This window comes from Notothenia rossii (genome assembly GCF_949606895.1).
Source record: "Notothenia rossii genome assembly, chromosome: 7".
NCBI lineage: Eukaryota > Metazoa > Chordata > Actinopteri > Perciformes > Nototheniidae > Notothenia > Notothenia rossii.
In genome coordinates, this window is record NC_136905.1 from 30,030,727 (window position 1) to 30,102,815 (window position 72,089).

The window sequence follows — 72,089 nt, forward strand, 5'->3', positions numbered from 1 at the left end:
GCTGATGTCTGGGTCAGCTGGGGACGTATCCTCCTGATGTTGTAAAGCGTGTATCTGCAGCAGCGGGTTGTAGCAGCGATGTTTGCAGTGAAGGACAATTTGTTATCTAGGACCACACCCAGATTCCTTGCAGTCTGAGTCGGGGAAACAACAGAGGTGCCGATGTTGATTGTTAGGTCAAGAGTGGGACAATCTTTTCCCGGAAGGAAGAGCAGTTCAGTCTTGTCAAGGTTGAGCTTGAACTGGCCAACAACAGCTTCAAAAAAACAATTCCCCTCAAAGAAAAAACCAAACATGCCCTGTTGTCGCAAGTGTTTGTCTACAGAAGGTCCAGTTGTGATAGACACGGTTCGCCACTGGTTGATAGGTTTATCAAAATAAAACATTGGCAGCAAATACATTTTTTCGGACTTTCCAATATGGAGACTTGAAGAAAACAACATATTTAAAAACAACCGCTTGAACGTTGTCTTTGACCGTTTCATGGCTGATTGATTAATTTTAGAATATACTTGGCATATTCAATGTAAATACTTATTAGTTGCAGCCACAGTTATGAGGCACCCACCACAAGGCCAGCATGTGCTTTTGACAGTACTGAGTCAGCATGTTACTGCTATTTGCTGTGTAATATCCAATATCCATCTAAACTCCTCATGACAAATTATATTGGCCAGCATTGAGTAGTTATTATTCTGTGGGTAACTACATTAAATTGGATTTTACTTCTAAAATATTATACCCATCCTATTAAGGTTGTTTGCATAAATAGGGATATAATTAATTCATTTCTGTAAGAGTAAGGACTCTAAATGTAGGCACTTATATTGTTGCAACCACTGGACATCCTCCGCACATAATAACACACTGCACTGCAGGGTCATTAGTGCAGCCGGATGGGAAAAGCACTGAGAGGTCTAGACATAATCAAACCTTAGTGCACAGATCGGGCAATGTATCCACTCAGTAAATCTTGTTTCTGACATTTTCACACAGAGCCTTATTGAACAAATGCTTTCAGTGAATGACTGCTTGTCAGTCCGAAAATACTTCTATGTGAAAAGAAAAAAAATGCAATAAGCCAAAAAGCCCATTTAAACAAACGTCAAACCCTTAAAATGGAAATCATACCTTACTGCAGCTGTGTAGTCTTTAAACTGAAAGAGGGGAAAATATGAAGATATATACAGTCCACAATTACAGATATTCTATTTGACCTGAGAGAGCATTAGTATGCCGCTTCCAACTCAACATTTGTGTGAATGTTTTCAAAAATTGACTTGTCTTACTCAAACAACAAAAGAAACAAACTGTATTAACAAAATCCGTTTTCATGGATGGATGTGATACATTAGCCCATACTTAAAAACAATTACGTTTATTTACTCAAGTATTACTTTTTGTGCATTTGTTGGGGCATGTGTACTCGTCTAGTATGTCCATTTGCTTAAAGAGTACATATTATGCTCATTATCAGGTTTCATATTTCTATTTAGTGCCTCTACTGTGACATGTCTCAAGCTTTAATCTTTAAAAAGCTCTTTATTTGTCTCATACTGCCTCTTTTCACCCTCTGTCTGAAACCAGAGCCTTGTCTGCTCTGATTGGTTAGCCTATCACCTACAATGTGTTGGAGCGCTAATAGAAGCAGTGTTACATAGTGATGTCATTATGTAATGGAAGTAAACAAAGGAGTCCAATGGAGGCGTTCTAGGCACAGTGTAGTGTGTGGGAGAGAAACTCCCTATAGAGGGAACTTTGGGATTCAAGCCTTTGCAGACCATTTTACATTAAAAGAAAAAACCTATATAACACACAGGAAAACTCCCGAAAAGCATAATAGGGACTCTTTAAATGTCTATGAACTGTTGGTAGTTACACCAGATAGTTTCTCTTAATACTTTTTGAATAGTCTATTACATGGTATATTTAATTTAAATTGTTGTTTAAATCCAATATTTAGCTAAATTAGCAAAGATTCAGTCAGATAAAAAACACACATTTAAGCAGCATTTATTATTTCAAAGTAGCACATCAAGTACATTTGCTGATACTAATTCTGCGCTGTTACTTGAGTATTTTACATTGTTATATTGGATTGTTACTCGAGGAAAGGATCTGAATACTTCTTCCTCCCCTGCTGCTCTCCAGAGACATATTGTCCGTGTACCCGTTCACCTCTGCCTGCCAGGGAGGGAGAACTCAATTATCGTGTCAGTGACAAATGTCTCACTATTCCCACGCAGTCAGACCATCAGTGTACCATAAAGTACATGCACCAGACATTCAGTCACCTGGAAAACATATTGGTTTCAGATCATTCAAAAATACATAAATTATTGGAGACTTTGGAAAATAATATGATCAAAAAATAAAGAGTATATGGGCAGACTTTAACCCTTAGATTGGACCACACTCTTCCATAAGTGGGTCAAAAAGAAACCGTATTAGAATAATGTGTTTTTATGCAATTTTTGTCATTTTGGTTAAGAAAAATCACTTGTATAATATGTAGTTTTATATTTTGGTTCACACTAGAATTATTTTAGATTTAATTGTTCACTATTTATAATTTTAGACATTTTTTTTACATTTTGAAAAAAAACGTTTTGAACATATTGATGCAAAGATCTCCACTATTCTGAGACCCTCACAGTATTCCAGTCCATTTTCAAAACTCATCTCTTCTCCTCTTGTCTACTCATAGCCCCCCATCAATCCATGCCGGTTTATCCACTTTGATAGTCCTATAACCCCCCCTAACCTTCCCTTATATTGTAAAGCGATTTTGAGTCCTTGAAAAGCCCTATACAAATATAATGTATTATTATTATTATTATTATTATTATTATTATTATTATTATTATTATTATTATTATACTGTATCAGATCTTGCTGTGTAAAATAATCTTCCTGAGTGAGAGGTGTCACTTGTGATGTAGTCTGTGTGGTCTACAGTGAATGTATTCCTGACAGCAAAACACTTAAGAGTCCTTTACCTCACTGAGGTAAAGGACTCTTGAGTGTTGCATTCTTTTCCATAGAAAATGCATGCGGGTCATTTTTGACCCACTTATGGAAGCTTGGGGTAGTAATACAAAAACTGCAATTTCTTAAAATGTATAACATTTAAATTTAAAATTTGAATGGCATGATATCCAAAACATGTTTTTTGAGGAATAGCTGGAATATGAAATGCTAACATTTTTTAATTACAAAGATACTTCAAGAAAACCACCTCACCGGGTCAAAAAAGACCCACTTATGCATCTAAGGGTTAAACACTGAACAATCAAATATATGACCTTCCCTTGCTCGCAGGCATACTCAAATGTTCTGCTTGACTTCTTATCTCAAAGATTACAGAGCTAAATGCACTAGGGATACTACCATTGTTATACTAAGACTCTTAAAGAGGCTAACCTTGCTTAACAAGCCCCGTGGACTTACTTGTCTGTGGTTTACCCGTTACTGTGACATATTAGCCATGGAAACTAGTTTGTTTGTTTCATTCCATATCCATCAATGTTATTTTCATGTAGCCATGTTGTTTTTTTTCTGCACAGTGTAGAGTCTGATGAGAGGGATAAAGGTATTTAATAAAAACCTTGCTCGTTGGAGATTAGCTACATAAGTCCTATCACAACTTAATCGGAGAGGATCACAGCTTGCCACGGATTCGGGCTGTGAGTAAATAACTTGTGTTTTACTTTTAGGCTGTCTGAAGGTATGGACAGCTATCAAAGCTACTAAACATCACATTAAGAACGATGTACAAATGAAAGTCGGAGACAAATATATATTTTAAATGATTTATTCAAGTTTGCAAAGTTTTGAACAGGCATCCACACAGTCACCTACTTTGTCATTTTGTAGTCCTCGCTGTACGCATCCGAATATCGGCATGATTTGTGTGACAACAGAAGGTTGATAGCTAAATAAAGTTCCTGTTTACTTAGGAACAAAGAACAGTCCTGTTAAAGAGTAGGTACATGTACAGTAGGCCTTTAAACTATGTGTTACCGTATCTGATGTAAATAAGGCCTATAATTTAGGGTACAAAAATGGTGGCACATGTTTATTTGGAAGGACACTGTTGTAATGCAGAGTGCAGATTGTTGTTTTTTGTTCCATAAGAAAAAAGATGTGTGTTTGTCTTTTAAATGCAGCTCATAAGTAAACCAGGTATCACACAGCCAAGATTGTTATTGGTTTGATGTCCTGTCTCCGTGATATGGTCATGGGTAATAAAAAATACAAATACATTATAAATTCTACTTTAGGTCTATTTAGGCTGGAGCCACACCAGGACGATAACGCAAACGGACCGCAATCGTTATCAAAAAAGTCTTCCATCCACACGCAACAGGCACCAGAAACGTGTCTTCTTTGTTATTTATTGAGCTTTAAAACAAATTGATAACGACTCTATATAAGAATATAAGAATAAAAAGCCTCTCTTTTCCTCCCCCTCTTTTGAGAGCCCAGCAGCTGATCTCTGAGCAGGAGAGGTGGGGAGAGGCGGGGCTATTGCTTCAACGTTATCAGGAAATGATCGTATAGGCGTAAACACGGAGCAGTTTGCCCCCCCAGAGCGTTTCGTTATCGTTTTCTGCGTTTCCATGTCGGCCTCGTGTGGCCGAACCGTCTATCTGATAGTGAACTGTAGCAGATACAACCGTTATCGTCCTTGTGTGGCCGGGGCCTTAGAGAGGACATTTGCAAAATGAAAATGTGATAGGACGAGCTATCAGAACGTTCAAACTCTATTGCCAAAACCAGCTTTACAAATCATCCCTTTAATATGAACAGCTCCATGGAAGACTTAACATTGATGGAGAGAGTTTGTTTGAGACCTGTGTGTGTCTTTATCTTTTAACCCTAGAAAGGTTTTTGAAAAAGGCTTAAACACCCGTAAGGATAAGCGTTAGCAGTGTTCTTTCACTAAGTTTTGCTCTGATTCATTAACATTTCTTTCTCTCTCTCCTTCTCTCTACCCTGTGAAGCGTTTCCTACCTACCTTTAGATCCCTCCGCTCATTCGTCCCAGTTTGAAGTCTTTATTCAGTCTGTAACTTTCCCGTCTTGCCAAAATAGCAACATAACTATTAGGTTTTGGCTTCTACTAGTTCACTGTTGTGTCTCTGCATCAATTAGTGGAATATTTAACGTTCTGTGTCTGGGTGCACTAAAGCTGGCCAGGAAAGCATTTAAAAAATGTGTTTACCCCTTACTACGTGCATTATTTATTTGATGGAACTAAAGAAAGTGAATAATCAAGGGAATGTTGAACATTATTTTTTACAATAATGGCCTGATGTGTTTATTTATAGCACGAGTCTGGACATACAAACCTCACTCTTCTTCTTTATTCCTGCTGGTCACAGAATTTGACCCAAGATAGCTAGAAACTACAAAGAGCCCAAAATAAACAGACTCAACCAATTCACACAACATGTTGTATATGAATAACTTGTTTTTGGTGCTCACCGTGTGAGATTTGGAAGGCTTGTGCTTTTAGTTTTCACATACTGACTAGAATAAAGGAAACAAAATAGACAGCATCCTGACATTGTCTCTGTTTCCAATGACTTACACATTCACGGGCAGGAGCTAGGAATTATTACTAAACCAACACTGCCCTCCAGTGGATAACAATATCCATAGTTACATTTAAAAGTGTGATTCAGTTCAAGGCAGGCCATGCTTTATCCCTGACTTATTAAAGCAATCGGAAGAAACTACTTTTTTGTGTCCACAAAACCTCTCAGACATAGAATTCCCCACTTCAGTACAGATCATCCCTTTAGCACTTAACATTCACCAGGCACCTACTTCCCTTCCCAACGGAAATACCACCTTAGCCTTTTCCAGTTTAAGCATCATATTCTTTTTATCTCTTTGGGTGATGGAAGGTGCATATTTTCAGCCAGCGTCACGGCAATAAAGCCATAAAGTAATGATGGAAATCTGGATCGCCATGGGAAACGTCATGTTCACTCTATACCATTTATATAAACAATAAGTGGAAAGACTGAACACTTCTCTCCGCAATGAGTCACTGCTGGAGCACACTGTATCGTGGGAAATTGTGCAGAGGTCACTTCGAGATAATTTCTCTGTAAAGTATGTCCGTGTATCAACGGCATTAAAGTGGATTTATAATGTGATTATCACTAACAGTCCAACATTCTTGAACACACACACACACACACACACACACACACACACACACACACACACACACACACACACACACACACACACACACACACACAACCGCACACACCCACACCCCCCACACACACACACACACACACACACACACACACACACACACACACACAGACGATGCAGCTTTGGCCATATGCACGCACACAAACAAGCATAATCCACACACATGGCAGCCCATACACACACATACACATACACATACACGAGTCGAGTGCAAAACCACATATACACACCCGCTCACCATAAACCACATTCATACACACACGCACGCTCCTCCTCCATACCTCGCCAGCATTGGTGCAGACCCAGACACCGCATGCCAGTGCACCTCGCTCCCCCGAGCCGCAGGCCGCAGGAGCAGAGGAAGAAACAGATGGGTACCAGCTGTTTGGATGGGAGCCTCGGGTACACAGCTACTGTATTGCTACCCACACGCACACTCATACACACATGCATGCATGAACAGAACTCATTCATGTAGTTTAACTCTGCCCCGGCCTGCACTGCTTCTAGTGTTTACTCACACAGGTGATGCATTGTTAGCACTTTGTAAAACAACTGAAGATGTGAGGTCATCGACTTACTACGGTTAAAGCCGAAATGGCTCCCATTTTCTAAAGGGATCCATGTTTTTGCGATGGTCCATCCATCCATCCATCTTCTCCCGCTTATCCGTGGTCGGGTCGCGGAGGTAGCAGTTCCAGCAGAGAGCCCCAAACTTTCTTTTCCCTGGCCACATCAACCAGCTCTGACTGGGGGATCCCAAGGCGCTCCCAGGCCAGAGAAGAGATATAATCCCTCCATCTGGTTCTAGGTCTACCCCTTGGTCTCTTCCCAGCCAGACGTGCCTGGAACACCTCCATAGGGAGGCACCCAGGTGGCATCCTAACTAGGTGCCCGAACCACCTCAACTGGCTCCTTTCGACGCGAAGGAGGAGCGGTTCAACTCCGAGTCCCTCCCGGATGACCGAACTTCTCACCTTATCCCTGAGGGAGACACCAGCCACCCTGCGGAGAAAACCCATCTCGGCCGCTTGTACCCGCGATCTTGTTCTTTCGGTCATGACCCATCCTTCATGACCATAGGTGAGGGTAGGAACGAAAATGGCCCGGTAGACAGAGAGCTTTGCCTTCTGGCTCAGCTCCCTTTTTTTTTTTTTTTGCGATGGTCTCAGGCAAATTCTCTTCCCAAATACAAAACTAGAATGCTATAACTAAATACAAAATCTGCTCAAAGATTGTAGGTCAACCCATAATTGTTGGTTTCCTAACAACATTGTCTCTGACCTCAATGTCCTGAACAGCGAACACAGGGTCCCACAATTTAATTATATTAGACTGAAGCACTCTTTTGTTCACCGGACAATCCTTAAAGATTTCCTATCATGCTATTTTTAGGCATATTATGGGTCTCAGATACACTATATAAAAAACTTTTCTATGATGTGTTTTGCTCAAAATACCAAACAGATCATGCATTTTAGACATCCCTTATATCCATGGCTGCACATAACTGGTGCGCAGGTCCACCAAAAAAAGAGCACCGGGTCATTTGAGAAAAAGGCGCATTTGCGTACCAACATTGAGAGCGAGAGAGGGAGAGAGAGAAGGGAGAAGAGAAAAGAGAGAAGAGAGAAGAGAGGAGAGAGAGAAGAGAGAAGAGAGGAGAGAGAGAGAAAGATATTTGCGAGTTGTAAATGAACTGATTGATTGATTGATTGATTGATTGATTGATTGATTGATTGATTGATTGATTGATTGATTGAAAATGTTATTAACAGATTGCAGAATGGGTACAATATAGTACAGTTTAATACCCACAATTGTTAAGAGGATGCAGACCAGAGAAAGACTTTTGTCTTGTTTACATCCGGGTCCCTCAGGGCCGGCCCGTAGCACTGGGGAGGCGCTGCGTTGGCAGCTCTGGGAGGGAAAACACATTTTTGACCGTTGGTGCTCATCCTAATTTTCGGCCTTGATGTAACAATATCCATAATTAAGTAAATGTAACACCCTTTTCACCCCGGTTACACGTTTCATTTGCCTTGTACGATGGGCGCTGTAAGTGATGAAAATGGGGGATGTTGGCTTATTTGGCGCCCGCAGCTCACAGCCAAAGTGCGAGGGAGCGAGGGAGAGAGGGAGGGTGCACCGGTACCGGTGTTGTGTGAAATTATGCACCCCCGTCATGAAATGCACCCCTTGTTACGGGAACGCGCGTTTCTAAATGACACGTTTACACCTTAAAACGATGTTTAAAACGAAAAGTAAACGTTCAGGGTTTTTATTAATGGTCATTTTCAGACTGTGAGTTGTTTAGTGGTAGCTCATATAGTCTTGATTATTCTGGTTTAACTTTTCGCTCCATATTTGATGGTACTGTAGTGGTTTCGAAATTCCTTCGTCACTTCCTTTCCAGTTTTTTTTTTTTTAATCTTTCTTTTTATTATTACTGTTACGTCCTGTCTGTATAAACGTGCTTTAAAATGTATTGTTTAATTTGACATAGTTGTCATCTAACAATCAAAATATATGTTTATGTTACATAATCTTTTTCAGCATATTTTTGCCACGCTATGCACCCCTTGCTATCTTCCATAATAAAAGTGTCACATACATGAAACTTGCTCCATTTATTGGTACCAGTCCTAGAACCATACCCTGAAAAATACTAGAGGGTGGGATTAATAGAAACCTCTTTGGGGGGGGGGGGGTGCATTTTATGACAGGCTTGGCCATCACAATATGCCCCCCCTTGCTATCTTACAAAAATAAAAGTGTCACATTCATGAAACTTGCTCCATTTATTGGTACCAGTCCTAGAATCATACCCTGAAAAATTCTTGAGGGTGGGATTAATAGAAACCTCTTTTGGGGCGGGGGGGGGGGGGGGTGCATTTTATGACAGGCCTGGCCATGCCAACGGGCCATGCCTGAGATCGCATGCTGTAGTTTTATTAAATGTGCCAACTGCTAGGATTAGCGAACATAGCATTTAGATGCACAGCTCCACTGTCTTGGAACAGTCTGCAATTGAAATGGAAACTGAGCAATCTGGTGCCACTAAATGTTTTTAAAGCTTGGTTGGATGCTGCTCAATCGGAAACTGTTGGTACCTGTTCATGTGGATAGTTATGTAAATTGTAATCCCTGTAATGATGCTATAAGATGTCTTTTTGTTGTTCTGTTTATGTTTTTTTATGTTTCATTTGGAACCTACTTGAGCAAGTCTCCCTTGAATGAGAGATCAATGATCTCAATGGGATACACCTGGATAAATAAAGGTTTGAAATGAAATGAAATGAATACATGTTGAATGAAATAAAGTGACATATTATCCATACTAAAATGGTGTACATTATCACACATAAAATAAACATTCATTTTGAAGATTTATTAGATTTTTATAGGCAAAGTTTAATATAAGAAACCTTGCAGTCTCCCCTTATTATAGCCCAGATCAAGAAAGGGTGTAATGCAGGTAATTATCTTATATATGCGCACATGTCTGTCTACTGGATTAATTTTGCGTATTACCAACACAAGCAACTTGCACCCCACTCGTTCCCGCGTCCCACAGTCATTAGTAACGGCGCGAAAACCAATTTGTGGTACAGCCGACAATTACATCGTGAAGCTTGCTCTTGTAAAATGGATAACAATTTGTACCAAACCATTGTCGATTACAAGCGCAAAGGCCAGTATCCGCTAGACAGCACAAAGACATGTACAAATGAAATAAGAAGAAAGGCTTCCACTTATGTCCTGGATGGTGAATTTTTGATTGATTGTTTAAGTAGCCTATTCACAGACACCCCACAAACTTTTGTAAGTCAATATGCGGATTGTATAACTGTCATTTATTTGATGTCAAGGAATATTACAATTTATGTTAAAGATGGAGCTCTGTATTACATGAAGGGTAAGGCCACCAAGACCAAAGTGGTCAGAGGCGCGGAGGAGGCAAATGCGATCTTTCTAGATTTCCACGATAGCGCCACAGGTGCTCATACAGGCCAACACAGGACCAGAGACGCCATGTTGAAAAGATTATTTTGGCCTGGGATGTCTTCTGACATACATAAATGGGTAAGCACTGCAACTGCTGATAAGCAAGCTGTTCACTTTTTATAGCTTCAGCTTATCGCAGATAAAGTTAAATACCCTGCCTACTTGCATTTAAGTTTATGTATTATTTCCTTAAATTACAAAAATGTAAGAACCTGTTCAATTTGGTCTGGTCCTTTGTGAACTGACAGAAAAAGGTATTCAGATAGTTAACCTGTGTATGTGTTTTAAACAGGTGTCAGAATGTGCAGTGTGCCAGGCAGCTGCTCATCCTATAAAACAGGAGGTGGAATATACCCCAATAAAGGTAATATTTTTTACCACATTCTCAAAATCAATGTCTGTTGTTGTATCACAAAACACATTTACCTCACATATATCACATCCATCTCAGCAGATAATGTAGAAAGGAAGAAAGCTCTGATTGATTTGAGCAGAATTATTTTCCCTACACAACATGCTCACAAACATTATATCCAGAATAAAATGTATAATTATTATTTGTCCTTTTTTTCAAGGTTGAACATCCATTTGAGCTCATTGGCATGGACTTGATTGGCAGGTTAAAAACTACCAATAGTGGGAATGTATACATTTGCGTCATGGTAGACTACCTCACCAAATGGCCGCAAGCATATCCTCTGAAAACCAAAACAGCAACTGAGGTGACAGAATGCATTGTGAAGTTTTTCCATCAGTTTGAGGTGCCAAAAAGAATCCTGACTGACCAAGGAAGAGAGTTTGTCAATGCGGTAATTTTGAAAATGGTTTAAAAAAAATTTGCAAAAATATTGTAGTTGTGTTTTCATCTATATAAAACGTTATACAATGTTCTTTATATTTACAGATCAACAAGAATGTATGTGCCAAGATGGGGATTCAGAGAAGTCCCTGTTCACCCTATCACCCTCAAACCAATGGGCTGGTAGAGAGGATGAACGTCACCATACAAAGGTGAGGCAAATGCCAGTCGGACCATATATATATATATATACAGTATATATAATGCCTATTATCAGTACTATTATCAGTACTATTATCAGTACAAATTCAGTTTTTTTTTTAGAGCTCTCAGGAAGCTGGTGGCAGACAAACCAGAGGACTGGGATGAGTACCTAGATGCAGTCATGTTTGGCTTGAGAACAAAAAAGCAGATGACAACTAAGTTCTCACCATACTTTTTGATGTTTGGCCGAGAGGCTCGGTATCCAACCGAGGTGCCAGAAAACTTCATGATTGGTAAACACGTCTCAATATAACTTAAGGTATATCAAGTTAATGTTGAAAACATTTACTGAAGGAATATCAAAACATTTATTCACAGGTAGACAGCAGTGTTGAGGATGTTGTGGCTGAGGAAAAGGTATCCCAGGGCGTTAAAAACCTTGAGGAAATCAAGGACATTCTCCATGGCAATATTTCCAAGCAGGAAAAAGCACCAGGGAGCGCTTGGCAAAGAGCATTCCAAAATGCCACTTCAGAGTAGGTGACCAGTTGTGGCGACAGAAAGTGCGGAGCCAACAGAGAAAAGGTGGCAAGCTGGAGGCAAACTTCCTTGGCCCTTTCCAAATTACAGCACTAGAGGGGAAAAGTGCTGATCTGCCATTGGAGGATGGTAAAGTTTAAAAAAAAATCAATGTGGATCACTTGAAAATATCCAAAGCACAGCTGCCCCGAATCCCTCACCAAATTAAAAAAACAGCAACAGCAGCACCCTCCACATCACCAGCCTACATGGAGGCTCCATCAGCGTCAGCCCCACCTGCTGCTCCATCAGTCTCACCTGCTGCTCCATCAGCCTCACCTGCTGCTCCATCAGCCCCACCTGCTGCTCCATCAGAGCCACCTGCTGCTCCATCAGAGCCACCTGCTGCTCCATCAGCCCCACCTGCTGCTCCATCAGCCTCACCTGCTGCTCCATCAGCCCCATCTGCTGCTCCATCAGCCTCACCTGCTGCTCCATCAGAGCCACCTGCTGCTCCATCAGCCCCACCTGCTGCTCCATCAGCCCCATCTGCTGCTCCATCAGTCCCACCTGCTGCTCCATCAGCCCCACCTGCTGCTCCATCAGCCCCATCTGCTGCTCCATCAGCCCCACCTGCTGCTCCATCAGCCCCATCTGCTGCTCCATCAGCCTCACCTGCTGCTCCATCAGAGCCACCTGCTGCTCCATCAGCCCCACCTGCTGCTCCATCAGCCCCATCTGCTGCTCCATCAGTCCCACCTGCTGCTCCATCAGCCTCACCTGCTGCTCCATCAGCCCCACCTGCTGCTCCATCAGAGCCACCTGCTGCTCCATCAGCCCCACCTGCTGCTCCATCAGCCTCACCTGCTGCTCCATCAGTCCCACCTGCTGCTCCATCAGCCTCACCTGCTGCTCCATCAGCCCCACCTGCTGCTCCATCAGCGCCAGCCTCATCTGCTCCAATAAATACTGTCACTCTAACTGACAAATGTAGGTGTTTTGATATTGATTTGTTACATTTGAATAGTAATTATGTAAACATGAACTAATTATTTAAATATATCATGGTTGGTGCATTAATGTATTTTTTTCAGATGTGCAGGAGGCATGGGCTGGGAAGGATGTACACGTCCTCCTTTCAAAGATAGGGCCATACAAACTGTTTTTGGGACATCACAAACACTGGTCCAAACAAGGAGCTGGAGAGTGAGGTATTGCTTTGTCACATTATAATTTATATTTTTATATTTTATATAATTCCGTTCCCAAATGGGCAATATTTGTTTTAATGAGTCACAAAACATTGCATTACAGTTTTATTGACTTGAATCATAAAAGGAAATTCAGTGATGTTACAACAATGTAGTTGATAGTATTACAGTAAACATGCCTCGTTTTAATACATTGTGATCATTTTTCTCATAGGTGATCAATGCCTACCTTACACTCATTGTAAGAAGATTTAACCAGTGCAATGACGGTCAAGTAGCTGTTATTGACAGCTACGCTATGACCGCCATCTGGAAACACAAATTTGGAAGAATCCGGGTATGTACATGATTGGAATGACTTTGCATTTGTAAATGTTACAAATGTGTGTTTTTCAACAGGAATGTAATACTTTTGCAACTACTCTCAGGTTTATCCAATGGCACACACAGTCATCGTGGGAATTGTGAACGAGAACCATCACTGGATGTTGGTGGTGAGAATAGGAGCATATTTTAAGCTCCAATCTGTATCTATAGTGCTGTATACACCATATATAATTAGTGATTTGCAAGATAACTGGGCCACACATACATGTTGTCACTTATTATTGATAACATCTAAACAATACCCTACATCGTACCTGCCTAGTGTATGGTTCCTGCCTAATGCATGTTGTGTTTCCATGTGAATAATAAAAGGTAATGTACCTCCATGAGAAGAAAACCCTCTTCTTGGATCCACTTGGAGAAGGGAAAGGCAAAATTAGGGTGTGCCTACAGTCTACAAGGTCTTTGATACAGTGTACTAGTTCTGGTATTGTATGAGTTTTTTGACAATGATGTGCTGCATCTTGACACACGTACTATCTACATACTGTAGAGCCTTTATGAGTATGAAAGGCTGCAAGGTGTCAAGGTGGACAGCACCCTCCCCCATAATCGCCAACAAGACAGCACATCCTGTGGTGTCCTGGCCTTAAAAGTGAGTGTGAAATGCATTTATCCAAACATTACTCTCAAACTCAAATTCAGTAGCAATTAGACTGAATATCTTGACTTGCTTTTATACATCTTGATCAAAGATGTATTGAATTGTGTCAAACTACACATATACAACATGTCATTCTTTAAATCTGTTGGGTCATTTGTCTGTATTCCATTTGAGGGTAAAAACATGGACCATGCAGTCCATATACTAATCAGAGTTCTCTTCAGTTTGCAGAGAAGATTTTACCGAGGGAGGCAATTGAGTTTGAAACCTCACAGAAGGCAGTGCACGAGCTGAGGCTGTACATTGCTACTTCTCTCCTCAGAGAATCTGGTTTGTTAACTTTTTTCTCAGCATTGTCAATGACTTCATGTAGTTACTTTTATTAATTGTATCTCATAAGTATGCATCAATAGCCTAGTATATTAATAATGTGCCATGCAAATGGTTGTATTGTATCACTGCTTGGAACATTGGTACTGTTGGGTTAATATTGACCAGGGACATTATCAGGGTTTTAAAAGCAACAAAGTGGCTTAAGTATAGATTAGGGTAAATAGTCACTACATGCAGTATATTGTGTATCTCAATTCCAAACTATACAGATAACAGATGAAGCATCGCAGGCAGGCATCTTGAACTGCAATTTCATATAGGCTACACACGTCACACTCTAACACACCCTTTCAATTCTGCGGTTTATTTAAGATGTGAGATTTCTCCATCTTCCTCCTTTCAATGTGCTCATTGTTGTGTATTACTTTGAACTGATATCCTCAGTTAATTTTTACCTTGAACTTATTATAATCAAAGCTGTAAAGCTAATACATGTGATGAACAACAAAAGAACCATGAGAACCAAAATTAAATTGATGCGTACAGTGTGAAAGAAGTTTTTTGATGTTTTGTAATGACATTGTGCAGGTTCCCATTCTACAGAGGGTAAGGAGAGTGTGAAAGAAGGAGCAGATGGCTCCTCTGTGCTCAGATTTAATAATTTAGAAAATCTATGTGTTTGTGTGTGTTTTGCCTTTTCTTTTAAAATAATAAAAGACCACAACAAATGTGTCCTTATATAATTGACCTTTTATTCAAAGATTGGAATGAATCACCTTGACCCCAAATCTGCAATGTGGTTTATCTGAAGATATTGATTACTTTTTGTCTCAACAAATGATCTAAGCAGGCTTTGCTTTTACTGTGGGATGGAGGAGCAGGATGAATAACATTGGGTAATTTCCTATTGCACATTACAAATAAAGAAAAATTAGCAGAAATATGTTTCCAGACTTTATCAACATAACATTTGCATTGGTAATTGCTACTATATTTGGCATCTTCAGCATTAACTGATAAAGGATGAATGTTTTGATTGTTTTTCCATACCTTTTTGTTGAAAATGTATTTCTTTCTCATAACACAACATTTATGTTTTTGAAAGATTTCGATAATTGAAGGAATGGTTAGAATTTTATAGGGAAATACATTAGAGATATTCTATTATCATAAAAAATCCCATAATGCATACCTTAGATAACAAGTATTTATTGTTTTCTCAGATTTGCTGTGACATTTGTCAGCGGTGGTACCACCACCAATGCGTACAAAGGCCTCCAGTGGACCAACCGTACTTGTGCCCTGGATGCACATAATGCCCCGAAGGAACCATCATTAACTGTCCACTGTCATTTCAACCAATGCAACTATTGTTAGCATAAGGAATTATTAAGTGTTCAGTAAAAAATACCTTTATGTAGTCTCTGTAACTTGATGATGGATTAAATATCTCCTAACATGACTTGCATGTTCAGTTTGTATTTTCTCAACTCTCAGCAACCAGGGGATAAGTAATCTAAACTCCTTAATACCTACATCAATGAGACATAATACATGCTCTGTAATGGAAGAAAGTATTAAAATCCTCCCTTGGGGTGCATTGTGATGATGTATGCTGTCAAAGGTTAGTCAGCTAAATTGAACTTACTACAGGGTGCTGCAAATAACTTGTCTAAATTGTGCGGTACTCGGATGTTATTTATCACGTCTGACTGTGTTTACACCGATCTTTTAGTGTCTAATTAAAAGCTATGTACAGGGATGTGTTGTCTTAAGCAAGAGCACACACACAGGGGGTGCATATCGTGGCAAACAGGCCTGTCATAAAATGCACCCCACCCAAAAAGATGGTTCTCTTATTCCCACCCTCAAGCATTTTTCAGGGTATGGTTCTAGGACTGGTACCAATAAATGGAGCAAGTTTCATGTATGTGACACTTTTATTTTGTAAGATAACAAGGGGGGGCATATTGTGATGGCCAGGCCTGTCATAAAATGAACCCCACCCAAAAAGATGGTTCTCTTATTCCCACCCTCAAGCATTTTTCAGGGTATGGTTCTAGGACTGGTACCAATAAACGGAGCAAGTTTCATGAATGTGACACTTTTATTTTTGTAAGATAGCAAGGGGGAAGGGGGGGCATATTGTGATGGCCAGGCCTGTCATAAAATCCCCCCCCCCCCCCCCCCAAAAAAAAAGAGGTTTCTATTAATCCCACCCTCAAACATCTTTCAGGGTATGGTTCTAGGACTGGTACCAATAAATGGAGCAAGTTTCATGTATGTGACACTTTTATTATGTAAGATAGCAAGGGGGGGCATATTGTGATGGCCAGGCCTGTCATAAAATGCCCCCCCCCCCAAAAAAAAGAGGTTTCTATTAATCCCACCCTCAAACATCTTTCAGGGTAGGGTTCTAGGACTGGTACCAATAAATGGAGCAAGTTTCATGTATGTGACACTTTTATTATGTAAGATAGCAAGGGGTGCATAGCGTGGCAAAAATATGCTGAGAAAGACTATGTAACATAAACATATATTTTGATTATTAGATGACAACTATGTAAAATTAAACAATACATTTTAAAGCACGTTTATACAGACAGGACGTAACAATAATAATAAAAAGAAAGATTAAAAAAAAAAAAAAATGGAAAGGAAGTGACGAATGAATTTCGACACCACTACAGTACCATCAAATACGGAGCGAAAAGTTAAACCAGAATAATCAAGACTATATGAGCTACCACTGAACAGCTCACAGTCTGAAAATGACCATTAATAAAAACCCTGAACGTTTACTTTTCGTTTTAAACATCGTTTTAAGGTGTAAACGTGTCATTTAGAAATGCGTGTTCCTGTGACAAGGGGTGCATTTCATGACGGGGGTGCATAATTTGACACAACACCGGCTCTGTTGTTATTAGAATCTGGTGCTAGCTGCTTTAACGGATCTAAGAAGAAGATGTGTCTACAATAATGTGGAGGGAGAGTCCTCTCCAGTCAGACTGAGAGGCTGATAACTACAGCTCAGTGAGGTAAAGGACTCTGAGTGTTTAGATACCGTAGTTAACTTTAGTCTAAGTTCAAACGGTTTGGTCACAATTTATGTAAACACATATTTCCAAGGCACTCCTTTATAATTATTGGGATAAACAGGTTTTAAATCATTCCAATGTATACTATAGGACAGTAACCAAAAATATCCTTTAAAGCTGGAGAGATACAAAAAAAATGCATGAACAACACAAATGAAATAAGTTACATTAATTTGTTATTGGCTATGGTAGGTTATTGGTTATGTTCACTGCATGTGTGTTCTGTGTTCACCTCTGCATGTGTGTTCAGTGCCGTGTGTCTGGCAAATAAAGTCAAGACCCCCTCAAAAGTTACGGTTTATTTCATTTTAAGGATGAGCACCAAGCGACATCTCCAGGTGCTCCTTTGAGAACGAGGGGGGGGGGGGGGGGAGCTTATGCTGAGTATCTGATCAGGAGAATTCTACCCAGATATAGCTAAATGCTATGCTGTGATTAAACACCATGTCATGTTCAAAACCACATTCAGGATTATTTCTGAAACAGTATGGAGCTCAAATGCATATTATGTAAATTGTGTTCTTGTATCTTGTCTTAATGTATGTCCTTGTTGATGTTGCAGGTAGAGCTGCTGTTAATATATATAAAGCATTATTGTCTCTTGTTTCGTATTGCACCGTATTTCATCGTATCGTATCGTATCCCACCGTATCCTACCGTAGCCTATGGCATATTATTTTATTGCATCACAAATATATTTATAGACAATGAATTGGAAAACATGTTAAAACGACATTGGACTTTATACATTTTTTACAGCTGAGAATCAGATAATTTGGGTCAAAACTGAAAACTGAACATTCTATGTGTCCACTCATCCCATTCCGTGTTTATGGTGCAGCCCAAGACTATATACTTGATGACATCACACGTTTGAGTCTGGTTGCTGGTTTATGTTCACATATTGAACTTTGTTACGCGTTGGAAATACTTATTTTATTTCTTAGTTTAAGTACTGCTACACAAAGCAAATTCAAAGGAATACTTTAGCCCCAAAACAATCATTTGTATATCAATTAACCACCCTGTGTTGCCTTGAATTTGTGCATGTTTTTCCTCCATGGCAAAGAAAGAATCCAAAACGAAAATGGTTGAACAGCATCAAAACATGCGTTTAGAAAATGCTTGTGTCTGGGGAAATAGTCAGCATATATTGGATAAATGAGACTTGGATTATACTGAATTGGTAAATGGATTATTACCATTTACCTGATCCAAGTAAATGCAATTTAGCCGGAATGTTCCACCTTTTCGGTAAATAATATCCAAATGGTAATTTTGTGCGCGAATAATTATTTAAAATGGATAAACAGGGCAGTCTGTAAACATTCAGAACACAAATTATGTAATCTTTCTACATAACCAAGTACACTTTAAAATAAAAGGGTATAAAGGGAACAGAAAAAAAACATTTATCAATTTAATAACTCATCCAAGAGTAAAAGTTGCAAAGTCCAGAAATGAAAGTAAAAAACAAATGGGATTTTAAAATGTACTTGTCTTCTATGAGACAAGTACATTGTATTCAAAAATAAAAAATAATAATTGTGAGGTTAAACTGATTTTGTAGAATTGGTAAGGAAAGCAAATACTTTTTAGGCCAAAATGTCAAAATGCTCTTTAATTGCTAAACCAGTCTGTGTTTCACTTCCTGTAGAAAGGAAGGAATATGGGGACGAAGGACAACGGGGAGAACACCACGTTCCCGCTAAAATGTGTGGTTCACAGACGTCTGTCAAATAATTTGAAACCAAATATTGATGTTGCTCCATCAATATTTAAGCATTAAATATTATTAGGTGATTGAGTTACTACTTACCGTACCCATGAATTTATATTAAATAATGTTTTACCCATTACACAACTTTTCTGTGGTTTACCCTCTGTTACCCTCTGGTACCTGGCCCTGTGCAGGACTCTGCTGTACACCACCAGTTACTAGTTGGTTAGGGTTAGGAAAAATGTGTTTGGGTTAACGTCAGTAAGCCTATGTTTGTTACAATAATCGAGTTAGGAAAGTACTTGAAGAAGAAATAATATGCTCATTTTCAGGTTTTTACAATTGTATTTTGTGCCTCCTCTACTGTGACACGTTTTCATGCTTCAGTATTCATTCATTTCTTTATTTTTCTCATTCTGCCTGTGCTGCAGCACCTCTTTTCACCCTCTGTCTGAAACCAGAACCCAGTCTGCTCTGATTGGTTAGCTGGCCGGCTCTGTTGTGATTGGTCAAACGCTTAGAGATGTTCCACCCCTTAGCATCACGGGCGATGTGTTAGCCCAGTGGTTCTCAAACCTTTTCTGTCAGGCCCCCCCTTTGGAGAAAAAAAATAGTCGGGCCCCCCCAACACAAGTCAGGCTCAGTGGCGGCGCCAGAGATTTATTTTGGGGGTGCTGTGGGGTAGCTTGACGTTTCATAGAGGGTGCTCAAACATTTAGGGTTTCCCATTAATGTACCGGGCGCTACAGGGGAATGTTGTACTGCAACACTCCCCACGCAAATACACAGTGTAACCGCGACTGTTACAATGAAGGCTCGATAATCAGCTCACGGCATATATATGTAAGCAGGGGTAAAGTGCTATTTTTATAGTTGGTGTGTGGACCTCAAATAGGGGGGTCCGGGGGCATGCTCCCCCGGGAAGGTTTATTTTTAAATATTGAAATTAAATGCATCAATCTGGTGCACTGTGAGAGCAAAATAAAGAGATCTATGGATACATCTCTCAACACCTATCAAACAGAACTGTAAACAGATTTACTTTTTATTTATGGATATTTTACAAATCACCCTTTTAAACTTTATTCTTTTTTAACTGTCATATAGTATTTCAGGCCTGTTTTTCATTTATTCTCTTATTTTTTTAATAACTATAATGATCATATAAATGTGTGCCTCGGAAATAATTGTTTACATTAATGGTGACCAAAACGTTTGAGCCCCACTGAGATAACACTGAGAGAGTCCTTTAGCTCACTGAGACTCTCAGTCTGACAGGAGAGGACTCTCCTCCACTTTGTTGTTGAAAAAACTCCTTATATCCATTAGCGTAGCTCGCTAGCACTAGAAAGCTAACAACAACGATCTCCGGTACCGGTGCGCTCTCTCTCTCTCGCTCGCGCACGCACACAAAATGGCTTGTCCCACACACACACAGAGCCGAACTTTAATGAAACACAGAGACACAGACGTAATAGTACTGTACTGTATCATATCTTTTCTTTTTTTTTTATAACCATTTTTCCTCCTGGTCTATCGCGGGGCCCCTGTCATGCCTCTGCGCCCCCCACTTTGGGAACCAATGTGTTAGCCAATAGAAGCACATGCACACCTTTTGGGATCTTAGCCTTTGCATAAATGTTACATGCAGAAAAACCTATACTACACACTGCAGGAAAGAGAAAACCACAGAAAGGATAATAGAGCTCTTTACGTACACGTATATTTTTATAAGATATTGCAACGCGTTAATTTCAATTGGAACAGCGGCCTCCTAGGTAAAAATCTTGACTTCCAACTGTAATTCCTACAGCCACAATGGAAAGTTCTGAACTCACAACACTGACCATATAGGGGTATGTGGAGTGCTATAGTTTGGTGCAAAGGGGCACTTAACATCTGCCGTATTTGACAAGTTTGGAGTTGAAATAGGGTTGTCAGCTTGAAGTGTCAAAAAACAAACGTAATAAAAATGTATTGAGATTAATTCAATTGTTTAGTGGTCGCCAACCAGTCGATCGCGATCGACCGGTCGATCGCGAGTGTGGTGCGGGTAGATCGCGGACCGTTAAAAAAAAAGTAACAAAAGAAAGAAAAATAAAATTAAAATAATAATGTTTGAAAAATATGTTTTTAGATGTAAACCTATCATCCACCACCCCGTTAGCAGGTGCCACTTGATTGACGTATATTTGAGACACCTCAATAATATAATACATTAACCGTGCTTTACGTGAACCTCATCATGACACAAGAGACAACGGCACACTAGACCAATCAGAGAGTTGCATGGAAATACACGTGTGCTTGTGTCATTCAAGCTCGGCTCTGTGTGTGTGTGGCCATAGCGCATTTAGTGTGATAGAGAGGGAGAGAGGGAGTGAGGGAGAGAGAGGGACCGGTGCTAGCGGGGACCGTGATGTTAGCATCTGGTTAGCTAGCTGCACTAACGGACATAAGGAGCTGTTTCCACAACAAGCTGGAGGAGAGTCCTCTCTTGTCAGTCTGAGGGGCTCAGGTGAGCTAAAGGACTCTTGAGTGTTTAGAACAGATTTGTCAAAAATTATTCAAAAGATTATTTCCGCGGCACACCTTCATATGATCATTATAGTTATACAAACAATAAGAGAATAAATGAAAAACAGGTATGAAATAGCCTACTATATGGCAGTAAAACAAGAATACAGTTTAATGTGATTTGTAAAATATCCATAAAGAAAAAGAAAATCTGTTTACAGTTCTGTTTCATATGGGTGCTGAGAGAGGTATCCATAGATCTCTTCATGTTGCTCTCAAAGTGCACCAGATTGATGCTTTCAACTTCAATATTTTAAAAAAAATCTTCCCGGGGGAGCATCCCCCCGGACCCCCCTTGAGAAGGTGAGGTCCGCCCCCCAATAGCACTTTACCCCTGCCTATATGCCGTGAGCTGAATATGGAGCCTTCATTGTAACAGTAATTCAGATGCAATTAGCCTATATAAAAGGCCTCAAATTGGAAGCATTGTATGGGCCGTGTTTTTCACTCAATTCTGCAATAGGTAGATCTCGCCTTTCACCTAGGCCGAGGTCGGTGATCTTGGGCTTAAAAAGGTTGGTGACCACTGGTTTACATGTCTGTCAACATTTGTTGTGGTCCCCTTAAATTGGAAGGGTATGCATTAAATGGGACCACAATTCCCCATATAATGAATGGGATGTAAACACCATGAAACTAAAGCTGGCACTTTGAAATCTACAATTAGACATCTCTTCATAGCAACTGAGCCAACACCACAAAAAGTGTGTCACCGTATATATGTAAATGTATCATGACTGTATGCTGTAAGTGTAAAGTCTGTAAAACACCCCAAGATAAATGTGTAATTGGTGATATTGAGCTCTCCAAACAAAGATCTGATTTCATTTGATGACTTCTGTAAGACTGCAGGTGTATATGTTTTAACAGTATCACTTCAAACAATACATGTAGAGAGTTACATTCTTCTAATGCCCGCAATGCACGTTTCGTCTGTCTGATGCCATTAGTTACAGCCAGTGGTTGTTCCCTCTTATTAGACTCACTTTGAACACAATCTGTCTCATTAAATAAAAAATCTGCATTGTGTGAAGTACTGTAAAAGTTAAGGGTTTAATTCATCCGTATTTGAGGCTGCTGTGACAGTCCCTGCCACTACAAACGTGACATTAAACATCACAGAACGCCATCTGCACAGCGTTCCTGGCATTAAGAGCAATGCTAACTGTACTGTACGAGCTATTGAACACTGTGCAGGAAATAAATGACAAATGGAAATGGTATTGTGTGCATGGTTGACCACGGCCGTCCTGTGATTTCCAGCTTGAGCGCTGATGTGGTCTGGCCAGTGTGGGTTTCGAGGGCAGACTGGAGCAACAGTAGGCTGGTTCGGGATCTTTTTCCCTCTCGAAGCCAACAGGATGTCTTTAATGAACCACAGTGTGTTTGAACTGTCACATCCCGCCATGCAGCAGTCCAAGCCTCAACATGAAAAGGAAGACGCAGGAAAATAAGAAACATGTTAAAAAATCCGAAGATGTAACAAATCCAGGAAACGCCATCTCCGAGACAAAGACCGCAAATCAAACATTGGCCATAATAGAGGGGGGGGAACGTCGTTGCATTGTAGACGTTTCAATTGACTGGTGACTTGTTGTGTCCAGGCAAGTTTTTTCAGTTCCCTGCCGCAAACGTCTTCATGTCAGCTTCGATGCAACCTCAGAGTCAGAATGCAGCAAATGTTTAAGTGAAGACTGTAGTTGCTTGTTGATTTATCTCTGAGGATTTATAGCAGGGGTGTCAAACTCAAATACACAGTGGGCCAACATTTAAAAGTCGGTACGAGTCGAGGGCCGGACTGGTTCAATGTTTATTGCAAAACTTATTGAAATTAACTTATTGCACATTAAACCTGGAACTAACAAAGCTTAAATTATTGCCTATAAAAACAACATTAAACATTAAATAATCAGCTGCATTCATTTCTTTAGGCTCTATCTGCAGTGTTTCCGGAGTCATTTCTGGAGCCAACAACAGCAACAATTTCCCTCTAAGAAAAAAACAAACATGCCCTGTTGTCGCAAAAAAGTGCAGAAGGAAACATCCATTTAAACTCAGTTTGCTGCTCTGTGATACTAGTTCAAGCCAGATACTTGGCATCTCATGCAAGTTCATCAATGTTTGGGGTCGGGCTCTGAGCGGAGGAAATGGGATTTTGAATCAAAGCATTCAAATTAACAGGGATTTTATTTTTTAAATGTTAACTTATACACAATAAATATGAATGCCTTGAAGATAAGTTGTATGTGTCAGGCAACACAGCTCTCAAACATGCATGTCCTGTAATGGAGACTTTGACCGCATATTAGGCAAAACGTATCAACACTTACGAAAAGGTTGGATATATGTATCAACCCAAAGGAAACAATAGTAGTTGGTCCAGAAAAGACTGACCAGTCAGAGCAGACCTCCATACGGGGGGCTGAAGAGACAGGCGCTGCAACGGAGCATTTCAGAGAGAGGGTTTATTCAGGTATATTCAGATAGGCTGTATGAGAAATATAACATTTAACATGTTCCAGTAGAAACCTAATAATCCCTTTATATGGAAAAACTGAAACATTGACTTTAATTAAATGTATTATGTAAATAGATTTCACATAAGCAATAATATTAAGTTTAAATAACAGATATTGGGTTCAACTTAATACTTTTGCTTTCAACTAACCTAATACAGTTATGTGAAAGTTGATGACATAATATATTTAATCAAAGTCAACTTTTCAAGGCATGTGTCTTTCCTCAAATGTCCCATAAAACGGCCTTCTGCTTTGATGCTCCTTCACTGTGGAACTTTAGTTTAGTTATGAATGGAAATAAAACACTGTTCTTCCTAATCTGGCTTTTTATTTGAAGTTGTGTTATAGTATTGAAATTCAAATGATTACTTTTTCCCTTTTTTTATGGTATTGACTTTTCATTTTTCTAATTTTCAGCATCTTTTACTATTTATTTGTATGCCTCTGGCTCTGTTGTTTTAATCTCTCTATGTAAAGAACTATGGGCCGCATGTTTGTGTGAAATGTGCTAATAACGTTTTACCTGTTCTGTCCACAAGATGGTGTTGCTAGTGTATCCTTTAACCCGGCCCTGCGGTGCCAGCTATTGTGGCAGCAAACAAAGAGGAAACAAGCGTGCATCATAATCACGATATCTGCTAACTGTGGTGATGGTTCAGTAACTGTGAGTGTTGATACGCTGCATATTGTTTCAATTACTCCAGACTGTTGTTCCAGACCATGCCATAGGAAAATGCTCAAAATACTCCATGTTTGATCTTGTGGGCTCTTGTGAAACTGGAAATGAACGGTGATTAACTATAATGATGATCATCATGGTGAAAGGTTTTGTGCCACAGGTTATTTGACTGTGTGAGCCAGTATACGTAGAGTAGGCCTCTAAAAAGAAAAGCCTCCTAAAACTATATGTTTGTGATGAATTTAACATATGGATCTAAAGCACCATATTGTGGTCAATTACATAGATCATTTACAAGTCAGCAAATAAACTTGTGTAACGTTTAATAAAACAAAATGACAAAAGATGACACACAAATTCCATAAACGTGTGACAAAGTTGTTTTTCTTTCCACGTTGCATGGCACTTGGAAACAAATGAGCTGCTTAGGTCTAGCTCAGTTTTATTTGTGTGTGTGCGTGTGGTGTTGTAGTGGGAGGCTTTGTAGTGTTGAGTGGGGAAAAAAAGGATATGGCTATGATTAAAGTAGGCACTAAAGCAAAGGTGGTAATTGGGATCATAAACACTCACTTTTCCATTTACCCCTCTAATGAAGCACTCCTGTTTATTCTAAGCGGCCGATTCATCAGAAAAACAGCATCTATTTTACGTTTATCTTTGTTTAGCACAATTCATATATGCTTGTATTATGGGGAGGGCTTGTTGAAGGATGGCCACAAGTACGGAGTGTACAGGACGCAAGTAAATAAGCTTACCCACATTATTTGCTGAAGGACCCTTCTATCTGGTGTCAAAGGCAAGTTTGAAAGAAGTACAAGAACTGATAAATCGGAAGTAAAATGCTGAATTTTTCATCAAAATGTTACACTAATGAATGCTCGTTTTGCTCCACGACTGTTTCGCAAACATCAAATGAATGAAGATCATATAGATGAAACTACAAGGACACTCGTACCTCTGCCAATGCTATTTCATTAGTGAAAAAATTATTAGGATCCACTCCAATATTGCAAAGCTCCTTCAGTGGGCCATGCTTCACCCTTCCACCAAGTTTCATGAACATAGAAACAGTATTTTTTCCTGCCAAAAAAACAAACAGACAAACCAACAAACAAGTAGGGCCCTCCGTGCAGACCTCCATCGAGGCCATGCCCTATGTAAAAAATTAAAAATAATTATAAAAAATACAAAATAATTTGTGTAGCCGTCCCGTTATTTGGAACTGATCTAACATTCAATGGGTTCTTCCTTGGCGTCCGCTACACCTTTTCACCAAGTTTAGTTTAAAGTTGGTTCATAGTTTTTCCAACACCCTACTTAAAAACAGCACATAAAAACAATTAACAAACTAAAAATAGAATACTTGGCGGAGTAATAATAATTGTATGTATGTTTCATGTATTTATTTGAGGAAGGATACAGCTCTTCATCGGGTCAATAGAGATCATCGTCATGATGTGTTTTCGATTTTCGCAGTGGAAATTAAATTCACATACTTCATAGATGTCTTGCATGTTTTGCACTATGTTGCATTTTATATAATGTTCTGTAAGTGAAAAAAGAACGGACAGAATTGTACAGAAACTTCAAAGAAAAACATAGGAATCAACAAACCAATCAGATGTGAATCCCCTCTCCTTGGAATATAAAGCCAGAGTATCTCCACCTACATCTTTAGAACCACCTTTGCAAAGTGCTCCATACTTTTCGGGTAACCCAATCAGAGACTGGGCTTTTCCTAGACCGGGTCTTATAGAGACAGGCACTAAAACAGAGCGTTTAAGACAAAGTACAATACAGGTATATTCAGAGGCATTATTAGAACAAATGATGTGTTTTTAAAACATTTAAGCATGTACACATGTTCTAGTAGAAACCCAAAATACAATTATACAATCTTTAATGAGCATATAATTTCTCCTTTAAATAGTGTGGGATTCCATCCCATCTCAATATGAAATATCTTTGAAACGTGAGATGAAATAGGATTTAGTCTAAGCTTTCGGTCACGACAGATTAATGTCCCTCTGGTTCAGAGTTGGGTCAGTTTCTTGAAACATGCATATGTAATTGCAGGTTGATTTACATAATGAGATATACAGTATATATATTTGTTGGCCTTAAAGCAGTCAAATACAAACATTTCAAGTTCCATAACTGAGTGGTGTTGTGTTGCTTTTTTATTCTTCTGTCCAGCCATGTTGAGAATTACTGCTTACCCAGTTCTCCCTCTGTTTATTCCAAATAAACAACCTAAACAACTTGAAACATAATTCATCTCTCTAAGGAGAGCTGCACTGGGCAGAACGGCAAATACAAAATTGGTAAATGTTGAGTCACCGTTGTAGAAACTGGCAGAAGAAAAGGACATTTAATCACAGGAACAATATTAAGGATAATTACTTTTTGGCAGGGAGTAGTCGGTTTTAATCGTAGGTTTTACAGACTGCCACCTCTTAAGCCGTTAAAAAAACAAAGGGGTAAAATCTAAACCTTAAAAAACCAACAAACTGATATATAGGTTTCTGCAAAACACAAACACTCACAGCAGTGTAAAGAGGTACTGTGATTTGGAAACTGAGATCATAAAAGTATTTTATAGCAGCTAAAATAGAGGAAAGTAAAATGTAAGCCTCGTGTTGTGACAATGCCAATTCTTGTATAAAGTAATTTTTTATCTATTTTACTTAAATTAACCGTGCAAATGTGATTGTCTGATTCTGTATTTATATAGGTTCTTATAAATAAATAACAGAGGCTTGTTTTATTGTTGATCTGCAGGTAGGTAGGTAAGTAAAGTAACTGATTACTCAATATAATATACATGTGATGGCAAAAGAAGGGGTGTGGGGACTTTAAGGGTTTAAGAATTATATATTTATATATGCTGATTTAATCAAAATCTATCACTGTATCAAGCAACCATCTATCCATCTTCTAACGCTTATCCAGGGTCAGGTTGCAGAGGAAGCAGTTGTATCAATAGATTGTGATGAAAGTCCAACATGTTACTCAACAACATTACATTATTGTGGCACATAATGAAAGCATTCAATCGAAAGGACAAAAACAAAAGGTAGCATTAGAAGTTTTATCTTACTCTGTCTTTTTTCATCAGACATAGGCCTCAAATGTTCATAGTACAGATCATTAAATCACATGCTTAATTATTTTACAATGTCTCGTATCATTAGACATAAGCCTTAAATTATTCTTATTTTATTATTTTATATTATTACATTCATGTTTTATTCATTCCTTTGTTGGAATTAAGTGTTTTTTTTCTTTTTTATCACAAAGCTATGTGTTTCTCTGGTTATTATCTGGGAAGGGGAAGTTAGTATTGTTTTTATTTGTGGTTAAGGTTTATGTGTTTGGTCTTTGAAGCACTTTGTGTTACCTTTGTCTACAAAAAGTGCTATAATAATAGAATGTCTCAGATAATTACTTCTCCACTGAAATTGGCCCAATTATGGTCATTTTCAGGTGTTATAATTGTATTGTTTTGCCTCTACTGTGACATTTCTCCATGCTTTAATGTTGAAAAAGCTCTTTATTTTTCTCATACTGCCTGTGCTGCAGCACCTCTTCTCACCCTCTGTCTGAAACCAGAGCCCAGTCTGCTCTGATTGGTTAGCTGGACAGCTCTGTTTTTAGTGGGTAAACCGCTTAAAGATGTCCCGCCCTAAGGCTATGACATACAATGTGTTGGAGTGCTAGCCAATAGAAGCGCGAGTGTTACATAGTGATGTCACTATGTTACAGAAGTATACAAAGTGGTCAAGGGAAAACACCAAAAACCATAATAGGGCCCCTTTTGGACAACATTCTTATGTTTCTTTTTTAATTATGCCATTTAATTTGACACTTTGGGCACTAGGCTTTGAATGTACTGTTGCTGTGTTGCTGAAGAATGTGGGTTTTTATGTAGGGCTCAGAGCAAGTGATATTCTATGTTGCAATAATGTTAAAATTGGACGTGTTGGACTGATATAAAAGCAGGACGTCCACAGAATAAGTAGATCCAGAGATGTTGATAGCCGCAGCCAATAAGGAGACACTCGGATAATATTTGGGTTTGATTAAGATTTTCTTGATCCCCTTGAAACTATTTAAACAAACTAGCTACTATAAAACTCAACTGAGTCACCCGCTAATCACGTCGCAGTTTCAGAGGATCGAGTTATCCCAAATCATAAGCAGCTCATCAACTGCGGTTGTGTTTTCACTTGTTTGACAGATGCTTTATTACAACTGGAAGTGTTTAACTAAATATTACGCCTATTACGCCTAGATTTAGATCTGTTTAACATTCTTCTCTTCCAACATATATCTATTAGGCCATCTGCGTTTCCAGTTCAACCCCACTTTTAAAATATGAATATTTTCGACTTTGCCGCTCACCCAGGACCAGGAACGTTAATTTATCGTAATCCTTTGAAGAGGTGACCTGGAGGAAGCTCGCCCAGGCGGAGTGTTCCCCTCGTCATTCCAAGTCCAAATTCTGTGTGGCATGTTTGACATTGCGAGTGAAAGGAATAACGCAGGTTGTCAGGTAGGAAAGAGCCAGGCTACGAGGCCACAGCAATCAGGAAAACTTGGTCCGGCAATAGGCATGACTTCAATAAAATACCTCCAGTCCTACTTTTAAAAGCATTAGTCGAGGCCAAATTAAAAAGTAGAGTGCAATTAAAAGAAATCACTGTGTAAATGTTAGCATGTGGAAGTTTTTCTTTTCCTCCCCCACCCCCCTTTCCTCCTAGCTGAACAAAGAATGCCCCAAAGGCAGAGTTGCGCAGCTGCCGAATATTACTACAACCATGTGTTTTAAATAAGACCCCATTATAATCAAAATCATAAAATAAAAAAAACGTAATGTGGCTCTCTTAAACATTTAAATGTAAGTTAAGCAATGTAGAGTTCAAGCCTTTGTGAGCATTTGTTTGTTGCTCTTAATTGACCCTTTCGGAAAAAACAGATTTAGTAATCAAAAAAGTCGTTATTTGTAACAAATATATTGCCTTTTCAAAGAAACAGTACATGATTGCAAGTGTACCGTTTAGTTTCCAGTTTGACCTTTTGACCAGATGGGAACTGCCTACCTTGTGCAAGAATTAGAGAAAGAGTTTACAGAGGATATTGACTAATACAGTCAGCCGGAGCTCAATGAAAATGTGTGCAAAATTTACAAAAATGCCAGTACTACTCCCACTCTGCATACGTTTTTGGTGTCCCTGTGGCCTTTGACATTTCGAAACTCTTTTTTTAACGAAAATAAAAAAATAATAGATACGTTTGTCTTAAATGCACAGATTTGTTGGCGAATGTTGACGAAAACAAAATAAATATTTGAGCTGATATGCAGTTGTTAGAGGTGGCAACCCTTATACTGGGGCTCAGTCCCTGCTGCAAACCCAGGTTTTGAACACGGCATGTGTTCCCTTTACGTGTCATCCCCTACATCTCCGTTTTCAAAACTATAACTCTCCAGTAAAGCCTAATGGTAAATGATACTTATCGCTTTATCCAGTCGTTTGAATGTCAGTGGACTGCAAATAGGTCAATAAAGGAGCATGGCTGCTCATTCCCTGGCTCTCAAAAGAGTTTGGCTGGCTGTTTAATCTATGTTCACACTGAGGCAGTACAACACAGAGAGAACAGTACAGCGCTTTATCCAGTCTTTAATAAGTCTTTCGAGTAAATCGCCAGAAGCGCCGACACCTCTTCATAACTCCACTGCTCCCATGTTTTCTTTTGTGTTGCCATAAGTTAGCCTCTCTCCGTTGGTGCACTGGGCTAATGGCAATGCTAATGCTAATAATGCTAATGCAAGCAAATAAAATGGCAGCTTCAGAGTTTTACGGGGCGTGGTTTGCAATTCGCCCAGCCAATCAGAAATTGGAACCTTTTCCTCCCCAGGAAAGTACCACCTCTTAAGCAGGGACTGAAAAGGGGTGAAAAGGTTCCCGATAAAAAGTTTTAGTTCAAGATCTTTTTGTTGTGAACGCAAAATCCCAGAAACTATCAGAACTATTCCTGGGAAAAGTACTCAGGTGTGAAAGCGCCTTTTCATACAACACATTCAAGCACCATTGACCATGCTATCGGGGGCAACTTGGGCTAGGTATCTTGTCCAAGGATACATCGACATGTTGACTGCAAGGTCTCGATCTAAGCCACAACCTTCCGATTGGAAGGGCAAGTCACAGTCGTCCACACTTAAAAAAAATCTTTATAAATATATATGAAGTGTATATTGTATTCTATTATAAATATATTATATTTTATAGGCCATAATTGCCGTCAATCTCCCCCCAAAAACCCCCCCAAATCTTCGAAAAATTCTAATATATTTTTATATTCAATTATAAATAATATTATATTTTATATGCCCGTTTATTTTTATATAATATTCCAAACAATACTTGCTTCAGGTTTCATGTAAACGGGACAAAAAACAATAGAATAGGTCTGCATCTTCAATAATTCTTGTCCTGGAAAGAGGCAACAGAAAAAAAATAGACCATCGTAAAAAAATACTTCCCCAAACCCAAATAGGCCAATTTGAATTGAATTTATATTTTAACATGACCATTTTTTGTCAAAATATGTTTTTACTTGACAAATTACAGATATGGTGGATTTGCATGGGATTAAGATCACAGAGGACCTCTGCAATTATTACAAATGACTACAGGTTGCCATGTAATACTAGTCCTGTGCGAACAGGGCTTAAGACATTACAGACAGTTGTTGACAGGAGATCAGCTGTTACTATACTTCAAGTTGTGACCATAAAAATGTAGAGCCTTCTTAGAAAGCATAACAAATATATAATATACCAAACTACTCATGTGCTTTGATGACCTGTAGTCAGAGAAGATCATACAAATAGATCTGAAATGAATTTGTTTTTAAAAGTAACTGAAGGAGCAAATTGTGCATACATTCTGTGGGGCCTACTGGTCTTTTGGTGCTCAACCCTCTAGTTAAAAGTCACTGAGGGTGTCGCCTCACACCAGGACAGATGAGTTTCCATGGGAGGAACGAAGATGTCTGGCCAAATCCACTTTCCCCCCTTATTAAAATGGATATTTCCGAGCTGTCAGAGGGTGATGTCTGGGTTTTCAGACACTCTCACTGACTTCTCGCTGACAGTGGGCTTCCTTTTCCCCACAGGTTCGATATCTCCTGCGGATCTGCCTCCCACTGTGTGGTATAGTGGGTTCCCTTTGGGTCTCAAGCCAGAATGACTCTGGAAAGCTGTTCACTTCTCACTCAGATGCAAACGCTAATTTACTGAGACTCTCCACTGTTTAAGGTCCGCGGTGCATTTCCCACGTTCCAGCTGAGAAAATATATCATTAGTCCCTCATCGTGTAATGCTTGCCACGTTACGTTATAAAGTGGGGTGTAAAATGGGTGTAAAGCGACATGGATAAAACAGGAGAGATTTCCAGCGTGCCTCATTTTGACCGCCTGCTTGGAATAAGTGTTCCTAATTTGAAAAAGGGGGACAAGATGCGGTGTTGAAAAGGCCATTTTGCTTACTAAATACTCCTGGGTGGCTGGAAGACTAAGCATTTCCACTGTGAATGTCTCCATAACGTATTGCAGCCATACAAGTCTTTTTATGAGCCTTCCTTGAAAGTTATATGGATTAATTAACTTTCCAGGCAAATTAAGATGCCATACTAATTGTAGTCTAGGTACGTTTAATGAGATCCAAACAGAATAAGCAAAAATAAGTTCCTCCCCCACACATGTTTACTCTCTGCTCGATAAAAGAATAAAGTTTGTTTACGGCTCAAACATAGGAGCGACTTCCGTGGAACTGTCACTGAGTGCGACCTATGAGTTGCTCTGTCATTACGTGCCCAAAAGTGAGCGAAGACCCTTTTTTGGCACCAGACCACAGTTTTCTGGGTTCTTCACTTCACAAACATTTTTACAGGCGTGACAGGCTGCAACCGAGCAGGCCGCAACAGACAGCTCTGTCACCTCAAAACAACCACCCCGCAGGGCCACACGAGAGGGCTAAATATATCGCCTCCCAGGAAGTGGGGCAAAAAAAACTGCTCATTCTGACTGGCTATCTTGTGGCTTAATTAACTAACACAGGACACAGGCTGGGGAAATTAGAGGCCAGTGGAAGCTCTTTGACTGGATGCTTTGTAGGCTTTACCACATGGCGACCACGATAGAAGTGGCCTCTTATATCACTCATCGATGCCATATTGTACACCGAGTCCTCCCTTGTTACTTGTTTACTAACTAGTAAGCATTTGAGGAGATCTCCTACCTATCCGGATTTCTTTGAAACCATCTTCTACACCTCCATATCTCTTTTTCTTTAATCACAAGTGCGAAAGCCATTCATGTGGCAGTAATTTGGGCCAGCCGACACCCAGTGGTGAATGTGCCTGACCCCCTCTCTGCACCCCCCAACACCCTCTGGAAAGCCACATCTATCGCAGGAGCCTTCAGGGCCTTTGCTGGCGGCCCAAGCCCATTAAAAAGCTGGGTTGTGTGTGTCTGCATCTCCGATTTAGAGGTCGTACAGGTTACGAAATGTTGTTGCATATACGTGAAGTCATTCAGATGTACTGTGTTAAACACAACAGTTACAAAATCCAATTTAAAAAGCCTTCCTGCACCGTTTCAATGAAAGGCATACACTTAATTAAAAGCAGTGTGCCTTTGCAGTGGTATCGGTTATTTATATCTTTTATCATTATTGCTGGAAAAAAAGAGCTTAAATTAAAGGCAAACTTCACTGATGAATTTATTGCATCCTCATATCAGGAAATAGCAGTTTAACATTTTGTTGCCTCCACGGTAGCAGAACACAGGTTTTGTTAGTGTATGGGCTCCCGTTAATTTGTTTCATTGCCGCAGAAAAGCAGTGCCCCTTGACTCCGTGCAGAAGACATCATCCGCTTACAAGCTCCCACAATAAAACCCATGCGCGCTGTAATAAGCCCCGCTTTGTTTCAAATACATCCAAGTGAAAACATTTATTGGACTAATTACAATGGTCTCCCATTGGATTTTCTTCCTGTGTTACACATGCGTTGGCAACGTTCCCAGTATTGTGTCTCACTAGTCATGACTGTGGCACTAACCGCCAAGCACGGGGAGGCAAGGAAGGAGGGAAAGCACAACGGAAGTAAAATAGGAATAGGGGAATCACTCTTTTGACATGTTGGGTTTAATCCTAGAAGAACATAATTGTGGTGGGAAATGGGGATAAGAACTGGACAGGGATAATATTTTCTAGAGACTGGGTCAGTGCCCTATTCCAGGTCAGATAGGTATATTGATCTGTCCGAAGAGGTGAATGTGTTGTTGGCTGTGATTCTACCAACTAGCTTTACTTTGCCAGCAGATTGGCAGGCAGGCAAATTTGATAGTTCCCATCAGGGACGTGCCCAGACATTTGGAGGGGCTATTGCTCTAAACTGGAAAAAGGGCCTTCCCCCCCCCCGAAAAAAAATATAAGACCAAAACGATTATTACATTAACTAATTTGAACAGTAATTCGCATCATCATCTCATAACAAGCTAAGGCAACTACTTGTATTCGGTGACATGATCTTTAATGAAAACCAGGGCTATTTTTTGTTTTGTGGTCCATATCTCATTAAAATATATAATATTAGTAACTATTAAAGAAAAAATGGGGACAATTCAATGTAGTTTGACCATTGCAGACACACTGATAAAATAGGGCTTCTATTATTACCTTAAATAAACTCACTAATTAATTAAACCAGTTCAATACGCATTATTCTTATTCTTATCATTCTCTATGAGCGCAGTAATGGTAAGGTATCTAATTACTTATTTATTTAGTAGTCCATAACTTAGTAACAGAGATGGTCAAATTAAAGTGGTAGAGACATGGCAGAAATCCTACAATGAAGTGGGACAGTGAAGTGTTCTCCTGTGAGAGGGCGATCAAGAAAAGAGAGCGAGTGGCGCGTTGAGGGAGTTTACCATGGATGTTTAATTAATAGGAGTTTACGGAGCAGATGAAAAGACACAGAAAGAAAGAAGCACAATAACAAGTATATGTAGGTGTTTTTGTAAATAACCGACGGTGTCAAGAGGAAGTAAAGTCCCTGCCATGACAAAACTCAAAATCCATTTTCCAAAATCCGACACTAGAGGTGGTCTTAACGTATATAATACATGTGTAATCACACACTTGGCGATATAGAACATAAATAATAAAAACGTAGGCGTACCTGGTTTAACGAAAAGATTACTCAGTTTGATAGAATTCAAACCACCCAACTGACCATCATTTCTTGGGTGTGAACTGTGAACACCAAAGACCTTTACCTTAACTGTACCTGATCCTAGACAAAAACACTGCATCTCTTGCCAAAAAGCCAAGTATTGTCTTCACTTCCTCTGGTAACCAAAGTGAAAGAGAGCAAGAGCCTTGGCACCATTGACACTCCTTTCACCATCGCAACAATTGAGAGTTTCTGACCAACTGCTTCACCACCTTAAACCACATGACCCTGCAGCAAGTAGTAGTGCACCTGCATCTTGGAAGATAACTCATCCCTTCCATCCATTCTTCCCCACTTTTGCCATCTGGGAGAAGATACCAGTATACTTTTTGATCCTGTTCCACCAGACTGGGTAACAGCTTTCTACAACAGACTGTCAGGACGCTGAACTCTGTCCTATCTGACTCATAAAGGCCTGGACAGTAACTTGCCTATCACACAGCACCAGAATAAGACTCTCCCTACACAGACATGTCTACAACATAAACTCTTTAAACAATCCTTGTTGTTTTGTTTTTTAGTACTTACAAACCTTGGTTGGAAATAAACATAATTATGATCCATTACATTTCTTGTACATATTTTAGAATTAACAATAAGGTTAAGGAGCAACTTCCAGGTTAAAGACACCTGTGAATAAATGTGTAGGAAAATGATGAATACACTAGATTTAAAAAAGTATATACAGAAATATACACTACAGTGACATCTGGCGTCGTTTTTGTAAGAAATGTTCACTTCCGCATAAAAAAGCCTCGGCACGTGACCTCCCGCGTGTAACGTAACATGGGGGAAACAAGGGGGAAACAAGGGGGAGAGCGGCCGGTGTAACGTATTAATAAACATGGATCCCAATGCTAGTTTCGACACAGAAGAAGTTGAACATGAATATTCGAATGCATATGACGGACCAAAACCTTATAATTATGAGCCTGCTAGTCGTCCAAGAGACCAGGAGCAGCCAAGAATTAGAAGAAATAACGGCCATCGGAGAGAAATTTAGTTGTGGTGTGAGGAGAACCAGTGGAGAACTGGGCACCTATCTTGGTGAGTGACCGGCGTTAGCTACAGAATGTTAGCTAACGTCACATCACAACATTGTGAAGTTAGCTATCATATATCAGGCTATAACTAAAGTAGCATTGATAATATAGTAACGTTACTGGCAGGACTGTTGATACTGATCCATAACAGAAACGAATGCGCAAGTATCAGCCGTATCTCGCGTTACCTAATGCAACTAAATGGCTTGATGGAAAGCAGGTGTGTAGTCGGGGAGGGTGCACAGCTGATTGCAGCAGGTGAGTGGAGGTTGATCCGGGAGCCAGGAGTGACAGCCACCACGCACACAAACAACACAGACAGGGGGAAACAAACAAACACAAAGGAGACGGCTGGAGCAGTACAGCCACCACAGCGTTACCTAATGCAACTCCACACTACGTCTTACGGTGCCGTGTACCGAAGGGTAGAGAGAGAGAGCAGCGAAGGGGGGGAGAGAGAAGTAATACGGTTTCCTGATAAAGCTGTGGAGAGTATGTGTTGCAGGGAGGTGGATGCACAACGCACCCAGGAAGCTATGAAGCTAGCTCCGGTCCTTTTTACTGTGGACTCGATGTCCTGACAGCTGGTATTTGTGCAACCTGCACAAACACAATACTGCACCATGATTACAAATGGTGAAATACAATGTAAAACTACCGAAAAATACCAGCTCCTTAAAACACAACCGCTCAACTCAACGCAACTACTAACTATACCCGCGGTTAGAGAGCGGAGATGTGTCCCCCTGCGTGATGTAATATGACGCGTTTGACGTATGACCTTAAAAAAAGCCGTTTTTAAGAGCAGAGTTCAAAATTGCTCCTTTCTCTCTGAATTCCTGCCCTTATGTCTCGTAAAACATATCAAATCCTACATTCACTTTTTTAATTGTAATTTTCAAGCAAGTTTAAGCATAAATGTAGAAAAAAAAAACCCCTGCAAGATGCTCTTTAAGCAATAAGGTTAAGCAATGAGCACAAAGACAAAATTAAGTAAGTGTGGAAAATCCAGGCCTCCAATGCCAATATTACTGGAATGAGTGTGTTGTCATGTTACATCATTGACACCATTTCTTAACTTGTACGCAACTTAAAATACATTAAGCACAGGTGTCTAACCAACACCATTTTTTAATTAAACTTTGTGGAAGTAGTTTTGTTGCCTTTGAGCACTTGATAAAGCTCTTGATAAATAAAATGTATAATTATTAATTATTATTATTGTTATTATTATTAACCTTAACAAGTAGTTGTGTTGTATATTGTGATGTACAATGTTAACCAAGTTTTAAAACTGTGACCGTAATCCGAAAAAATTTAAGTTTTGCATCAACCTTTATTAAGAATGCAGTTTTGTGTTTCGGAATGCAATTTTTAGGACATGGTGTTGAAATGACATGTGTTCATCTTGACTGGACATAATGCACTAGATTATATGGCAGTTGAAAGTTTGGAAAATGCTCCCCTTTTTATAGAATATGGGCCATTATAGCAATTTGTGGTTTGTTGACAATAATGTTGTGGTCAGCTGAAGCTTGCACATGGGCCAGCAGGGTTATCAAATAATGAAACAGAGTAAAAAGGGGATTTGGATGATTGGAATGGATATTTGAAACGACTGAGGTCTTTACAAATGGGTCTGAATACAGATATATGGGCTTTTTGATATAACTGTATTTCTGCCTTACCGCAAATGTTACATTTTATGTCAAGATCATAACATGTGGTTGAACTGAAGGTTTTTTGTGTATTCTGCATAGACTTTATAAAATAAGTGGACACATTCACCCACACCCATTGGTTTGTGGACTAAACTTTTGAAGCATCAAATTGTAGAGTGAAGTCATACAGAATAGCATTTGAATCCTTGTAGTAGTCCAATGTAAACAGGGTTTTCAGTAATTGAGAAAGTATCATTCACAAGCTGATGTCTTCACACTGAGACATCATAAAGGTGTTTGTACAATATTAACCACGTTTTAAAACTGTGACCGTAATCCGGAAAAATAAAACATGTTTTACATCAACCAAAACTGTAGGTGCCATAACACTACTTAGCTCAAGTTCATTATTTGTATTATTATTATTCTTTTACCTTTGTTTGCTTGTTGAGCACTTCCGGTAATTGTCACATGGGTGTGGTGTGGTTATATAAGTCACCTGTTTGATGTCGAGTGCACATGACAGAGGGTGAGCTTGTGCTGTCATTTTTTCTGTTGACCGTTTTGTCCATAGTTACTATGTTATGATTTTGTTTATTAAATATCCCAAAAACTATCTTGCTTTACTATGGACTTTCTCTTCGAAAACGCGTCACAGCTTATAGCCAAGTTTAGCCTCTCGGCGACTCAAAGGTAACTGGGGATTGAGCCGCCACAAAAACCAAAGTTTTTTTCTTTTTAAAATCAGCTGCCAATTTTATATTGCATATGCAATTAAACATGTAAACATAACACGTATACAAAGCTGTTTCTAAACCAGGTAGAAAGAAAATATAAAGACAGATTGACATTTTGGAAAAGACATTTCTGCATAACAATGGTGAATTTCCCCATTCTCAACATTCAGGAATTTCAACACCACCCCAGAGGGGTGATGAGGCAACAGAGGCCTCAGTGAGTATAAATACCAGCACATTGTACACTTAACCATCAGAGAGGAGAAGAAGAGCTGACAACAGTCACCAGCAGATCTGAGGAAATCTAGTTATCTTAACGTAGCCAACCCTCCTAAGATGAAGACATTCTGGTTTGCAGTTGCAGTGGCCGTCGTGCTCACATGTATCTGTATTCAGGAGAGCTCTGCTGTCCCAGGTCCTGGAGTAAGAACGTGAAACTATTTCATTCACCTTTTTACGATGTTTTTTTATGTCAAACTGATAAAATGTGTTTCCTACTCTAAATCTTCACAATTCATCAACAGGTGCAGGAGCTGGAGGAGCTGGAGGAGCTGGAGGAGCCGATGAGCGTTGAAAGTCTGGTTTCTGACCAGGAGGAGCCATCAGAGGACTCATGGAAGGTATATCATGCTAACTGAATGAATTTGGCAAAATACATTAATAAAAAAAAAGAGTGTTGTCCCAAGAAAGTGTCCTATTGCTCTCCAATGAAGAATACAGAATAAACAGTGAGTAAAGATGCTGCAGATGGACTCACTGCTCATGTTTCTGTCTCTCACACAGATGCCGTCCAGCATCAGAGAGAAGCGTGGCATTAAATGTAGATTTCGCTGCCGCCGCGGTGTCTGCGGATTGTCCTGCAAAAAGAGGAGAGGATGATTCCTACTCCAACAACCACTAAATATTCATTTGATCAGAACTTTTCTCAAAGCAATTGTATTTATTGCTTACAAAATGTTGATGATGAATGGATTTGGTCGTGCTGTTCATTTAAAATGTATCTCATGTGATCATCCACATTTGTTCCCAAATGTCTGCATATACTTACTGTAAGTGTATGAACAATAAATGTTACCGTCATGAAAATACTTTTTTTGTTTACTGATTATTTGTTGACTACGATGCATTCATCCATGTACATTTTTTTAAATGCTAACTACATTTTGTATACATTATAAATAAAACGAGGTATAGTAAAACGACTAATTAAATCGAAAAACTAGCCATGTTAATTTAATCAAAAAAGCATATTTTTACATATAAGAAAAAATATTATATTTTATTATATAATATTATACTATATTATAAAATCTAACTTGTATAAATAAATCATATTTAGGAGGGAAACAAAAAAAATGAAAACTATAACATAATTACAGCTAGATCAAAGCTTATTAAAAGAAAATACGTTAATGACACTAGTGGGCATAATGTAAGTGGACTACAGTCAGCTTGTTGAAGCCTACTGGTGCTCACAAATATTAGTCATTAACGTATTGCAGCTCTACAGAACAACTATTCATGCACTATATTTTGCTTATCTGCAAAAATCGGGGCCAGCTCTGTAAACTCAAGAGTTGGTCGCTGATTTAATGACTGAGCAATGAAGTAGCACCATTGGCTGGTGAGTAGTGTTTGAGTTTTGTGCATTAGCCATTGCTTCTTAAAGTATTTTTGGGCGTGGTTATAGAGTGTGTTGTGCACCGCCAAAAGTGTTAGTCAGTCATGTTTCATGTTGTTATTTTTGTATTGTTTTTCACTTCTCGTTTTGTTTTGTCAGGTCTAATTTCAGGTTCCTTGACTCCCTTTCCTAATGTGTTCTCCCGCGCTCATCAGCGTTAGCCCCGCCCCTGATTGTTTTCACCTGTGTCTTGTTGTCGAGTGTTTAAATTCCCCAGTCTCCCAGTGTTCAGTGTCAGTTCCTCTTGTCCTGTCCTCATGCCAGAACTCTGCTCATCAACGGTTGCTCTTTTTGTTACATGCCTTATTCATGCTCCTGAAACTTATTGTAAGTGATTTTTTGTTGTGCTTTTGTGAAACCTATTTTTGTTTGCCTCGTTAAGAGTGCCGTTATCTTTTTTGAATATCCTTTTTGGCAAATAAAGTATATTACTTGTACTTTATCTCTGGCTCCCGGGTCGTGCATTTGAGTCCTTTTTTCCCTTGTGTATCCAAGTTCGTAACAGAGTGGTGCAGGAATAAGTCCTAAAACCCCCAAATGAGTCAGTATTTTAGCACTTCTGGTTCCCTCCTCTCAAAGACAACAGTTTTTTCAATGTGTTTTTGGTTAGACGCCTCCCATAAAATACGTGTTCAACACAAAGTTAAGAGATGTTCACGTTCATTTTGCTTTAAAACATACAATTATTACAATTAACACACCACTGTTAAATGTATATGTCTGCTTCTATGTGTCTTAAAAACGCTGATTGCTAACAAGTGACTAAATGAGACTACTTAACGTCAAAAGGCCAACCAAGATGGTGACATGCAACCATGCGACCTTGATGTTTGTAGCCTAACATTAGGTATTTACTTCTGGCGATTGCATTTACACTTCAACTATTATAAAGGTAGTGTAAATTTTGGGAGGTTATATTGCTGAACAATGCGAGTAAGTATCATAAACATGTGTTTGTCACAGATCTTGTTTTTAGCAAGAAAAACATCCCAAATTAGCCAAGCACTCAACAAGGGTTAGGGTAAATTAATCAGTGAAGAAGGGAAATGTAGTTATTGCACAACATAATACATTTGTTAGGACTGAGGTTATAGTGATAGAGCCCAAAAATAATCATTAAATGCCAATATGTTTCATCTTTTTCTTTATATCTATTTATAATTCACAACCTGATGTTTTTACACTGACAGTTCATTGTGTTTTTAGTGTTTAAATTGATGACCGATGTAAAATTAAATGTATTTGTGATATTGTCTTATTTAGTTATCTTTACAATCATAGGTACAATGTTTAGTTAAAGCCACAAGCAGACACTAGCTTCTAAATGTCAAGCATTGTTTACTGACATAATAGTTTCAGTACAGATTAAGTCTAATTCTGTATGACAGAAAACCAGAACAAAAATAAAACAATAATGTATCTGATATTGAGGAGCAAACACTGGGGCATGCATTTAAAAAGATGGTGATTTTTTCTATTCTCAATGTTTGGAAATTCCCACCTCCATTCCAAGTACAGAGATACAGGTATATGCAGCTATGCTGTCAGTGATGAGGCAACAAAGGCCTCAGTGAGTATAAATACCAGCACAATTTACTCTAAACCATCAGACAGGAGAAGAACTATAAAGAGCTGACAACGGTCACCAACACATCTGAAGAAATCGAGTTGAGTCAAAGCAGTCATACGATCCTAACATGAAGAGATTCTGTGTTGCAGTTGCAGTGGCCGTCGTGCTCACATTTATCTGTATTCAGGAGAGCTCTGCTGTCCCAGGACCTGAAGTAAGAACATGACTATTTTCGTTTTACTTATTAGCCATCAATGTTTCGTCAAAATGATAAATGTGGCTCCTACTGTATATCTTAATCAACAGGTGCAGGAGCTGGAGGAGCCAATGAGCAATGAAAGCCCAGTTACTGAACATGAAGAGACATCAGAGGACTCATGGAAGGTATTTTAAGCTCATTTAATAATCTTGGCTAGAAACATTGAGCTTATTAAAAAACTATTAAAAGTGTGTTGTCCCAACAAAGTGCCTTGATGCTATCCAATGTAGAATAGAGAATAATGAGAAAGAAGTTGCTGCAGAACCTCATGTTTATTTTCTCTCACACAGATGCCGTACAACATCAGAGAGAAGCGCAACAGTAAATGTAGAGTTTGCTGCAACTGCTGCTCCTTCCACAATGCCTGCGGATTGTGCTGCACATTTTGATTCCCGCACAAACAGCAACAACAAAATAGTCATTTGATCTAATTTTTCCTTAAATCAATTGTATTAACTGGATGTAAAATGTTGATGATGACTGGGTTTTGTCATGCTGTAGTTTATAGATGCTTGTGATCATCCATATAGTTTGTCAAATGTCTGCATAAACTAAAGTGTGTGGATAATAAATATTTACAACGCTACAAAAATGTTTGGTATCGTTTTTTAAATACTTGCTTTTAATGACACTTGTGGCTGTTCAGTGAACTTGTGCCCACAAATAAGGGTCAATAATATATTGCAGCTCCAAAGCACACATATACAAACACTATCATTGGTTTAAGGGCAACAAAGCAGGGCCAGCTCTAGGAACCCAATAGTCTGGCCTTGATTTAATGACTGAGTTGAAATAACACCAGGTGGATACTCAGATCTTGTACTTGAGTAAAAGTAAAAGTACCAAAGTGTAGGAATACTCTGTTACAAATAAAAGTCCTTCATTCAAAAGGTTACTCAAATGAAATTACAAAAGTATTAGCATCAAAATATACTTAAAAGTACCAAACTACTTTATTATGTAAATTGGTCAATCTCAGAATAATATGTTTAGATTATATTGATGCACTAAAGTGTTATCAAAGCTGGTAAAGGTGCAGCTAGTTTTAATAATAATAATAATAATAATACATTACATTTATATAGCGTTTGCCCTGGTGATTTCCTCGTGTGAATGACTTTGTATACTGCAGGGGAGCTTATGGATTTACTCCAGGTGTAACTAAAGTCTGATTTAAGACTTGATTATATTTCACATCACTAATCCAAAAGTAACTCAATATATTAAATCAATATATTGTAGTAGAAGTACAAGATTTACCTCTGAATTGTAGTGCAGTAGAAGTACAAAGTATAGCATAAAATGGATATACTCAAGTAAAGTACTATAAGTAGCTCAAGATTGTACTGAAGCACAGTACCTAAGTAATTTATTCAGTTGCTTCACACCTCTGAGTAACACCATTGGTCTGCTGAATGTTGGAGATCTACAGATCAGCAAAAGTAAAAAGCCACTGAATGCTATAACTGAACTGCATGACTTGTCAACACCGCTAAACTAAAGGTGGCTAATGTTTGGCGGGATGACGTTAAGTTGTCTAATTTAGTCACTTGTTAGCCACCGCCATCTTTATGACACTTAGAAACTTCGGACATTCACCAGTGGGGTATTAACCAACCCTTAGATGCATAAGTGGGTCTTTTTTGACCCGGTGAGGTAGTTTTCTTAGAGTATCTTTGTAATTACATTTTTTAATCATTTCATATTCCAGCTATTCCTCAAAAAACATGGTTTGGAGATCATGTCATTCAAATGTTTTATTTACATTTTATACAGTTTAAGAAATTGTAGTTTTCGTATTACTACCCCAAGCTTCCATAAGTGGGTCTTTTTTGACCCGGTGAGGTGGTTTTCTTGAAGTGTCTTTGTAATTACATTTTTTTTATAATTTCATATTCCAGCTATTCCTCAAAAAACATGCTTTGGATATCATGCCATTCACATTTTAAATTTAAATTTTATACATTTTAAGAAATTGTAGTTTTTGTATTTCTACCCCAAGCTTCCATAAGTGGGTCAAAAATGACCCACATGTCTTGTCTATGGAATTTCGTTTTTTTTTCAAAATGTAAAACAAATATTTTTTAATATATTAAATATTTCTAGTGTGAACCAAAATATAATACTAAATATTATACAAGTGATTTTTCTTAGCCAAAATGACAAAAATGGCATAAAAACACATATTATTCTAATACGGGTCCTTTTTGACCCACTTATGGAAGAGTGTGGGGTCCAGTCACTCGTACATCTAAGGGTTAAGTATTTTATGTTGTAGAAATAAACGTGAATATCTTTTAAGCTTGTGTTACCATAGACCTTATTTCAAGCATCTACCCTAAAACCTAAAACATAGACTTCGATACAAGGGAGACCTGAAATTCTAAATGCTAACGCATTTCTGTTGTGAAACTTTTTATTTTACACCTGACTATTTAATAAAGATTTTATTAGCAAAATGATCAAACACTTTTGAAAGTTCAATAAATACAACAACATTACATGTAAGGTAATAATCTAGGGCCCTATTTAGATTTTTCATGATCAGGATATGATGTGCCATAAATGTAATTCCTAAAAGGAAAAAAACAACAACAATAAAGCAGTTTATTTAATTACATTAGAGTGTCTCCCCTTACTCAGTATTGAGCATCTTTGGCAGAAAGCCCTTTATCTCTAGATAGGCTTTTAACTGCATTGCATTTCACTGCCGTTTCTATTCATTTTTAGAACAATTGCTAAAAGTTGTTGTTTGAGTGCACTTTATCATATTTCTTTGCACATTGGACTACTGTATAGGGCCAATACTGATGTTTTAACTTCAAAAATGGCATCCCAGATCTTCTATGATCAGGACAGAGGAGGAGTGGGTTGAAAGTGTGTTTTTTGTTTGTTTTTATCCCTTTCTCATTCCAGCATTTATTTTATTAGACTGTCCAAATCAGAAGACAATGTTTCCATCACAGCTATGATTTAGGCTTTCTGCCAAATAAAAAGGCATGCAATAAAAGCACACAATGATTAAAAGAATGATTTGGGGCTTTGAAATAACCAGTCAGCTCTGGAAACAAGATTTCACATGTTCATACTGATAGCACCTGCTATGCTGCAGTTCAAATAGGAGTTTACATGTTAAAAAACAAAAAACAAACAGGTGATTAACAAAACATTTAAATATAACCAAATGAATATAACATTACAAATATTGAGTGGGTAGATTACAACACATGGAGCCATCCACGGTGCTGTTTGTTTATGCTCACATGGTTTGATGACAAATAAATGCCATGCATGGCAACTTTCAAAATATAAAACAAAATGGACCTCTGAAAAATGCTTATAGCTGGAAAATAAGAAGTCAGTGTTTATCATCGCAGGACATGAAGTTCTTATTCAAATAGTGTCATGGTAACACTCGTACTTCAGCAGGAAAAATATCCCAAATTAGCCAATCACACAGGTCAACAGGTTTTGAGTAAATAGGTGAGTAACGTAGGGAATTGTAGTTATTGCACAACGTACTGTATTTGTTAAGATGGAGGACATATTGATGAAAGTAATGTTCCACATTTATTTATCAAATACCTAAATGTTTTTAATTTTTATAACATTCGCAAACTTATGTTTGAGATAAGAAAAGATAAGATAAACCTTTATTGATCTCTTTAGGAAAATGTTGGGATCTAATTAGCAACTGCAACAAGGGTGAAACACAGGACATACACACAAATATAATAATAATAATAATACAAATAATAATAATAATAATGATAATAATAATAATAATAATAATAACGATAATTATAATATCAATAATGAAAGTAAAGAAGTGCAAGAAATAAAAATACCTAAAGAAATATGTACAAAATGTACAGTATACATTAGAATTAAATGTTTTTACACTTGATTAGTTGTATTGTTTGAATGCTGACCAATATAAAATATGACTACACTATTCCATTATGCTTTTCTCAATAGTTCGCCTTATTTTAATATCTTTACATTTATGTTACACTGTTTAACTGAAGCCAAGCAAACACAAGCTTTAACATTTCAAACAACATTTAACATGTCCTTATATTTTGCGCATAGATGTACAGAGGAAGATTATAGTCGTTTTTGTGATATTGTTGAACAGACACTTACATTTCAAATTCTCATAGTACTGGAATTTCCTACCTCCATTCCCAGCAAGGAGAGAGATGCAAGCCCATCCTGGCAGCTTCATGCTGTCAGTGATGAGGCAACAGAGGCCTCAGTGAGTATAAATGACAGCACATTCTACTCTCAACCATCACACAGGAGAAGAACTACAAAGAGCTGACAACGGTCACCAACAGATCTGAAGAAATCTATTCGACCTAAATCAATCCTCCTAAGATGAAGACATTCTGGGTTGCAGTCGCAGTGGCCGTCGTGCTCACTTGTATCTGTATGGAGGAGAGCTCTGCTGTCCCAGTAATTGAAGTAAGATCTTGACTATTCCTATTCACTTATTAGTTTGTGTCAAAATGCTAAAATGTGGCTCCTACTGTAAATGTTCATCAACAGGTGCCGGATGAGGAAGAGCCAATGAGCTATGACTATCCACTTACTGAACATGAGGAGCCCTCAGACGACTCATGGATGGTATGTTAAGCTAACTGAATCAATTGAAATATAAAGCTAATTTGTGTGTTGTCCCAATAAAGTGCCCTGATGCTCTCCAATGAAGAATAAAGAATAAACGGTGAATAAAGATGCTGCAGATGAACTCATTGCTCATGTTGTATCTCTCACACAGATGCCGTACAGCCCCAGAGCAAGGCGTCCCCGCCGCAAGTGTAAATTTTGCTGCAACTGCTGCAGCGACATCTGTCAAACGTGCTGCACAAGGAGATTCTGAGGATTCCTGCACCAACAACAACTGTTGCAAAATTCTGAAGATTCCTAGATTTCATCATGTGCTAGACAACTGATAGTGCAGTTTGTTATACAATAAACTTAAATATGACTATATGAAATTGTGTGAAAGTGTTTTAATTAAAATTATAAGTAATGTCTCACACACCTGTCAATTGCTATGACAAGTCAAAAATGTCCACATGCCTATGGAGATTTGATGGCCACCACACAACTCATTTGAATGTTGGCAATCCTTCTGGACACCATTTAGTTTTTTCTTTTTATAGCTGTACTAGCTATTTCTTCTTCTCATGGAGATGTCAGCTCATTTCATACATCACACTTACAGCTTAGTAATGCCAGCAGTATATTAGCTTTGGGTTGTGATACACACATTTAGTAAACTTGTGTACGTTCACATTGAGTTTACCTTAACTCAGTGTAGTCTCGTTTTTTTTTCTTTTTCTGAGTTACCAGAGCAGGTGGAGCTGCTGCTGGTTGCTTCTGCTGGAGAGACGTATTGGCAAAGAGAAGCAAAATATGCACCCTCTAAAGCAGAAATTTAAATACAGTGGCCAATCGGAATGTACCAAGTGCTACATTAAGGGGGGGATGGTATTTTGTTGTTTTGGAGATTTTATTTCTAACCCTCCGTATATAGGTTTGTTGCTGATTTTGTTTTTGTAAATTGTTAACATATCAAATGATGGACACTGATGGACTATATTTTCATTTCATTTCAAACTTTAATTTATCCAGGTGTATCCCTTGAGATCATTGATCTCTTTTTAAAGGGAGACCTGCAGCAGTAGTTCCACATGAAACATAAACACATAAAACAACAGAACAACAAAAAGGACATCATACAGCATCATTACAGGGATTACAATTTACAATAACTATCCACATGAACAGGTACCAACAGCATCCGATTGAGTAGCATCCAATTGAGCTTTAAAAACATTTGGTGGCACCAGATTCCTCAGTTTCCATTTCAATTGCAGACTATTCCAAGACAGAGGAGCTGCTTATCTAAAAGCTTTCTTCCCTAAGACAGTCTTAGCAGTTGGCACATTCAATAAAACCACAGCACGCGATCTCAGGCAGTAGCCACTTACAATTCACCGTGAGATCAGGGAGCAGATGTAGGATGGAAGTTTTCCTAACATGGCTTTGTATATAAAAATGTACCAGTGACTGAGCCTCTGTACAGTTAGTGAAGGCAAACCTGCCCTTGGATACAGGGTACAGTGATGGGTTAATACTTGACATGTCCCGTTTTGTTCTATTTTAGTTTTGTGTTACCCCTTTCTTTCAGCTTCAGTTCCATTTGTTTAGTTTAGCTTAAGTTAGCATTTTATGAAATATGCTAAAATATATTTTATCTAAAGTTGGCAGCTGTGATTCAAATGAGAGCTGTAGATGTATTACAATGACTTAAATTGGAAATAAAATGAATATGCAAAACGAAAAAAGAAGGGATACTGCAAACTGAGATGATGTGGGACATTTTTAATTTTGCAAGACTGCTATGATGCTTGTATTCAATGTTATATTCACAATATGTTGCGGCTTTGTTCAAAGTAGAACTATTAATACATTATGAAATGTACAACAACACTGTTGAATGCTCTGCCAGAGGAAATGTTTGCACATTGTAGTGGGCTGTGTAAATAGGACTAAACTGACAATTCCTAACATGATTATTCAAATGTTACACTTAGATATTTACAATGAGGTTTTATTAAATAAAACGGATGTAGGACATTTAAAATAGACTTAAAGACAGGATGTCAAGTTAAAAAATGTAAAACTTAATATTACTTAAAACATTGGAAAATATAAACTTTTAATCTGATAAACATATGTATAATACAAAAAACATAATTTTCCTAAAAAACATTTCTAAACAAGATTTAAAAGTGAAATGACTAAAGTGACAATTATTCTGTCAACATGACTATCTATCGTGTTACATTGAGGCCTTTCTCTTAAAAAAAATGTGTTCATAAATAAAAAGAATGAAACGTTTAAAGTATAACTTTCTGAGGGTGATGCTTCAAAGAGATATTTTAAAACACAACAAAAAAAGGTGATTTGCAAGTAAATGTGGAGCCTTCCTGGTAGGCCTACTGTTTGTTGAAATAACGAGTTTATTTGAATCAGGTCAGAAGCTTTATCAGTAAACATGACATTGCAGAAAGAAGGGAATTTTTGTTATTGCAAAATATATTTGAAAAGACTGAAGTTACCGAAAACGTAAAGATTAACTGCACATTGCTAACTTTATTGACTTATTTAGGTTTTCAATATGATTGTTTTACAACCAGGCAATTAAACAAAAATAATAGATGTTTTTGCTGATAACTGGATATCACTTTAGTTATGTTCATGCCAACATGTCTTCTGATGTTTTATATATGACATTGGTGTATGCTTTATAGGTAACAAATGCCAAGACATCGAGATCAATTTTGCACTACTAAACATAATGCAGCAATTTAATAAGAAATCAAAAGCATTTTGTAAATTGTTATTTTTTAAATATAACAGGTAACGTTTTTTATTCATTAATATGAATGCTATCCCAATCTGTGTTTGAGTGTGCTGCAAATTTTGATTGGAAATTATGCAAGATTCTGAATGTACTTAACAAACAATACAGCAGAGTTAAGAGAATAAATATGAATCTTACTACAACAGTGTGGAAAGTGTTTTGATTCCAAAAAGAAATAAACGTTTTCATGTGTGAAATGACTACATTGATAATACTTCTGTTAATATGACACAATATCATATTATTATTATTATTATACAATAATATTCACAATAATGGATTTAGATATCTAAAGCTGGGATAGTGTAGGATTTAGCTTTTTAAAGAAATGGAGGATATGGTAAAGTTAAGATTTTATAAAACGCCCTGAATTAGACATGAAAGCCCAACGACATATAATGAAAATAAAGTATGTCCTGTTAAGGAAAATATAAGGAAGAGATGTAAAGATGCTTGTAAAGTGCGTCTGCGATGTAATAGGGAGAGTGTTCCACAATAAGTGCTGTGTAGTAAAGTGATAAAAGCTTAATTTAAGATGAGTCAAAATAATTAAGTGCTATATTCTGTTAAAATGACTATTCAGATGTTACACTTAACATAGGTTTAGATATTTACATTGAGGTGTAATGCAAAACTGGGGTACTGTAGTGTAAGAGAGTTTTAAATTGTATTGATGTCAGTAATAGAAGAAAAAAAAAGTGTTCATATTTTTATATAATGAAACAGCTAAAATATTACTTGCTGAAGCTTCATTTTCATCTGAGAAAAAGGTTTAATAAAATGTATTAAAAAAGCTGTTTATTCCAGTTGATGTGGAGCCATTCCTGGTGCCATTTGTTGATGCTGACAAGTTTTTTCAAAAATCCAGCTCTCGGTTCACAAGCATTGTCAGTAAATAGGAGAAAATGAGAGAAGTCCAGGGACTATGGATTTTTTTAGATACATTTGGTAAGACTGAAGTTACCAAATAATAAATGTCCGCTGACTTTATCCCCTGCACATCACGTTGTTTTAACATTATTGCTTTTTGGACCGAAAAAAAAGGGTGAATGACCATTGCTGGGAAATGTTTATTCCCAGCATCCCATTCCCTGCTGTCCTGTAAATGTTGTCAATGATGAGGCAACAGACTGACAGATAACAATGAGTACAAATACAACGTTTCATACTCAACTATCAGACAGGAGAAGAAGAGACATAGTAAGAGTCAAAGGGTTCAACAACAAATCTCCTAACATGAAAACATTCTGTGTTGCAGCTGCAGTGGCCGTCGTGCTCACATTTATCTGTATTCAGGAGAGCTCTGCTGTCCCAGGACCTGAAGTAAGAACATGACTATTTTCGTTTTACTTATTAGCCATCAATGTTTCGTCAAAATGATAAATGTGGCTCCTACTGTATATCTTAATCAACAGGTGCAGAAGCTGGAGGAGCCAATGAGCAATGAAAGCCCAGTTACTGAACATGAAGAGACATCAGAGGACTCATGGAAGGTATTTTAAGCTCATTTAATAATCTTGGCTAGAAACATTGAGCTTATTAAAAAACTATTAAAAGTGTGTTGTCCCAACAAAGTGCCTTGATGCTCTCCAATGTAGAATAGAGAATAATGAGAAAGAAGTTGCTGCAGAACCTCATGTTTATTTTCTCTCACACAGATGCCGTACAACATCAGAGAGAAGCGCAACAGTAAATGTAGAGTTTGCTGCAACTGCTGCTCCTTCCACAATGCCTGCGGATTGTGCTGCACATTTTGATTCCCGCACCAACAGCAACAACAAAATAGTCATTTGATCTAATTTTTCCTAAATTAATTGTATTAACTGGATGTAAAATGTTGATGATGACTGGGTTTTGTCATGCTGTAGTTTATAGATGCTTGTGATCATCCATATAGTTTGTCAAATGTCTGCATAAACTAAAGTGTGTTGATAATAAATATTTACAACGCTACAAAAATGTTTGGTATCGTTTTTAAATACTTGCTTTTAATGACACTTGTGGCTGTTCAGTGAACTTGTGCCCACAAATAAGGGTCACTAATATATTGCAGCTCCAAAGCACACATATACAAACACTATCATTGGTTTAAGGGCAACAAAGCAGGGCCAGCTCTAGGAACCCAATAGTCTGGCCTTGATTTAATGACTGAGTTGAAATAACACCAGGTGGATACTCAGATCTTGTACTTGAGTAAAAGTAAAAGTATCAAAGTGTAGGAATACTCTGTTACAAATAAAAGTCCTTCATTCAAAAGGTTACTCAAATGAAAGTACAAAAGTATTAGCATCAAAATATACTTAAAGTACCAAACTACTTTATTATGTAAATTGGTCAATCTCAGAATAATATGTTTAGATTATATTGATGCACTAAAGTGTTATCAAAGCTGGTAAAGGTGCAGCTAGTTTTAATAATAATAATAATAATACATTACATTTATATAGCGCTTGTCCTGGTGATTTCCTGGTGTGAATGACTTTGTATACTGCAGGGGAGCTTATGGATTTACTCCAGGTGTAACTAAAGTCTGATTTAAGACTTGATTATATTTCACATCGCTAATCCAAAAGTAACTCAATATATTAAATCAATATATTGTAGTAGAAGTACAAGATTTACCTCTGAATTGTAGTGCAGTAGAAGTACAAAGTATAGCATAAAATGGATATACTCAAGTAAAGTACTATAAGTAGCTCAAGATTGTACTGAAGCACAGTACCTAAGTAATTTATTCAGTTGCTTCACACCTCTGAGTAACACCATTGGTCTGCTGAATGTTGGAGATCTACAGATCAGCAAAAGTAAAAAGCCACTGAATGCTATAACTGAACTGCATGACTTGTCAACACCGCTAAACTAAAGGTGGCTAATGTTTGGCGGGATGACGTTAAGTTGTCTAATTTAGTCACTTGTTAGCCACCGCCATCTTTATGACACTTAGAAACTTCGGACATTCACCAGTGGGGTATTAACCAACCCTTAGATGCATAAGTGGGTCTTTTTTGACCCGGTGAGGTGGTTTTCTTAGAGTATCTTTGTAATTACATTTTTTAATCATTTCATATTCCAGTTATTCCTCTAAAAACATGGTTTGGAGATCATGTCATTCAAATGTTTTATTTACATTTTAAGAAATTGTAGTTTTCGTATTACTACCCCAAGCTTCCATAAGTGAAATTCTAAATGCTAACCCATTTCTGTTGTGAAACTTTTTATTTTACACCTGAATATTTAATAAAGATTTCATTAGCAAAATGATCAAACACTTTTGAAAGTTCAATAAATACAACAACATTACATGTAAGGTAATAATCTAGGGCCCTATTTAGATTTTTCATGATCAGGATATGATGTGCCATAAATGTTATTCCTAAAAGGAAAAAAACAACAACAATAAAGCAGTTTATTTAATTACATTAGAGTGTCTCCCCTTACTCAGTATCGAGCATCTTTGGCAGAAAGCCCTTTATCTCTAGATAGGCTTTTAACTGCATTGCATTTCACTGCCGTTTCTATTCATTTTTAGAACAATTGCTAAAAGTTGTTGTTTGAGTGCACTTTATCATATTTCTTTGCACATTGGACTACTGTATAGGGCCAATACTGATGTTTTATCTTCACAAATGGCATCCCAGATCTTCTATGATCAGGACAGAGGAGGAGTGGGTTGAAAGTGTGTTTTTTTTTGTTTTTATCCCTTTCTCATTCCAGCATTTATTTTATTAGACTGTCCAAATCAGAAGACAATGTTTCCATCACAGCTATGATTTAGGCTTTCTGCCAAATAAAAAGGCATGCAATAAAAGCACACAATGATTAAAAGAATGATTTGGGGCTTTGAAATAACCAGTCAGCTCTGGAAACAAGATTTCACATGTTCATACTGATAGCACCTGCTATGCTGCAGTTCAAATAGGAGTTTACATGTTAAAAAACAAAAAACAAACAGGTGATTAACAAAACATTTAAATATAACCAAATTAATATAACATTACAAATATTGAGTGGGTAGATTACAACACATGGAGCCATCCACGGTGCTGTTTGTTTATGCTCACATGGTTTGATGACAAATAAATGCCATGTATGGCAACTTTCAAAATATAAAACAAAATGGACCTCTGAAAAATGCTTATAGCTGGAAAATAAGAAGTCAGGGTTTATCATCGCAGGACATGAAGTTCTTATTCAAATAGTGTCATGGTTACACTCGTACTTTAGCAAGAAAAATATCCCAAATTAGCCAATCACACAGGTCAACAGGTTTTGAGTAAATAGGTGAGTAACGTAGGGAATTGTAGTTATTGCACAACGTACTGTATTTGTTAAGATGGAGGACATATTGATGAAAGTAATGTTCCACAGTTATTTATCAAATACCTAAATGTTTTTAATTGTTATAACATTCGCAAACTTATGTTTGAGATAAGAAAAGATAAGATAAACCTTTATTGATCTCTTTGGGAAAATGTTGGGATCTAAGTAGCAACTGCAACAAGGGTTAAACACAGGACATACACACAAATATAATAATAATAATAATAATAATAATAATAATAAAAATAATAATAATAATAATAATGATAATGATAATAATAATACAAATAATAATAATAATGATAATGATAATAATAATAATAATAATAATAATAATGACAATAATAATAATAATAATAATAACGATAATTATAATATCAATAATGAAAGTAAAGAAGTGCAAGAAATAAAAATACCTAAAGAAATATGTACAAAATGTACAGTATACATTAGAATTAAATGTTTTTACACTTGATTAGTTGTATTGTTTGAATGCTGACCAATATAAAATATGACTACACTATTTCATTATGCTTTTCTCAATAGTTCGCCTTATTTTAATATCTTTACATTTATGTTACACTGTTTAACTGAAGCCAAGCAAACACAAGCTTTTACATTTCAAACAACATTTAACATGTCCTTATATTTTGCGCATAGATGTACAGAGGAAGATTATAGTCGTTTTTATGATATTGTTGAACAGACACTTACATTTCAAATTCTCATAGTACTGGAATTTCCCACCTCCATTCCCAGCAAGGAGAGAGATGCAAGCCCATCCTGGCAGCTTCATGCTGTCAGTGATGAGGCAACAGAGGCCTCAGTGAGTATAAATGACAGCACATTCTACTCTCAACCATCACACAGGAGAAGAACTACAAAGAGCTGACAACGGTCACCAACAGATCTGAAGAAATCTAGTCGACCTAAATCAATCCTCCTAAGATGAAGACATTCTGGGTTGCAGTCGCAGTGGCCGTCGTGCTCACATTTATCTGTATTCAGGAGAGCTCTGCTGTCCCAGGACCTGAAGTAAGAACATGACTATTTTCGTTTTACTTATTAGCCATCAATGTTTCGTCAAAATGATAAATGTGGCTCCTACTGTATATCTTAATCAACAGGTGCAGAAGCTGGAGGAGCCAATGAGCAATGAAAGCCCAGTTACTGAACATGAAGAGACATCAGAGGACTCATGGAAGGTATTTTAAGCTCATTTAATAATCTTGGCTAGAAACATTGAGCTTATTAAAAAACTATTAAAAGTGTGTTGTCCCAACAAAGTGCCTTGATGCTCTCCAATGTAGAATAGAGAATAATGAGAAAGAAGTTGCTGCAGAACCTCATGTTTATTTTTCTCTCACACAGATGCCGTACAACATCAGAGAGAAGCGCAACAGTAAATGTAGAGTTTGCTGCAACTGCTGCTCCTTCCACAATGCCTGCGGATTGTGCTGCACATTTTGATTCCCGCACCAACAGCAACAACAAAATAGTTATTTGATCTAATTTTTCCTAAATCAATTGTATTAACTGGATGTAAAATGTTGATGATGACTGGGTTTTGTCATGCTGTAGTTTATAGATGCTTGTGATCATCCATATAGTTTGTCAAATGTCTGCATAAACTAAAGTGTGTTGATAATAAATATTTACAACGCTACAAAAATGTTTGGTATCGTTTTTAAATACTTGCTTTTAATGACACTTGTGGCTGTTCAGTGAACTTGTGCCCACAAATAAGGGTCAATAATATATTGCAGCTCCAAAGCACACATATACAAACACTATCATTGGTTTAAGGGCAACAAAGCAGGGCCAGCTCTAGGAACCCAATAGTCTGGCCTTGATTTAATGACTGAGTTGAAATAACACCAGGTGGATACTCAGATCTTGTACTTGAGTAAAAGTAAAAGTATCAAAGTGTAGGAATACTCTGTTACAAATAAAAGTCCTTCATTCAAAAGGTTACTCAAATGAAAGTACAAAAGTATTAGCATCAAAATATACTTAAAGTACCAAACTACTTTATTATGTAAATTGGTCAATCTCAGAATAATGAAGCTCAGCGCAAGTTCAGGCAGGAAGACCTATCACTTCGTATACACAAGTTATTGAGCCGTTTCCGCTCTACATCCTGAACTCCTCCCTTCGATGCAATGCACTTCCGTTTTGGCGGACTGGGTTTGTTTTGCTAGCTAGCTCCGTTGTGCCGACAAAGCACTAATATCGCAGAGACAAAGAGGATATAACAATTACAACATGAAGAAAAGTGGTTCGGGAACTACGTGTGCGGTAGTTGGCTGCAATCACTCGAGAAAGCACCTGAACGAGTGGTTAGATAGAGAGTGCTACGACCACAAACCAGCACCCAGCACCCAGCCATGTTGTTCATTAAATACAGATAAACACAACAAATACTGCATGCATTGTATTTTTTAATATTATATATGAATATTTTCATAGTGATGTAATTGTGTGGGCTGCTTTTATATTTTTATTTGTAATACCTGTTAGGATTAAACATGTGATCTTTCTTGTTGAAGCCATTTCTTTAGTTTCCTCTAAACAATTAATTAATTCAGTGTTATTTATGTACAGTATGAGCTTAATATGAATGATGAACTGTGTTAAAAGAAATTGTAGCACTCTAAGGAACATATGAAATGCAATAATGCAATAACAGTGCAATAATGAAATTAAATTACATCAAACTTTATTTTCACTCAAACAGTACAGGCACATATGATATATTGCACATCATAAAGAGATCATGTAAATTGTGCATTATGTAAACAACAGACAACTGTTGGCTCCTGTGGGCATGACCTAAATAAGGCAGTTTATTTTGGTTTTAAAATGCTGAGATATTTACTGCAGAACTGTAACCTTCCCTCAACAAAATCGTCAACAATTTTCGGGAGCATGTGGGCAAAGTAGAATGTGCGCAGCCTTATGATATGCCTTCAGACTGTCCATTGCTTTTCCATCTATTGCCATGGATTGAACGAAGTAGGAGCACATTTTGCTGTACGTTATGCTGGGCCACGTCGTCATGTTATCCTCCCAGTTTTGCACTGAATTCGGATGGGGGAGAGTAACGCCATCTCCAGTCAAAGAAGTAGAATCGTGTTCCCAAGCTAGCATCACTGTTAGCATCGAAATCGCTGTGTTTACACCAGTGCCCGTCTGACTGTTTACACCGGTTTACACCGACAGACGCTGTGCAAAAGACTTTCGGCGGAAATGAAGTGCATTTGTGTAGGGTTATGGCGCTACCCGTGGTTTGTCGCGTAAACTTGTCTATTGCGCGTCATGGCAATACTCGCTCCCTTCACTAAAGGATAGGGAGTGCCACTCCCCACTCCTCAGCTAACCTATCACTTCCCTCCATTCACAAGCCTAATCATCGCACCTGTTAATCCCTCTATATATACTCTCCCCTTTTCCATCAGCTGTCTTCCAGGTGTCAACGTGCAAGCAGCAGCAGGGCTTCGTCCCAGCTCCGGGTATTAATTCATCAGCTCCGCAGTCTTGCGGATTAAGCTACAGGGGGCGTTCCCCAGTTGGCTAGCGGTTCTAGCCGGCCACCCCGCAAACCCGGATGCGGAAGAAAAAGACAAGGATACTGAGCTCCACGGAAGTTCCTCCGGCTTAATGGAAATGGGCTACTTCAGGCAAACAATTGACACACGCCTTCAGTCTCTCGAGAGGGCATCACTGGCATCAGGGCCGCTCAAATGCGGCGCTTCCGGCCTTCACGCGGAACGGGCCCTCATCGCTTGCGAAGCTTCACCCACTTCCGGCTTCAACCACAACCCCTCTTGCAGGCAGGCAGGGCTCAAGCTACATCTCATCGAAGCTACTTCTCCTCCCGGCTCAGTAGCAGTACTGGTCTCTAAGTGCGTCTTAGGTGGCAAGCAGGTAGTGATGGCGAGATGAAGCCTTATGAAGCTTTGAAGCTTTCCAGCAATTGGTTCGCAAAGGGTTCATGTCATGAGGCTTCATCATGGGCTTCATTTGAACATAAACCCCTGCTGGTCAAAGCGTGTAAAACAGGCAAATTGGAAATCTCAACAGTTGCGCTCTATCTCTTACCGAGTTCCCAATGAGTAAAGCCTTAGAATAACTCTAAACAACGGACATAAAATCCTATTTCATGTTAACAATATTGTTTTCATTCCAGTTGAACGACTGCGTTTGAAAAGCCTATAGGAGGCTGGTAAACATTGCAAAGAGGGATTCGTATTCCTTAATATTATCCATAAACGTAACCACGTTGTAGCCTGAGAAGGCTAAACCATATCAGGAATACATTTATTAACTGCATTATCTCATTTAGCTGTAGCTTCTATAAGCAAACCCTGCGGTCGTGGGTCGGCTGCTTTCCAGCGAGCCACAGGCCACACGCTGAATCTACCCAAAAAAAAAAAAAAACACTGGATATATCTTATCTGCATTTATTCATTTATTTATTCATGTTTTATTCCTACATTTATTTATGCTTGTATCTATTTATACGTATGACATTTTCCGACCTCTATATAAGTGAGGGTCTGAGCTCTTTTAATTCCATCGTGTCACCAGCGGACCCGGGTACAGGAGGGGTAATATGGTTTTTGTTATACATCCATGGGTATATGAGCGTTGTGGCTCAACGGTTCAAATGAATCGCTTCCCGAAGCAGTCACGTGGTATCGACAGGCAGCGAGGTTCGCCTGTCATCGATGACGTCACTGGCCCAAAATGATGCAAGCCTCGATACATGCTTCACAAAAAGATTGGGGATTACTCGACACACGCTCCGAAGCCTCGGCGCAATACGTAACATCACTACTAGCAGGTTCAGCGCACAGCAGGCTCGCCTCCTTTCCCTGCGCCTCACCGCTAAAACAGGTAAGAAAAGAGAAGAAAGAAAAGAGTAAAGGAAAGAAGGAGAAAAGAAGAAGAAAGAGAAAAGCAAAAGAAGAGAAGAACGAAGAAGAAGAGAGAAAGAGAAGAAGAAAAAGGAGAGAGGAAAAAAGAGAGAATATCGTTGCTTTAGTTTAGGGCTAAGGTGAGTTCCAGGCAGTGTCGGGTGTAACGCGTTACAGCATGGAGTTATGCAGTTCGGGTAACTACTACCCGTCACAATGCTCAGTAAGTACCGCAGTTTCAAGCTTCACACAGCCACGGATGCTGCCCATCCGTGGTTTTTGGGGGTTTCTTTCAGGGAGAAAGAGATGTTCATGTAAGATGATAGAAGACAGTCTAATCACCCAACCAGCACATCAGCATCTACGTCTCACGTGGCGTAATTAAACTGCTAATTAAGCTAGTCCTATACCAGGGCTCGATAGTAACGGTTGCCATTGGCAACCATTTGGAAATGTCAACCACTTCTTGGACTGATGGCAACCAGTTTTTAACCTAAGAAATAAGGACAGCAAACGTGCACCCCAAAATAGATAAATGTTCATATTCGTTTAAGAGTGATATTTAATTGTTGTGACCAGTCGGAACCTGATACTTAAATTGCACGTGCATTGGCGTGATTACAGAGCCAGAAGCGATGCACGTTTACTCGCGTGCGCGGTGCGCCGTTTGTTTGTTTTACAACAAAATGGGGAAGCAAAAATAAGTTGCTTGACTGTGATAAAAGTTCAGCCAACACCTCAACTTCTCCAATGAATGTTCAAAGTGATTCAACTGATGGAGCGTAAGGTAAAACCCGAACGAAAAACAAAGAGGAATGTTTTCTATTCACTTCCGGTAAAAGTTCCTTCAAAATAAGAGTCCCGATCTTATTACTACAAAATAAAAGTGCAAAACGAAACTTTACCATAGAAAATGGTTGCATTAAATTATAATCACTCTATAAAAAGGTAACACATTTTAAATATAGTTAGACATATTAAAGGTAATTTACAGCATCAATAATTAATATCAAATGTTTAACTATGAATGGTTTTCATTTATTTAACATTAGAAATGTATTAGTCTGGCCAATCCAAGACTTCATGCTGAAGGGCCAATGGGTCTATGGTGGGGGTCAGCACAAAGGTCAAGAAAACCCACATTTGGAAGGGAGACAACGGATGATCAAGAAACTGGTGACTTGCTCAATTCATTTGGGAGGGATCTATGAAGACAGGACAACAGCAGCACTACTGGTATTTTGTATACCAGCAATTGAGGGTGGACAAGTTTACTACCACTTAGGTTCAAATAAGTGCGTTAATTACTTATTGTAAAGCATTTGAACATTCTCGTGTCACATGTTCATCATTAAGTGGATGTATAACTGTATAGCATCTTAATTATTTAAAATATAAGGTATCAAAAAGGGCAACCGTATTTTCAGTTGGCAACCAAAAGCGGATGCCTGGTTGCCAGCCTGGCAACCACTTTTAAAAGTTAGCGTTGAGCCCTGCCTATATCATGGGTCATGTCTCAGCATTTACCTAAGCAAATATTATTTCATGCTGCTCATATTGCACTCATATATTTGGTTTCATGCTCACATGGCTTATGTTAAGCAGGGTATGATATTCATGCATCATTGTACTCAAGCTAACAGCCGCATTACATTGTCTACATCTCCCTCTTCGCCGGGCATCGGCTCGTGCCGGCTATCCAAGATCTCTCCAGTTTACCTCTGGTAAACATGCATATAACTGGTGGTGGTGTCTTAAGAGCATTTCAGGGCTCGTTCAGGATAGGTGCAGCAAACCTGCCGCAATCAAGGTAATTGTTCCTCTTCCCTACAACAACCGCTTCTCATCCTACATTCGTCCGAACGCCAGTGCCGTGCTGGCTATCCAAAGGTCTCTCCAACCTTCAAATTGGTACGTATGCATATAACTGGTGGTGGTTCTTAGCATGTCAGCACGTATATTCGCCCCGCGGCTCATGTTTATCCTTGCATGTCTAACCCTGTACGTCCAGGTTGTAACCTTCGGGTCTGTATAAAATGTGTCCCTGCGAAGTCAGGTTGCCCCGTACGTCCGGGATGACCTGTATGTCCGGGATGCCCCGTACGTCCGGGATGCCCCGTACGTCCGGGATGCCCCGTACGTCCGGGACGCCCCGTACGTCCGGGACGCCCCGTACGTCCGGGACGCCCCGTACGTCCGGGACGCCCCGTACGTCCGGGACGCCCCGTACGTCCGGGACGCCCCGTATGTCCGGGAAGCACTGTACGTCCAGGGAGGATGCCTAAATCCCCACATGTATTAACCTCTCTTTTCATCCATAGATTTCCACTGCATCCCACAAGGTAAGATTTCATCACGTTCAGTACTTCATACCTTCACTTCTTTTGGGGGTTCATCGGAAACGGTTCTTCCCTTCCCGAATGACATCCTACAAAACCTGGGCCTAATCGCCAAACACCATTTCATTCACTTGTTATAAACTGTCATCATTATGTTTCATTTATATAATGTGACCCGATAATAAACATGTATTCCATACATCACGTCTCTCCTGATTGAAATGAAGCTCAGCGCAAGTTCAGGCAGGAAGACCTATCACTTCGTATTGCGCGTCATGGCAATACTCGCTCCCTTCACTAAAGGATAGGGAGCGCCACTCCTCAGCTAACCTATCACTTCCCTCCATTCACAAGCCTAATCATCGCACCTGTTAATCCCTCTATATATGCTCTCCCCTTTTCCATCAGCTGTCTTCCAGGTGTCAACGTGCAACCCTCCTCCACCCCTTCGCCTCCTGCTTCCAACTCAGGGCCAAGCTCAACCTTCTCCCTTCCAACCGGACCTAACCACTTATCACCACCACCAGTGTCTAGACCCAGGGGGGTTCATCGGAAAAGGTTCTTCCCTTCCCGAATGACATCCTACAAAACCTGGGCCTAACCGCCAAACACCATTTCATTCACTTGTTATAAACTGTCATCATTATGTTTCATTTATATAATGTGACCCGATAATAAACATGTATTCCATACATCACGTCTCTCCTGATTGAAATATGTTTAGATTATATTGAGGCACTAAAGTGTTATCAAAGCTGGTAAAGGTGCAGCTAGTTTTAATAATAACAATAATAATAATACATTACATTTATATAGCGCTTGTCCTGGTGATTTCCTGGTGTGAATGACTTTGTATACTGCAGGGGAGCTTATGGATTTACTCCAGGTGTAACTAAAGTCTGATTTAAGACTTGATTATATTTCACATCACTAATCCAAAAGTAACTCAATATATTAAATCAATATATTGTAGAAGTACAAGATTTACCTCTGAATTGTAGTGCAGTAGAAGTACAAAGTATAGCATAAAATGGATATACTCAAGTAAAGTACTATAAGTAGCTCAAGATTGTACTGAAGCACAGTAGCCTACCTAAGTAATTTATTCAGTTGCTTCACACCTCTGAGTAACACCATTGGTCTGCTGAATGTTGGAGATCTACAGATCAGCAAAAGTAAAAAGCCACTGAATGCTATAACTGAACTGCATGACTTGTCAACACCGCTAAACTAAAGGTGGCTAATGTTTGGCGGGATGACGTTAAGTTGTCTAATTTAGTCACTTGTTAGCCACCGCCATCTTTATGACACTTAGAAACTTCGGACATTCACCAGTGGGGTATTAACCAACCCTTAGATGCATAAGTGGGTCTTTTTTGACCCGGTGAGGTGGTTCTCTTAGAGTATCTTTGTAATTACATTTTTTAATCATTTCATATTCCAGTTATTCCTCTAAAAACATGGTTTGGAGATCATGTCATTCAAATGTTTTATTTACATTTTAAGAAATTGTAGTTTTCGTATTACTACCCCAAGCTTCCATAAGTGAAATTCTAAATGCTAACCCATTTCTGTTGTGAAACTTTTTATTTTACACCTGACTATTTAATAAAGATTTCATTAGCAAAATGATCAAACACTTTTGAAAGTTCAATAAATACAACAACATTACATGTAAGGTAATAATCTAGGGCCCTATTTAGATTTTTCATGATCAGGATATGATGTGCCATAAATGTTATTCCTAAAAGGAAAAAAACAACAATAAAGCAGTTTATTTAATTACATTAGAGTGTCTCCCCTTACTCAGTATCGAGCATCTTTGGCAGAAAGCCCTTTATCTCTAGATAGGCTTTTAACTGCATTGCATTTCACTGCCGTTTCTATTCATTTTTAGAACAATTGCTAAAAGTTGTTGTTTGAGTGCACTTTATCATATTTCTTTGCACATTGGACTACTGTATAGGGCCAATACTGATGTTTTAACTTCACAAATGGCATCCCAGATCTTCTATGATCAGGACAGAGGAGGAGTGGGTTGAAAGTGTGTTGTTTTTTTTTCTATCCCTTTCTCATTCCAGCATTTATTTTATTAGACTGTCCAAATCAGAAGACAATGTTTCCATCACAGCTATGATTTAGGCTTTCTGCCAAATAAAAAGGCATGCAATAAAAGCACACAATGATTAAAAGAATGATTTGGGGCTTTGAAATAACCAGTCAGCTCTGGAAACAAGATTTCACATGTTCATACTGATAGCACCTGCTATGCTGCAGTTCAAATAGGAGTTTACATGTTAAAAAACAAAAAACAAACAGGTGATTAACAAAACATTTAAATATAACCAAATTAATATAACATTACAAATATTGAGTGGGTAGATTACAACACATGGAGCCATCCACGGTGCTGTTTGTTTATGCTCACATGGTTTGATGACAAATAAATGCCATGCATGGCAACTTTCAAAATATAAAACAAAATGGACCTCTGAAAAATGCTTATAGCTGGAAAATAAGAAGTCAGGGTTTATCATCGCAGGACATGAAGTTCTTATTCAAATAGTGTCATGGTAACACTCGTACTTTAGCAAGAAAAATATCCCAAATTAGCCAATCACACAGGTCAACAGGTTTTGAGTAAATAGGTGAGTAACGTAGGGAATTGTAGTTATTGCACAACGTACTGTATTTGTTAAGATGGAGGACATATTGATGAAAGTAATGTTCCACAGTTATTTATCAAATACCTAAATGTTTTTAATTGTTATAACATTCGCAAACTTATGTTTGAGATAAGAAAAGATAAGATAAACCTTTATTGATCTCTTTGGGGAAATGTTGGGATCTAAGTAGCAACTGCAACAAGGGTTAAACACAGGACATACACACAAATATAATAATAATAATAATAATAATAAAAATAATAATAAAAATAATAATAATAATAATGATAATGATAATAATAATACAAATAATAATAATAATGATGATAATAATAATAATAATAATGACAATAATAATAATAATAATAATAATAATAACGATAATTATAATATCAATAATGAAAGTAAAGAAGTGCAAGAAATAAAAATACCTAAAGAAATATGTACAAAATGTACAGTATACATTAGAATTAAATGTTTTTACACTTGATTAGTTGTATTGTTTGAATGCTGACCAATATAAAATATGACTACACTATTTCATTATGCTTTTCTCAATAGTTCGCCTTATTTTAATATCTTTACATTTATGTTACACTGTTTAACTGAAGCCAAGCAAACACAAGCTTTTACATTTCAAACAACATTTAACATGTCCTTATATTTTGTGCATAGATGTACAGAGGAAGATTATAGTCGTTTTTGTGATATTGTTGAACAGACACTTACTTACATTTCAAATTCTCATAGTACTGGAATTTCCCACCTCCATTCCCAGCAAGGAGAGAGATGCAAGCCCATCCTGGCAGCTTCATGCTGTCAGTGATGAGGCAACAGAGGCCTCAGTGAGTATAAATGACAGCACATTCTACTCTCAACCATCACACAGGAGAAGAACTACAAAGAGCTGACAACGGTCACCAACAGATCTGAAGAAATCTAGTCGACCTAAATCAATCCTCCTAAGATGAAGACATTCTGGGTTGCAGTCGCAGTGGCCGTCGTGCTCACTTGTATCTGTATGGAGGAGAGCTCTGCTGTCCCAGGACCTGAAGTAAGAACATGACTATTTTCGTTTTACTTATTAGCCATCAATGTTTCGTCAAAATGATAAATGTGGCTCCTACTGTATATCTTAATCAACAGGTGCAGGAGCTGGAGGAGCCAATGAGCAATGAAAGCCCAGTTACTGAACATGAAGAGACATCAGAGGACTCATGGAAGGTATTTTAAGCTCATTTAATAATCTTGGCTAGAAACATTGAGCTTATTAAAAAACTAGTAAAAGTATGTTGTCCCAACAAAGTGCCTTGATGCTCTCCAATGTAGAATAGAGAATAATGAGAAAGAAGTTGCTGCAGAACCTCATGTTTATTTTCTCTCACACAGATGCCGTACAACATCAGAGAGAAGCGCAACAGTAAATGTAGAGTTTGCTGCAACTGCTGCTCCTTCCACAATGCCTGCGGATTGTGCTGCACATTTTGATTCCCGCACCAACAGAACAACAAAATAGTCATTTGATCTAATTTTTCCTAAATCAATTGTATTAACTGGATGTAAAATGTTGATGATGACTGGGTTTTGTCATGCTGTAGTTTATAGATGCTTGTGATCATCCATATAGTTTGTCAAATGTCTGCATAAACTAAAGTGTGTTGATAATAAATATTTACAACGCTACAAAAATGTTTGCTATCGTTTTTAAATACTTGCTTTTAATGACACTTGTGGCTGTTCAGTGAACTTGTGCCCACAAATAAGGGTCACTAATATATTGCAGCTCCAAAGCACACATATACAAACACTATCATTGGTTTAAGGGCAACAAAGCAGGGCCAGCTCTAGGAACCCAATTGTCTGGCCTTGATTTAATTACTGAGTTGAAATAACACCAGGTGGATACTCAGATCTTGTACTTGAGTAAAAGTAAAAGTATCAAAGTGTAGGAATACTCTGTTACAAATAAAAGTCCTTCATTCAAAAGGTTACTCAAATGAAAGTACAAAAGTATTTGCATCAAAATATACTTAAAGTACCAAACTACTTTATTATGTAAATTGGTCAATCTCAGAATAATATGTTTAGATTATATTGATGCACTAAAGTGTTATCAAAGCTGGTAAAGGTGCAGCTAGTTTTAATAATAATAATAATAATAATACATTACATTTATATAGCGCTTGTCCTGGTGATTTCCTGGTGTGAATGACTTTGTATACTGCAGGGGAGCTTATGGATTTACTCCAGGTGTAACTAAAGTCTGATTTAAGACTTGATTATATTTCCCATCACTAATCCAAAAGTAACTCAATATATTAAATCAATATATTGTAGTAGAAGTACAAGATTTACCTCTGAATTGTAGTGCAGTAGAAGTACAAAGTATAGCATAAAATGGATATACTCAAGTAAAGTACTATAAGTAGCTCAAGATTGTACTGAAGCACAGTACCTAAGTAATTTATTCAGTTGCTTCACACCTCTGAGTAACACCATTGGTCTGCTGAATGTTGGAGATCTACAGATCAGCAAAAGTAAAAAGCCACTGAATGCTATAACTGAACTGCATGACTTGTCAACACCGCTAAACTAAAGGTGGCTAATGTTTGGCAGGATGACGTTAAGTTGTCTAATTTAGTCACTTGTTAGCCACCGCCATCTTTATGACACTTAGAAACTTCGGATATTCACCAGTGGGGTATTAACCAACCCTTAGATGCATAAGTGGGTCTTTTTTGACCCGGTGAGGTGGTTTTCTTAGAGTATCATTGTAATTACATTTTTTAATCATTTCATATTCCAGTTATTCCTCTAAAAACATGGTTTGGAGATCATGTGATTCAAATGTTTTATTTACATTTTAAGAAATTGTAGTTTTCGTATTACTACCCCAAGCTTCCATAAGTGAAATTCTAAATGCTAACCCATTTCTGTTGTGAAACTTTTTATTTTACACCTGACTATTTAATAAAGATTTCATTAGCAAAATGATCAAACACTTTTGAAAGTTCAATAAATACAACAACATTACATGTAAGGTAATAATCTAGGGCCCTATTTAGATTTTTCATGATCAGGATATGATGTGCCATAAATGTAATTCCTAAAAGGAAAAAAACAACAACAATAAAGCAGTTTATTTAATTACATTAGAGTGTCTCCCCTTACTCAGTATTGAGCATCTTTGGCAGAAAGCCCTTTATCTCTAGATAGGCTTTTAACTGCATTGCATTTCACTGCCGTTTCTATTCATTTTTAGAACAATTGCTAAAAGTTGTTGTTTGAGTGCACTTTATCATATTTCTTTGCACATTGGACTACTGTATAGGGCCAATACTGATGTTTTATCTTCACAAATGGCATCCCAGATCTTCTATGATCAGGACAGAGGAGGAGTGGGTTGAAAGTGTGTTTTTTTTTGTTTTTATCCCTTTCTCATTCCAGCATTTATTTTATTAGACTGTCCAAATCAGAAGACAATGTTTCCATCACAGCTATGATTTAGGCTTTCTGCCAAATAAAAAGGCATGCAATAAAAGCACACAATGATTAAAAGAATGATTTGGGGCTTTGAAATAACCAGTCAGCTCTGGAAACAAGATTTCACATGTTCATACTGATAGCACCTGCTATGCTGCAGTTCAAATAGGAGTTTACATGTTAAAAAACAAAAAACAAACAGGTGATTAACAAAACATTTAAATATAACCAAATTAATATAACATTACAAATATTGAGTGGGTAGATTACAACACATGGAGCCATCCACGGTGCTGTTTGTTTATGCTCACATGGTTTGATGACAAATAAATGCCATGCATGGCAACTTTCAAAATATAAAACAAAATGGACCTCTGAAAAATGCTTATAGCTGGAAAATAAGAAGTCAGGGTTTATCATCGCAGGACATGAAGTTCTTATTCAAATAGTGTCATGGTAACACTCGTACTTTAGCAAGAAAAGTATCCCAAATTAGCCAATCACACAGGTCAACAGGTTTTGAGTAAATAGGTGAGTAACGTAGGGAATTGTAGTTCTCATTCATAACACTCCGTTCGATGTCTCACTATGGGATGCGCCTCATCGCGGAGCAAATAGAAGCATTAATCTCATTACGCCAATCCTGATTGGCTGGTGATCTTGACGTCAGCGTCAGGGAATCCACCCCATATAAGTAGCTTGCGCTACGCCGCATGCGTCATTCAAACACCTCTTCTCACTTCAGAGCACATCTCTATATTGGTAGCCGGGCTAGCTTAACAGTCCACAGACTGAACCAAGCTATCCAAGCTAACTTCGGTCGACGGGCGCTCGCCGGCTACTTCTATATATACTTCTGCAAGAAGACTGTTAATACTAACACACCAGTTAGTATTGCAAATCGACCTCGCCGTTTTCTCCTCGGGAATAAAGGTAAGGTTTTGATTTTTTTCAAGCTAGCAACACACGTGTTGCTAGTTTGTCTTCCCTCACTACCGACACCACGGTAGCAAGGACGTTTTTTCTTTTTCTCTCTCACACCAGAGGAGGGGAAGATAAAAAGGGTATTAACACACCAGTTAATATTCTTTGAGAATAAAATTCTACACCGTCGTTTTTTCTCCGGATTAACGACAGTTGGGGAAGTATTTTTTCTCAGCAACGTACCTGTTACGAGCGGGTCCTCTCCACGCCGTCACCACGGCGACCGAGATGGACGCTTCTCTCCCTCACACCAGAGGAGTCAGGGACTCGGAGGCTCGGCTCTGTGGCTGCGGGTTGAAGATATCAGGCACAGACTCACACCAGGTCTGCTCGTCCTGTCTCGGGCTGGAACACGCCCAGGAGGCTATCGACAACCCCGGCTCGTGCGGACATTGTGCCCGCTTCACCATCAAGAGCCTCCGCCGACGGCTAGCACGCCAAGCTAGCTTGTCGGGTCAGGACTCCCTCATGTCCTCTGATTTACCGGACGGAAATCAGGACACGGGGGCGTCCACCACAGAGATGGAGCCCCGCACTGTGTCGGTCTGGGGCTCATCAGTAGTGGCAGCTGCAGAACCGGAGTCCCGCGCCGTGTCAGGCTGGGACTCGGTGGCAGCGAGGGACGTGCGAGCGGAGCCCCGCGCTGTGTCAAGCTGGGGCTCCCAACTGGACCTCACCATGGTCTCGCCCGCGGATGATGTCCCGGAGTTGGACTACATGGAGGTCGAAGAGGATGAAACCTCTGGATTCCTCCTGTCCGACTCTGATGAGCAAGACGATGATGTCTTAGTGTCATCAGCTCAGGCTGCAAAGCCGGGAGCGATGGCTGCTCTCCCGGGCACACCAGCTTCGCCCTGTCTGAGTATAGACCTGCAGGCCGTGTGTCAGCGTGCCGCAGCCAGACTAGACATCCCATGGCCCGAAATGGCCAAGGAGACCTACAGGTCCCGTTACGAGGGGAAAAATTTGCCCCAAGCAACGAGGACAAAGAGGCAACTCCTGCCGGTCTTCCCGGAGATGTTGGATGAGGTGTCGGTCTCGTGGAGAGACCGGCCCTTCAGCAACAAGGCCCCAATCCAGGGTGCCTCCTCCCCTAGACTGCGACGGTATGGAGAGGCTCTGCCTGCTCCGCATACCGCCGATGGAACCGCTGGTGGCAGCTCACCTCCTCCCGAGGATGGCGACTACACCGAGCAGGAACCCCACGCTGCCGGCAAAGGCGGACCGGTTCCAGTCAACCATGACTGAACGGTCCTACAGAGCCGCAGCATTGTCTGCCAGGGCTTTGAACATTTCCTCGCTGCTAACCGCTTACCAAGCGGAGCTCTGCGAGGATCTATCGAGTAATCCTGGACCGGCAGTACTGGACGAGATAGCCGCGATCACGGACATCTGTCTCCGCGTTCAACGCTGCGCCGTCCAGGCCACGGGAAAGGCAATGGGAATTATGGTGGTGCAGGAAAGAGCTAGATGGCTCAACCTCACCAACCTCCCAGACCGGGAAAGAGAGGATGTGCTGGACATGCCCATCGTTCCCGAGGGGATTTTTGGATCTGCGCTCGCTTCTATGCAGAAGAGATGCGAGTCCAAGAAGAAGGAAGACGAGGCCCTCCACCTCTGTCTTCCTCGATGGGTCCAGCCGCTGCCTTCACAGCGGCAGTCCCTCGCCTAAGCTACCTCAGCTGCTCGGTTTAAAGTACCAAAACAGCAGAGGTCACGGCCCGCCCCGAGTCCCCAGCCCAGGCAGGAGACGAAGGCGAATTGGCCCAGAAAGTCTCCGGTTCCGGCTGCAGCCCAGGCGCAGCCAACCCGGAATTTCGGCCAGCAGGCGAGGAAGAAGAAGCTGGCGGCCTGACAGCCTCCTCTTCTTCCCTCGGTGACGGAGCTGGAAGGTTCCCCAGCTCCAGATGTGTTCCCGCTGCCTCGAGAGATGCCTCAAAGCCATCCTCAAGTGCACCAAAACACATGTCACAATATTGCTCTGTTTTCTCGGATAAAGCATTTTCCGCTGACGCATCCAGGCCTCAGGCTGAGGGCGCAGCTCAGGAAAATGAAAGAGAAAACAATAAAACCAATAAACAGCCCGCCATTTGTTCCCCTTTGAGAGCAGCTACGGCCTCTCTCAAAAGGCGGACGATGAACGGGTCTGTGAAGGCACCGCCGCCACGCGCATGCGCAGTAACGACTGGGGCTGTGAGGCTACCACCGTCACGTGCAGGCGCAGTGCCGGCTGGGGTTGTGAAGGCACCTCCGTCACGCGCATGCGCAGTGTCGGTGGGGACTGTCAAATCGGGGTACCACCGTGTTCAGACACTAGAGGGCCCCATAACACAACAAATAGAGACTCAGAGGGCAAAAGACGTGACATCTCCGCTGGCTCTAAGGAGCGAACAGTGGAAGATGCTCACAACGTCTGCTTGGGTGTTCAAGACAGTTACACGGGGTTACAGACTCCAATTCGCTGTCACCCCCCCTTGCTTCTCGGGCGTTCTGTATTCACAGGCCCGAGGGGAGTCAGCCCACATTCTAGAAAGAGGGATTCTCTCACTTCTAGAAAAGGAGGCTATATCTATAATACCCGCCGAGCAGAGTCAGAGCGGCTTTTATTCCAAGTATTTCCTCGTTCCCAAACGGGGAGGGAACGGAATTCGGCCAATACTAGATTTGAGGGCTCTGAACAAATATCTAAGAAGATACAAATTCAGAATGCTCACTCACACATCTCTGCTGCGTCTCGTGCGACAAAACGACTGGTTTACATCAGTCAACCTGAAAGATGCGTATTTCCACATCCCAGTATATTACCCACACAGGAAATATCTGAGGTTCGCATTTCAGGGGATCTGTTACGAATACAGAGTACTTCCCTTCGGTCTGTCTCTCAGTCCAAGAGTGTTTGTACGATGTACGGAAGCCGCGATAGCCCCGTTAAGACAACAGGGTATTCGCCTGGCAACCTACCTAGACGACTGGCTGCTTCTCGCACAGTCGGAACAGGAGGCTATTACGCAGACAAATGTCCTCGTAAAGCACCTGCTCAACCTGGGTTTCATAATAAACACAGAAAAGAGCATGTTGTGCCCGGCACAGACTGTACTCTTCCTGGGTTCACACCCGCCTGTCAGCGGAAAGAGTGAAAGCTTTCAGAGCTTGCCTCGTTCATTTCCAGCTGCGCAAACATGTTCTTTTCAGATCATGCCTGCGGTTACTGGGGCTCATGGCGTCAGCCATCCTGGTTGTACGGCTGGGACGGTTACACATGAGGGAGTTTCAGCGCTGGGTAGCCGCTCTAAAACTAAACCCCGCGCGTCATGGAGCACGGAGAGTGATGGTTACTGTGAAATGCGTAATGGCACTGCGCCACTGGCTGCACCCGACTTTTCTGGTACGGGGCGTGCCTATGGGTGCTGTCCTTTCACGGAAGGTGGTCACCACAGACGCATGACTGACAGGCTGGGGAGGTATTTACGAAGGTCGTCCGGTGAGGGGTCTCTGGAGCAGAGACCTCCAGCGGTCGCACATAAATTACCTGGAGCTTTTAGCGGTGTTCCTCACCCTAAAACGCTTTCTGCCTTTTCTCAGAGGACACCATGTCCTTGTGAGGACGGACAATACGACCACAATATCGTATATAAACCGACAAGGGGGTTTGCGCTCTCTCCAGTTACACATGCTGGCACGCAAACTGATCTTGTGGAGCTGCGGCCGTCTCCTCTCTCTCTGAGAGCGACGCACGTACCGGGTGTGATGAACCTCGGGGCAGACCTGCTGTCCCACTATATGCAGAC

At 39.1% G+C, this 72,089-nt stretch overlaps 4 protein-coding genes and 2 long non-coding RNA genes across 6 annotated transcripts; all 6 read left to right on the top strand.

Annotated features, from left to right (window-relative positions):
* The first annotated feature begins 38,880 nt into the window (after nt 1-38,880).
* On the top strand, nt 38,881-39,727 carry LOC307045599 (hepcidin-like). The gene is made up of 3 exons (XM_079691375.1): nt 38,881-39,062; nt 39,164-39,259; nt 39,423-39,727. The coding sequence occupies exons 1-3, from the start codon at nt 38,976-38,978 to the stop codon at nt 39,516-39,518; spliced, it is 279 nt and encodes a 92-aa protein (XP_079547501.1). The 5' UTR covers nt 38,881-38,975; the 3' UTR covers nt 39,519-39,727.
* A 551-nt stretch (nt 39,728-40,278) lies between these two features.
* LOC307045600 lies at nt 40,279-42,271 on the top strand. The gene is made up of 3 exons (XR_013809955.1): nt 40,279-40,647; nt 42,040-42,104; nt 42,197-42,271. It is a non-coding gene; the product is annotated as an uncharacterized lncRNA (long non-coding RNA).
* Nucleotides 42,272-46,433: 4,162 nt separating this feature from the next.
* Nucleotides 46,434-47,152, top strand: LOC307013033 (hepcidin-like). Its single transcript, XM_079640269.1, has 3 exons — nt 46,434-46,616; nt 46,701-46,778; nt 46,933-47,152. Exons 1-3 carry the CDS (start codon nt 46,530-46,532, stop codon nt 47,032-47,034), a joined length of 267 nt encoding a protein of 88 aa, XP_079496395.1. The 5' UTR covers nt 46,434-46,529; the 3' UTR covers nt 47,035-47,152.
* Nucleotides 47,153-50,758: 3,606 nt separating this feature from the next.
* Nucleotides 50,759-51,541, top strand: LOC307013345. Its single transcript, XR_013800947.1, has 3 exons — nt 50,759-50,913; nt 51,006-51,083; nt 51,249-51,541. It is a non-coding gene; the product is annotated as an uncharacterized lncRNA (long non-coding RNA).
* A 3,213-nt stretch (nt 51,542-54,754) lies between these two features.
* On the top strand, nt 54,755-55,572 carry LOC307013389 (hepcidin-like). The gene is made up of 3 exons (XM_079640780.1): nt 54,755-54,945; nt 55,038-55,115; nt 55,282-55,572. The coding sequence occupies exons 1-3, from the start codon at nt 54,859-54,861 to the stop codon at nt 55,378-55,380; spliced, it is 264 nt and encodes an 87-aa protein (XP_079496906.1). The 5' UTR covers nt 54,755-54,858; the 3' UTR covers nt 55,381-55,572.
* A 9,158-nt stretch (nt 55,573-64,730) lies between these two features.
* On the top strand, nt 64,731-65,517 carry LOC307013809 (hepcidin-like). Its single transcript, XM_079641352.1, has 3 exons — nt 64,731-64,888; nt 64,981-65,058; nt 65,224-65,517. Exons 1-3 carry the CDS (start codon nt 64,802-64,804, stop codon nt 65,320-65,322), a joined length of 264 nt encoding a protein of 87 aa, XP_079497478.1. The 5' UTR covers nt 64,731-64,801; the 3' UTR covers nt 65,323-65,517.
* The last annotated feature ends 6,572 nt before the right edge of the window (nt 65,518-72,089 follow it).

What these genes read in the sequence shown, in the direction of transcription:
- LOC307013809 (XM_079641352.1), top strand. Translation starts at nt 64,802, where the DNA reads ATGAAGACATTCTGGGTTGCAGTCGCAGTGGCCGTCGTGCTCACTTGT. An exon ending in CTGCTGTCCCAGGACCTGAA is followed by an intron (nt 64,889 to 64,980) that starts GTAAGAACATGA and finishes CTTAATCAACAG; the next exon opens with GTGCAGGAGCTGGAGGAGCC. An exon ending in CATCAGAGGACTCATGGAAG is followed by an intron (nt 65,059 to 65,223) that starts GTATTTTAAGCT and finishes TCTCTCACACAG; the next exon opens with ATGCCGTACAACATCAGAGA.
- LOC307013389 (XM_079640780.1), top strand. Translation starts at nt 54,859, where the DNA reads ATGAAGACATTCTGGGTTGCAGTCGCAGTGGCCGTCGTGCTCACATTT. An exon ending in CTGCTGTCCCAGGACCTGAA is followed by an intron (nt 54,946 to 55,037) that starts GTAAGAACATGA and finishes CTTAATCAACAG; the next exon opens with GTGCAGAAGCTGGAGGAGCC. An exon ending in CATCAGAGGACTCATGGAAG is followed by an intron (nt 55,116 to 55,281) that starts GTATTTTAAGCT and finishes TCTCTCACACAG; the next exon opens with ATGCCGTACAACATCAGAGA.
- LOC307013033 (XM_079640269.1), top strand. Translation starts at nt 46,530, where the DNA reads ATGAAGACATTCTGGGTTGCAGTCGCAGTGGCCGTCGTGCTCACTTGT. An exon ending in CTGCTGTCCCAGTAATTGAA is followed by an intron (nt 46,617 to 46,700) that starts GTAAGATCTTGA and finishes GTTCATCAACAG; the next exon opens with GTGCCGGATGAGGAAGAGCC. An exon ending in CCTCAGACGACTCATGGATG is followed by an intron (nt 46,779 to 46,932) that starts GTATGTTAAGCT and finishes TCTCTCACACAG; the next exon opens with ATGCCGTACAGCCCCAGAGC.
- LOC307045599 (XM_079691375.1), top strand. Translation starts at nt 38,976, where the DNA reads ATGAAGACATTCTGGTTTGCAGTTGCAGTGGCCGTCGTGCTCACATGT. An exon ending in CTGCTGTCCCAGGTCCTGGA is followed by an intron (nt 39,063 to 39,163) that starts GTAAGAACGTGA and finishes ATTCATCAACAG; the next exon opens with GTGCAGGAGCTGGAGGAGCT. An exon ending in CATCAGAGGACTCATGGAAG is followed by an intron (nt 39,260 to 39,422) that starts GTATATCATGCT and finishes TCTCTCACACAG; the next exon opens with ATGCCGTCCAGCATCAGAGA.